This window comes from Protomyctophum parallelum (assembly GCF_964188405.1).
Source record: "Protomyctophum parallelum genome assembly, chromosome: 9".
Lineage (NCBI taxonomy): Eukaryota > Metazoa > Chordata > Actinopteri > Myctophiformes > Myctophidae > Protomyctophum > Protomyctophum parallelum.
The window spans coordinates 25,659,574-25,731,662 of record NC_139706.1 but is presented as its reverse complement, the minus strand read 5'-3'; the positions used below and the strand labels follow the sequence as shown (position 1 = coordinate 25,731,662).

At 43.3% G+C, this 72,089-nt stretch overlaps 3 protein-coding genes across 4 annotated transcripts in view; all 3 read left to right on the top strand.

Annotated features, from left to right (window-relative positions):
* wdr81 (WD repeat domain 81) overlaps positions 1–12,796 on the top strand; it is a 16,591-nt gene extending 3,795 nt beyond the window's left edge. For both annotated transcript variants that reach the window (XM_083773568.1, XM_083773569.1), the window contains exons 3-12: positions 1–1,657; positions 1,753–1,860; positions 2,526–2,725; positions 2,957–3,138; positions 4,641–4,806; positions 4,969–5,137; positions 5,276–6,103; positions 6,782–6,927; positions 8,805–8,987; positions 10,957–12,796. The exon at positions 1–1,657 is cut by the window's left edge and continues 1,894 nt beyond it. In XM_083773568.1, the coding sequence (XP_083629694.1) occupies positions 1–1,657; positions 1,753–1,860; positions 2,526–2,725; positions 2,957–3,138; positions 4,641–4,806; positions 4,969–5,137; positions 5,276–6,103; positions 6,782–6,927; positions 8,805–8,987; positions 10,957–11,283 (3,966 nt within the window). In that variant the 3' untranslated portion in view covers positions 11,284–12,796. The remainder of the gene's footprint in view (positions 1,658–1,752; positions 1,861–2,525; positions 2,726–2,956; positions 3,139–4,640; positions 4,807–4,968; positions 5,138–5,275; positions 6,104–6,781; positions 6,928–8,804; positions 8,988–10,956) is intronic.
* A 2,148-nt stretch (positions 12,797–14,944) lies between these two features.
* On the top strand, positions 14,945–17,347 carry serpinf2b (serpin peptidase inhibitor, clade F (alpha-2 antiplasmin, pigment epithelium derived factor), member 2b; the record flags this gene model as incomplete). Its single annotated transcript, XM_083773187.1, has 7 exons — positions 14,945–14,965; positions 15,111–15,381; positions 15,604–15,747; positions 15,849–16,037; positions 16,201–16,343; positions 16,666–16,870; positions 17,001–17,347. 7 exons carry the CDS (start codon positions 14,945–14,947, stop codon positions 17,345–17,347), a joined length of 1,320 nt encoding a protein of 439 aa, XP_083629313.1.
* Positions 17,348–20,932: 3,585 nt separating this feature from the next.
* rpa1 (replication protein A1) lies at positions 20,933–63,757 on the top strand (the record flags this gene model as incomplete). The annotated part of the gene is given in 15 exon segments (XM_083773186.1): positions 20,933–20,991; positions 21,895–21,983; positions 22,014–22,091; positions 24,817–24,946; positions 26,455–26,464; positions 26,468–26,557; positions 26,866–26,934; positions 27,638–27,836; positions 29,728–29,864; positions 34,178–34,326; positions 45,512–45,641; positions 50,906–51,082; positions 54,211–54,318; positions 60,582–60,668; positions 63,549–63,757. Coding segments are annotated over 15 exon segments (1,626 nt in total). The 3' UTR covers positions 63,663–63,757.
* Positions 63,758–72,089: the final 8,332 nt, after the last annotated feature.

Here is a 72,089-nt window from a genome sequence, read left to right as displayed (position 1 = left end):
GGATTCAGCCCATTACAGCCATTGGAAGAGCTGGAGAAACTGAATAACTTTCTAGTGAAGTGTCTGTATACTGAGGTATGGAATCCCTCAGAGTCAAATAAGGAGAAGGCACGGGGAATGATACAGCCACACTCCCTTCCCTCTTTTGCAGAGCTCTACCAAAGGGACATGCAGGCATTCGGTGTTCTTATTGCTGAGATATTCTTCTCTTCCAAGCTGCGAAGTTTGAAACCAGGTACTCCTCTAAGAGAGCGTTACCAGGCTGTGATGAAGCTCTGCTCTGTCAGCCTCCGGGATGTGCCGCTGTCTTTGCATCATGCTCTCGACACTCTGCTTCGAATACAGAAGCACTCTGCAAAAACACAGACTGAACAAACAGATTTCCCTCATCTGCTTCTTTTCAAATACGACGCCATCTACGAGGGCCTCCCTCCTCCAAACCCCCATCAGTTACTGGATCCTTATATTACCCCCTTTCCCTTCCCTACATATTTCCCATCACTTCATCACTTCATCTTTTCTTACCATGCTAAGATGGAGACTACCTGCAACCTCCAAGGAAGAGATGTGGTCTTTCACCTTTGGCAGCAGCTGGAGACACTGTTGCAGGGAAAGATCACTGCTGAGGGTCTGGAGATCCTCTTACCCTTTGTGCTGACCCTCATGTTGGAAGAGCCCACTGCTGTCTATGCTGCCTGGTACCTGTTTGAGCCAATCTCTAAAGTACTGGGCCCCAGGAATGCCAACAAGTACTTGTTGAAGCCCCTGGTTAGCGCCTATGAAAACCCCCGCTGCCTGCGAGGCCGCTTCTATCTCTACACGGACTGCTTTGTCCTGCAGCTCATTGTAAGGCTTGGCCTGCAGGCCTTCCTGTCCAGTCTCCTCCCACACGTGCTACAGGTCATCACCGGCTTTGAAAGCTGCATCTCAGGCACAGGAGGAGAGGGCTGCAAAGGACTGAGGGGTGGGACATGCAACCTTGGAGAGGAGGAAGAAGAGGACTTCCAGTGTGGTGACGGGCGGTCGTCTTCTGGCTCTGTCAGCGGTAAAGCGGGAGGTGGCAGCGGAGGAAGTGGTGGAGTCGGGGCGGTGGCAGACACAGGGCTGGTCGACTACTCTTCCGGCATCAGCCTCAATGACCAGGTGTTCCTTGCCGAAGGGGAGGACTTCCAAAATGACTTCTACGTCAACAGTGGTGCAGGGGTTGCGGCTGGTAAGCCGCAGAACCAGAACTCGACTACCAGGGATCAGGACCAGGAGTCACTGAGTGTTGGGAAGCTCAGCGACAAGAGCAGTACCAGTGAGCTCTCCATAGGAGACGGAGACTCGACGCGCGATCGGGCCAGTCTGAAGTCAGCTGACAGCAGCCAGGACCTCAAACAGGCCAGTGAAGGAGAGGACGGCGGAGATCTGGAAGAAGAGGATATGACAGAAAATAACGGAGGTAAAGAGGGAATGACAGACCACAGCGTGCCCAGGCAGGAGCTCACTCTCTCTGCTTGCTCAGAGGACTCCGATGCCACAATAGCCACTCTGGAGGGTGAGTTTGCGAATGGGATGGCACTTGAAGAGACTGAGAAAGACATGGTGGGGGAAGAGGATGAAGAACATGATCCACTAGAAGACTCTGGGGAGAAAGAGCAAAAGATTCTTCTTGGTGAGTGATGGACATCACATGATGTTTTTTATGTTACTTCTCTACTGCTGTGTAATGTATAATGTGTCTACTCTGTATGCTGTTTCTCCACACAGACACAGTCTGTAAGACAGTTAGGTGGCTGTCAGCAAAGTTGGGACCAACGGTCACTTCTCGGTATGTGGCCAGAAATCTGCTCAGACTGCTCACAACTTGCTATATCGGTGAGTAACCAGTTGATACAGAATACAATAGTACCTCTGTTGCCTCCAAGATAAGGCCATCACACATTTAGCACTCACCATAGCGCCGACACTTTACATAGATTGTGCATTACATTCACCCATTCACGCACACATTCATACACCGATGGCGGCAGAAACCATGCAAGGCACCAACCAGCACATCAGGAGCAATTAGGGGTTCAGAGTCTTGCTCAAGGACGCTTCGACACTAACTCTGGAGGAGCCCGGGTTCGAACTGGCAACCTTGCGGTTACCATCCGACCACTCTACCCCTGAGCCACCGCCGCCGTCACAATCATCCCTTACATCGTCACTTTGAACTTGTACTATCTGGACAAAGATACAGAACTTTAAAATGGCAAAAAGTTTGTTTTAGAAGTTTTTTGTAGGACGTTTGGGTTTGGTTGTACTGGGGTCTGGGGACTTAATTTGTCTTGGTGTTATGTTATGTGCTATATGGGTAATGGGGTATGTGTTCTTCTGTTAACAAAACTGAAGATTAATATACCTGACGGGACAATAAAGACATTATTATTAAATGTACTGTAACATTTTAAATATAATAGTTTTCCAATGGTTGTTTATTTGGAAATAGTTATTTGCAGTTTTAACTGTAATGTCCCTTTTTCTGTCCTCATCACTAGGACCTGAGAAGCACCAGTTTGTGGCCTCCGTTTCTGATGAGAGCAGTCTGGAAAGTGTTGGGATGGGTAGTGTGTATGAGAAGAAGCCAGTGGTAGGAGACCAGACTGCAGGGCCTGTATTGGACTGTCTCCTGTATATAGCACACCTTTATGGAGAGCCTGTACTCACATACCAGTACCTGCCCTACATTGGCTATCTGGTAAAAAAAAAAAAACTTCATTCACTGTTATAGACCATTAAATATATAATAATATATGTATGTGTATGAATGGACCATTGTAAAGCGCTTTGAGTAGGCACGTAGTGCATAGGAAAGTACTATATATAATGTAAGTTAATGAACAGAAATGGCATTTTATTGGGTTATTTATTGTATGAAGTATATTCCTAGGTTTCTGATGAATACATTGTACTGTATATACTTTCCCAGGTGTCTCCCCCATCATCTCAGCGTCTAAACACACGCAAGGAGGCAGGTTTGCTGGGGGCTGTGGTGCTCACTCAGAAGATCATTGTCTTTCTATCTGACACCACGCTCATGGACATGCTAATGAAGATTAACCAGGATGTGCTGCTCCCACTATTGGATCTGCTTACCTCACCACAAATGGGGTAAACACAGTCACATGCACTCTGACGGACGCATATGCAAGAACTATGAATGCAAATCATGATATAGTCTTAAGTCAACACAAGGTTAACCTGGAGTTGTACATAGTTTGCCAAATAACCACTGCCTACTGATATCTCTGGGGAAATCTATATCAAATCTATGGGATAGAACCTCCCGCTGCTGAGAAGTATAATGTTTACCTTTTTCCTACAGATCTCTGTAGTTCCCACAGCTTGCTCCAAATTTAACTTTGTACTGAATCCCGATACGGATCAGGAACACACCTCCATGCGCGATTGCACGTCCATGCCTTAATTAAGTTACAAATTGAACATTAAGGTCTGTTCCAGAGACTACCTTTAAATTGTTGATATGATGGTAAGAAAAAGGTATGGCTATTCATCATTAGACTGGGCTATGTATGGGCTACAACAGTGGTTCTCAAACCAGAGTCCTTTTGTAACCTCTTCAAGGAACCCTGACAGTCCCCGGACTTCACTTTCTCTGCTTTACCAATCAATCCTGATACTGTGAAGGACCGCTCTAAAGTCTTTGCATTAGTTCTGCGATTCTGTTAATTTCTGAATTGTTCCACAGCCCATTTATTTAATTTATAAGTTAGGCTATCGTCTGGCTACATGAGACTACTACATTGTACCACATGGTTGGATTGAGTTTTATATCTAATATATGATGTTTTGTGGCCTTGTGTTGTGGACTTGACTATTGACACTAGTGTTGACTATTGAGTCATGTTGGAGTTACTTATTGTGTATGTATACATACACCTGTCCTACACCAATAGACGGCGTCATTCCAATTGTTTTACAATCGCTTCATGGCTCAACTAAGTAATAAAGAGTACATCAAGAGTAAGACATAGTTGTCAAACCAACATCTAACCAGGTATGACATATACCAGGGGTCCTCAACTAGAAATGATGAAGGTCCACAAATATTTTTTTGAATAAGACCGAGGTCCGGTCCCATGCGCGGCGTCCATCGGAGAGCGGGGCTCTATGCCCGTTTAGTATGGTCAAGCCAAGCTTATACAAATCAGATCGCCTTCCACCCAACCAATAATGGGGTGCAGAGTGCAGGCCCGGAGTGGAACTCCAAATCAGGCCGGGAGTTATACGCCCTGGCAGGCCACACTGTGCGCGCGCATAGCGCGCGCCAGAATTTTGGGGTCCTTGGGGGACATTTTGGGGGCCTTTGCAGCAATTTCACATGAGAATTGTACCATCTGATGTTATTTATATTATTAACTTTTTTTTTGGGTGGTCCGCAAAGAGGTGGTCCGCGGTCCGGTCCGCCAGTTGAGTACCCCTGACATATACAGTATGCTGCTTATGCATTTGTCTGTATACAGCATTTCAGTCATAGTTTTAAATCAAAATGTCCACTTCTAGACTGTAATACCCTGTGGTAGAATGGGGAATATGTGTTGAACCCGTCACTTGTTATTGTCTAGCTGCCTGACTGTACTTATCTTATCCAGCTTCCCCAGCGGAGTGCAGATGCGCACTGCAGTGTGTCTCAAGACGCTTAGTCTGATGGCGCTAATCTGTCTGCGCATTGGCCGGGAGATGGTACAGCAGCACATGGCTGATACCCTGCGCCGGTTCTTCACCGTCTTCTCCCTGCTGCACTGTCTGCAGTCACAGGTACACAATGCATATTCTAAGTGGCAGGTATCTGCGTCAGTCTGTTAGCCCAAGCATTTAGAGATTTCTGCATAATGGAATATTGATTCAAGATACTGGTCATCTGAGCTTGGAATGGTAAAATATCAACTGATGACTGAATATAGCTTTCTTCTACTTCAGATGGAGGATGCTCCCCGTAGAGTGGTGGGAGAAATGACTGTGGTGGACGTGCACACTCCTGAGGAGTTCAATGTTCAAACATATGAGTTGGCCGTGTTGGAGGAACTACAGACTGTTTTTAACCCTGAGATGGCCCATGCTTCCTACATCCCCTTCTACTGTCTCATAGGTAAGAACCATCATCCTCTGTCAGCATCCTAATTGGCAGATAAACATACAGTGAATACCCTCTGCTAAACTCTATTGCATTTACTTTTTTTGTTTTGCCTCATTGATTCATACGGCTGTTGTGCTGTGTCTTCTGTAGGCGACGCAGCAATTCGTAAACTGGTTCCTAACCATGAGCTTGTCTGGCGATTGGCCCAGTCCTACCATGACAGTGTTAGCGCAGACACGCCAGATGCTGCCAACACGGCAGGAACCAGGATGGATGTACCCATGGGCCTGTCCCCAGCCCTCAGCAGACGTGTGGGGCGCAGCCCCTTTCCTGCTCCCTCCACTCCCCTAGTATCAGACTCCCTTCCCGAGTCGGGCACCTTTGGAAGCCAGATGGTAGGGAACAGAATACAGGTGTCCCGGGACAGTGATGTCTGCGGTAGCCCTAACCTGGGCACGATTGACTCTTGGGGGCGCTCCCACCCCAGCCACACTGCCCCCACCATTTCATCTGCCTCCACATTCACGGCTTCATCCACAGCTCCAGTGTTCTCTACCTTCTCTTCATCCTGGGTGACAGGCCCAACTCCAGAAGACAGTGCCCTGAAGCAGGAGCTGCCTCGCTGCAGTCGTTCCCTGCAAGGCAACTGGCTCGCCTACTGGCAGTATGAAATCGGCCTGAACCAGCAGGACCCACATTTCCACTTCCACCAGATTCGGTTGCAGAGCTTCCTGGGTCATTCAGGCACTGCCAAGTGTTTAGCACCCTTGGCAGGAGAAGACTACTTCCTGTCCGGCAGTAAAGACAAGACGGTGAAGCTGTGGCCTCTCTACAACCATGGGGATGGAACGCGGGAGGTGGAGCCCAGGTTGACTTACACTGACCATCGAAAGTCTGTGTTCTACGTTGGACAGCTCGAGGCGTCCCAGGAGGTGGTGAGCTGCGACGGAACTGTGCATTTGTGGGACCAGTACACAGGTGAGGGAGAGACTGCTAACTAGCACAACTGTACAGCCTAGAGTTGATTAGATTAAGTTTTAATGTTTTTTATTCATTCGGCCCCAATCTTTTAGTTTATGATGGGTGCAATTTTTGAGTGTTTGTGTGAACGCAAACATTACCTAAAAACACAAACAGACAAAAGTGAGGACTCTAATTGTGATTGACCGGGATGAGATGATGTATGATGATAAGAGCGCCCCTCACTTAAAACACAGTGAATAGGAATAATTTAAAAAAGTTAACTATATACACAGAGGACACCACCAGTATGAATCATAGTTAATTGGATGGTTAAGGTAATACAAACAACTGAACCAACATTCCATCTTCAAGAAGCCCGAGGACTGCAACACTGGTCTCCATTTTAAAGAATTTCACCAGGCTGCCAGGCAGCTCAAATGTAAAATACCCACCAGCTCCCTCAACCATGATTTGAATGCAGAGACCCATTTCCATAAATGCCACATCTCAAAATGCATCTCTTGGCAATTATGCTGCCATATACAAGCTCTGTGGGTGCTGGGGACCAGTCTCTCGTAGCAGAGTGCCCAAAGTCTCTGCATCTGGAGGTTGATTTGATTGTTCGCTTGATGAATAACTGTTCATTGATAGTCTGTTGCATGTAATCACATTCCTTTCTGCTCTTGTACACAGGCAAACAGATCCGCTCATATGAAGCCCTGGATGGGAAGAATCCCATTACAGCAGTAACCACAATGCCAGCTCCACAGTCCAGTGTTGTCTTTGGCAGTGCAGATTCTGTTCTCCGCTTCATTGACCCTCGCAAACCAGGACTGCAGGTAAAGGATTTATTTGGGAAATGTAAGCTGTAAGCTTGAGGCGTCTTCCATAATTCTAAGCTGTAGGGTTCTACGCTGTCACTGTGGGCTAGATTTATCACATGTTCTTTCTAAAAGAAGAAAATTAAGAGTTTTGATTTAAAGGGGCACCCATGCATGTTTTTAACTGAGTATTCATTAGATAGACATGTTTATTGTGTCAGGTAAATCAAATTCTCCTATTTACTTGGCTGCAATAATTTCAACTACAGTACATTTTTACCACTTGTGTGTAGTATTACTAGGCAAAACACAATTCCCCCAACATATTGTCATGATCATGTACAAGTCCCACATTCAACATCTCAGTAAGGCCTGGGCTATACGTCTCTAGGTTTTTATAAAACGGATATTTTCGTACTCCGTTGTCGTATGGGCAGGGGCCCATACGACAAAGATATCTGTGTCCACACATACAACCCAAAACGATAATTTTTGACTCCAACAAGCATGCCAGGCCAGTAGGTGGCGATAAGAAATATGTAACGCAATAGAAAAATTTTCTGAGCATGCGCGGTGAGCTGGTTTCCCAATAAATCCCCCCACGTAACCCGGTAGTACTAAAAACAAAACAAACAAGGCATGCAGACAGGACTCCGTCTAGTGAGCAACTTTGGAACTCACCTTCTAATATATAGGCTATAGGTTTGTGTTTATATTAGATGGCGCTAGCTTCCATCGAGTTTGTTGTCGTTTCTATGGTAACCTCACGTTCACCCCGGAAGTTGTTAGTTTTTCAATCCATGAACTGATGCGCATGCTCAGTGTTAAAAGCAACAACGAACATGCGCGACTAGGGAGGTGACGTCATCCTTCCTCAAAAACTCCGTTTCGCATGACTACACAGCTCCACCATCCGGATCTTTTCGAAAATCTCCACTTATTTATCCGTTGCCAAAAACCTCCGTTTGAGTGGCCGAAAACGCCGTTTGCGTCTGGCTGAAAGGCCCAAACGCACATAGAACTGTGCGTTTGAAAAAACACCCAGAGTCGTATAGCCCAGGCCTAAGTCACAGTCGAGTCATTAAGCAATTGTCCTTGGTGGCCTGGTGGGAGACGTTTTGTATTTAGTAAGCTTGCATAGCAATTCATGGGCTTGATTTGACAGACTATGCTAATCTAATCTATCCAAATATAGATATATATTAATCTAACAAACGTACTTGTGTATGTGAAATGTATTAGTTCTGGTATTGTTGATGCGCCTGCCATAAAATCACAATTGGAATAAAAATACCTGTCTCTGCCAAGCATGGCAGAAAGGATTGTGAATATGTTTTTCATTGATATTGGCATAAAGTTTGTAGTACAAAAAAATTTGAGGGACTGTACATTGTGTTGATTAGATGCTTATTTGATGATTAGTGTATTAGTACAGGAAAACCAGATTAAATTGGAAGAACTGCTAGGAAAAGGACATTTAATGATCTAGATTCTAGATCACCACCATTAGCCTTTTCATGTCGCGCACACCCTAGAAGGAGCTCACGCACCACAAGGGGTGCATGCACCACAGTTTGGGAAGAATGGGAGAATGGGAGAATCAACATAGTTGGCTAAACTAAATAATACAAAAAAGAGCACCGGTTCTCCTTGGCTAAAAGTTCACAATTGAACCGTATGGTATACTATCAAATCTATCTAATTTTGCCAAGTGTAGTTATAATATATGCCCATGGTATTATGATTTAACCCATTAAACCCGGGAAAGCATTTGTCATTTTAGATTTCTGCGTTGCCTATTAAAACATTTGCAGATATACAAGCTTCACTTCAAGCTTTGTACATTTGTTATTTTATGAAATGACACAAGGTTCTCGCCCTTCCTGTGTTTGCAGCACGAGTTTCGCCTGGCTTACAACAATGCAAGTGCTGGGCTGATTCGCTACCTGGCAGTGAGCCCTGGAGGTCGTACGGTGGCTGCAGGTTTCTCCTCCGGTTTCATTGTCCTGCTAGATGCACGCACAGGCCTGGTTCTGAAGGGCTGGCCAGCTCACGAGGGAGATATCCTGCAAATGAAGGTCTGACTCATTGCTGTGTATGTGTGTGTGTGTACGTGTGCGTGCGTTTGTGTGCACGTGCATGCGTGTTCCATTTTCATAGAAGCAGTCAGTAGAGCATATCAGGGCTCTGTAATCCTCTGTATTGTCATCCATGCCATTGCAAGGGTGACAACATGGTTCCTTGGGGCGGTGTTGCATCGCGCTTATTTGCGATGCATCCTACCAAAACATACCAAAACCTATAACGTTCATATCATTGGATATTAGTTATCATTATTATATTAACGCGTTGACTGCTTTATAAATCAATCTTTAACTCCCGTTCCTTGCTGATGTTTTTCACCAAACTTTGAAGAATCACTGCGTCGCAACCGTACCTCCATTTCATTCAAATCCGCCTGAAAATAATCCCATCATTTGTGTTTTAGTTGAAAAATCCACCACCGCAGCGATCCCTAACAACAAAGGCAATCATAGGCAATGCATTGAGCTCAATTTCCCAGAAGCCTTAGCAAGCCAGTGTGACTGATTCTTTTCCGGTCACGTCATCCGAATGTATCACCTATCCCACTCTGTCCAAGGAAAACCCTGTCTTAAAAGTTATCAAAACAGCATTTTGTTTTGTATTATATATTTTTTAAAGAATGGTTTTGGTCATACAAGATTTCCACCTGACAGCAATATATGGTTCTGTATCAGTCAGTTTGAGCAGATTCCATTCAAATTGGCTACTATGACTGCCTATGAATTCCACAGGCCTGGGTATACAACCTGGCCTGGCGGGGATATGCGGGCCGTCCGCTCAGCAGCTGAACACAATTAATTAACGTAACGAGTGAGTTGTCTGCGCACCAAAAACGGCTTGAACAATTAATGTCAAACTGTCGTTATTCTGTCATGATTGTAACAGCAGAAAACTTCCCCTTGGCTTAGATCAATGTTATGGATCAGGATGTAGCCCCGATACGTTCCCTCAGTCCCGAATGAGCGTAGGGACTGAGGGAACGTATCGAGGCCAGAGTGTAGAGTAGGAGAGTAGTGGCACGCTTTGATCTTTTTTTTTTTTTTGGTTGAAGGGTCAAGTACCCCCTTTGACCCCTCGTGGCGCCGGCCTGGCTGGAAATAAGCGGACTTGGCAACCCTGGTTAATGCTGGCTTTAATACGACATTGAGGGGGCAGAGGTTTATGCATGGCGGCATGTGAGCCGCCATTGGACTGGCCCCATGAAGCTCTGTCTTACTCTACTAGGTGGTGAACTGTGTACATTTCCATGCTATTCTTTGACCAGCTTGCAGCTGGTAAAAATAATCATACATTTTATAGAAATTAACTTGACCTCGATAGATACACATATTAATTACACATAAAAGACTTGCATAAAAGCCCTTCCGCCATTATTACTGTTTCTGGTCTGCTGAACAGTCTCATTTTTCAGGGAGGCAGATTATGTGGACATTTCAATCATTCATTTGATAAACAGCTGTTGAAATTTTGTGTTTTAAGTGGTTTTAATTTGGCACCCCAAAACAATTGATAGAGCAGATATAAATGCAGAGTAGATTGGTCAAAGTTGTACCCAGTAGAAACGTCAACAGCACAAGAGCTGAGCAAACTTTATTTAACCCCAAATAATGGGGTCAAGGATTGTGTCATTGGTTTTAAAGGCAGAGGTTTAGACAAATATGGACATAAGTTACTCAATAGAAGAAGGGGAAAAATGCTCTTTATATAGCAAAGCCTGGCCCAGACATTATTTTGTTTGCAACGTTCCCAGTTGCCAGTGTTCAGCATTAATCATAACATTTTGAAAACCTAGTGAAATGGAAACTGCTCTGTTATTGTGCTCCAATTTAAAAGGCCATGTAATAATTTACAAAATAATCAAACAAATGGTCTACACAGAGGTATACACATACCTGTAGATTTTGCCATTTTAAGACACCAATGGTGTGTGAGGTCCTTCCTGATTTTTGTTTTGTTTTTCAGGCTGCAGAGGGAAACCTGGTCATCAGCTCTTCAACTGACTACACACTAACTGTGTGGAAAGATGTCGAACACAAGCCTTACCGTGTGTACAAGTCACCCTCTGACCACATCCATGCCTTTGACCTCTATGGCCCAGAGATTGTGGCCGGAACAGTGGCCAACAAGATAGGGGTGTACTCAATGATTGATATCTCGGCTAACCCTGCGAGCAGCACCAAGCTGAGCTCAGAAAACTTCCGTGGCACCCTCACCAGCCTAGCAGTGCTGCCCACCAAGAGACTGTTGCTCCTGGGCTCTGAGAATGGTGCCATCAGGTTATTAGCTTAGGCTAGCACAATGGCTCTCGGCTTCGACAATTTACTGCTGACCTTAAACAGTGTCATGTTCATGACGGCTGGTTGCTGAGCTGCCTGTCAGTGAGATATTGATGCGCTTTCCACTGATGAGGCAAGGGGCCAAACCCTCTTTAACATTTTTTTTATTATGCAGCGCTAGAGCTGTAGTTGAATGAGCATCATGCCTAGCTAATCTTATTGCTCTGGCTATAGACATTGACCAAAATAGTGAACACTATATTGAGATTTACTTGTACAGCAAATCATGTAACTTTTTTTTAAAGCATTTTGCATATTGTAGATACTATAATATGGAAAATACAGTCTTATCTAGGCAAGGTCAATTATGTCTGACAAGGTCAATTATCTCCAGAAGAATCAAAATAACTGCTCAGGAAGGTGGAACCAATCATGGTTCTAATGTAGTGTTTACACTTTCCAAATAGACGCATACAACACCAAAAAAAGAAAAACGCTAATGCAGTCACTTCATGATTCAGTTGCCCTTGACACTAGTACATTCAATGCACTGACTAAACTATGCAGTATTTCTAGATTAAAACATTTTTGTGTGTGTTTGTTTGCATTACTGTTTAATTAGCACTATTTCAAGGTAAATTGTTTATTAATGAACAATAAAACAGCTTGTCCATGTGATAGTCTTGTCAGAGCTGACATGCTTCATGACTTTGGATACTTATGTGAATAGAGAGGCACAACCTTCATAGTACTGCACAATTATAACCTGAATTGTAATATTTTTTACTTATTCAGAATAAGATTCTATGTTTTTACCACTCTAATTACTTGAAATTCCTTTTGCAGAGTCTTATTCCTTTTGTAGTCTGAGCTGTATTATAATTAATTTGAATCTCATAGCCCGATGCTCTTTTAATTGGGTATGCCAGTGGTTACACAATCAAGCATTGGAACAGACAATGCAAAGACACAACGGACTTTTCTGTACCTTTATGTAATCACATGATATAGTCACAATACATGATATACTAGATGATGACTAAATCTGTATGATGCAGAAAATAACAAAAATACAGAGTCATTTAAATGTGATTTCACTAGGATCTTATTTATGTATTGTCAGTACATATTGTAAGAAACGTAAACCATATTAAAATGTATCGCAATGTTTTACATAAACAGGATTGCCAGACCACTATAACTGTTGCCAATAATTCAGTAATGAACAAAGTTGTCTCTGCTCTTGTTTCATCTTTATTGTAATATACAGAAATGTTATGAATATTACCTCATTTTAATTATTTGCCTTAAGGTTAAACAGCTCTGGCATGTATACCCAGTTTTTAACGTTTTCTGTGGCTTTTATAAACTCAAAGGTGTATTTGGCCAACAAGATTTTCAAAATAATTCAGTAACTCATCGCATCTTGATAATCCATGATCCAATATCATATCCACAATTTAATGATGAAAAAATACATGAAAATGCTTATTTATTAACTGGTTTAATAAAATACTACATTCACATGGTTTGTGTATACGTATGTTCCAACTTTTGTACTACATAAAACCTCCAAACATAGTTGGAGTGCTAAGGCCCCATTTCACTGGCAGCCAAATCCAACCTGAATCAGATCTGTTCCACATCTAGATTGGACTGATTTGTATAAATAAATCTAAACGCATTTAGAGGTGGTTTCAAATCTGATTTCAGGACATCTGTCTCAGTCTGAAGGCAGTAACCTGATCTAACCACCAATCTAGATGTGGCACAAATCAGATTTTGGCTGCCAGTGTAAATGGCGCCGAAGTGAACAAACTCACACTCTGTCACACGTCTATGCTGTCAGCTGATGCCATTTGATGTAGAGTAAGAATTTTAAATAGCTTTTCAATTGTCATTTGAAGCCCGAGAGCAGCCAAATGGCAGTTCATAGTTTATCATGATTAATTCGCCTTGCCAATGTTTTTGGGAAAATGTTTTCCTTGGTTTATCATACACTATTTCCATGACTCAAAACATTTGTGATTGAAAAAATATTTTTTCTTTTTCATTTTTTCATGTCGTATGAAAGAAGGGAATCATAGCTTCAAATTGACATATTGGTTGTTCAGTTTGACCCACCAGTTTTGGAGATATGGATTATAGAGTAATGTCTTGCAGGACTCTAACATTGCACTTAGCTACATGTTACGCATTTATTTCATATTTACATGTCCATTTCAGCTCTGACATTTATTTCAGACATGCTCTAGTATGTGAATAGTCTGCCTGTGCTATTAACTCATTTTGCATAAACAAATGAAAATCTATTTTTCTCTTCTCCTGAACAGTTTGTCTATCCACCATGACTGTCTCTGTTACTCTGTATCAAAAAGTCACATTTTGTTTATTTTCCCACACACACACACACACACACACACACACACACACACACTTTTTGCAATCAAACAATCAGCATATTATCTTATAGTTTTGCTGTGTTATGTTCTTATAATGTTCATTGTGATGCTGAATAGTCAGACCTCCACATTGGACCCAGGATTAGTCTCAGTAGTGACATTTACAAACAAGTTGTGACTTCGGCTATATGAGGCACCGATCAATGTAAGTTGATTTTTAACTGTTCACTGAGCAAGTGGCAATCTTTTACACTAGGGGTAACTGTCATTCACATTCACCTAGTCTGTTTTTTTTGGAACAAGGAGGGGTTTGATCTAATTGAAAAGAAGGTAAGAGTGTTTTCTATCATATTTTATTAGACCAGTAACGACTGGAACTTATAGAAGCTTTTGGTGTAATGTACTAAAAGGTAATTATTACCTTTGTAAAATTACTTTCCATGTATTCCTTTATGCATATGTGCAGTATATTAAGGAATCCATAAAGATATAAAGACACTGAAATTGCTGTCATACGGTAGGCCCTATATGTTTTTAATTTAAAATAATTTCTGGAATTCGGCACGTGGTTCATAAAAGCATGACAAGAGCACATGCTTTACAATTTCACTGAAGCGGCCCTGTTGTGAGATTCATGTTTCAGACATTGTTGAAAATAAATTATTTTTGTGCTTTTCAAAGAGAGCGAAACTAGGCCTAATATCAGCATAGTCATAAATCATGAATACTAACAGTTGATATTGGAATTGGAAGAGGAATATTTGAGAATGTGCGTAGAATAAAACTATAAAATGTAATCCAGAAACATTACATTTGATAGTTTTACTCTATTAGTATTGTATAATTGTTTGAGTAGCCTATTGCTATTTGGAACTGAGAATGTTACACTGTCCTTTGGTCAACATCATTTGTGTCTCTTCTAGGAACGCTGTGAGGACATGGACCTTTTTCTGGCACTCCTGTTGATGTGTCTGTGCAGAGGAGTTACAGTAAATTCCAATTTTTACATTGTCGTATGACTAGTTTGTGGCAAAGAAATTCTTCATGCTAAAATAAGTATAGTTTTGTTATTTTTGGCGAGTCGGACAACAAAGCATACATTTATGGCTTGAAATGTAGAACATATATGCTGCCATCATTATTTTAGTTTAAATTCAACTCTTTGTGCCATTATGTTATGCAGGTGACCTAACAGTGTTATATTGTGTTTCTGTTCAGATTGCTAATGGAGAAACTGATGAGGCAATCCCCTTGGTTCCTCTGATTCCTTTAATGCCTAGCCACCCCATAGAGGTGAGGCCCAAAGATGAAATGTTTGGATGTTTTTTGCATTATACTGAATAACCTGGCTGGCAACACTGGGATGATCAACACTGCTTTGGTGTACCCATGCATATGCCCCTTTGCTCAACTGTCGCCCACTATTCCTTTCCTTCAGAAAGTGACAAACGGAAGCACATCACAACCAACAACTGCCACACAGCAAACCACAAATACAATTGACAAACCAGATAGGGGCTCATCTGAGGAGGAGCAAGATGGGCACTGTGTGTCTTTGGGCCGAAGCCCAGAGTCTAGGGAGGCCATAGCCAATGGCTTCCAAAGACTGGGCATGCAGCTTCTACAGAACCTAGAGACAACACCTAAGGACCCCAATGTGATCATATCTCCACTCAGCATATCATTCGCTCTCTCCCAGCTGGCTCTGGGTAATGATCTATTATTGTAGCTTTGAAATTATGAGAAATAGTATATGTGGGCTTGATGCTTTATACGTGCGTAGCGGTAGCAAGCACATCTGATAGAAATGTCTTGGCATTTGATATAAAATAGGCAGTGTATTATGCAACCATTATTTTACATCAATATTATTATTATTTAATTGTTTACATCTTTAATTATTTAATTATTTATTTATTATATTAATTTAGGGGCAGTAAATGAGACTGAGGAGCTTCTGATGCACCATCTCAATGCAAACACTCTACCTTGCTACCACCAGTCACTGCATACTGTCTTAAAGCAGCTCAGAAACAGTGAGCTGCAAATTGCATCAGGCATCTTCCTTGACAAAGGTTAGTGCTTAAATACATATGGGGTTACTTCAGTAACTAAACTTGAAACTTGAAACGATTTGACACAAACACATTTTATGTTCATTGCATATATTGATTAGGGTTTCAGGCAAAGCCAGAGTTTATCCTCGAATCCCAGCAACTTTATGACTCGGAGCCAATGACCCTGGAAGGGTTGCAACAGATAAATGAGTGGGTTGAGAAGGCCACGAATGGAAAAATGACCGACTTCCTTACTTCTTTACCGCCCAACTTGCTCCTAATGCTCATTAATGCTGTCCATTTCAAAGGTAAATATAGTGGATGAAATCTGACCAAATGGCACATAACTTTGTGTTTTGCAATATGATCATTTCTAAAGAACACAACTGATTCCAGGTTATTTTCAAATATAATTGGACTATTACTGTCTGACTGTAATAAGCTGATATAACTTGTACTGTTTTACAACAGGAGAATGGAAATCTCGCTTTGACCCACGCTTCACCTCGAGAGGTGTGTTCTACATTGATGACAAACAAATGGTTGATGTTGAAATGATGGAAGGTGCCAAACACCCCTTGAGTTTGCTCGCTGATAATGAACTGAAGGCTCAGGTAAAATACTTTTCCTAGTAACTAGAGCTACAATATGGCCAGTTTATCAATCTCCCTGTTGTGGTAGAATCTATTTAGCCTCTTTTATAGCAAAGATATCATTATTAATATAATAAAAACCAGTAAGGCGCCCTGAGGTTGCGTGCACGCGTCCGCCTGGGTGATGGCAGACTGCTGGGCGAACGCTGGCGCTTTGGCATGGGGGGGTCAGATCAACATATGGAATGTCAGAACAGGTCAGCTCATATTCATAGTAAACTGCAACATTCGGTTGCAATAATGACAACAATAAGAACATTATTTCTTCTGCCCATGTATGCAGGTGGCACGGTTCCCATTTCAGAAGTCGATGAGCTTGATAGTGGTCATGCCCCTGTCTGGTGAGCTGAATATGTCAGAAATTGCAGCAAAGCTGAATTTCACAGACTTATATGAACGTCTGCCCAAGGAAAGGGCAGTGCAGGTTAAAGTCCCCAAATTCAACCTTGAGTACACTCAGGATCTACATGAAGTTCTTACCAAGTTAGGTAAGGCTGCTCAACTGTCTCTAGCCTAGTTGAATAGATGTGTATCATCAGACATTGTCACTGAATTGTCTATTCAGTCTAGATCTATTCTACAACTTGACTTGAATTTGCTTGTTATATTCCATGACAGGTCTAGGGGAGATATTTTCTCAACCCAACCTAGCAGCGATGGCAGATGGCCCCCTGCTGGTAACCAGTGTGATGCACAAGTCCAGCATTGAAATAAATGAGGAGGGTGCAGAGGCTACAGCAGCAACCACTGTGGTCATCTCACGAGCATCAAACCCCATCTTCTATCTCAACCAGCCCTTTTTTCTTGCCCTTATGGATGATATGACCCAAGTACCAATCTTCATGGGTGTCATCACCAACCCTAACCCTGAAGCGCCTGTCTTGCAGAGAGCGGAACCTGGAAACAAAGATAAAGGGGGATTTCCTACTGATAATTATGACTATTTTGGTCGCCCACCTAAGTAAGAACTATTACCTAGATAGCTGTCAAAAAGAAATCCCAGACAAGGAACTCAGATGACTTTATGACTGTACATATTTGACCTATAGTACAGTTAGCTATAGATCCAAAGTTTGTATAAAACAGATGCTAATTTGTTTAATGTTGCAATAAACACACTGCAGAGGAATAAACACACTGCAGAGCCTAGTATTCCCTGCAAATGTCTTCTCCTTAACAGATTGCAAAATTTGCTCCTGAAGAAGACACACCAATGCTTATGATCTTGAATAACTTTTTCAAATCAAAAGCAATAATAATACATCTTGTGAATTAAATCCCATTATGTGTACATCCAATCAGTTTGACCATGGAAATGGGAAAAAAAGATGATAATAAAACAATCTGGGCTATATTGATCGAGAGTAAAAGAAAATCACACCCGTGTGAAGTGAGGGGCACTCTTATCATCTTATCATCAAGCGCCTTGGATAAAGGCGCTATATAAATGCACCATTTACCATTTAACTCACCATCTATTATAACTGGCCTACATTCTAACTCTCCGCCGACCTCCTCCACACGCCCTATAGTTCTTTCACGTCACTGAGATAAGGCATTATTACAATGCCCCACACTACCACTTCTCGGTCATGTTATACCTACCCAAATAATATTAACGAGAATTATATACATAGCCGATTAGCTCAGACACATATGACGTTTATGATATCATCAAGATCATCAAAACAAGATGCTCCAATGTACAGTAGGATAAAGGTCAAGTCATGCTTTAGTTTAGTAATATAATAATAAAAATGTACTGTGACATGTTTCATAAATACATTTTCAATTGAAAAACACAACTCAAAGGGTTGTGGTTGTGTTGTGTATATTTGGTGTTACGGTGAACCTAAACAATACACATCAAAATATGATTTGGCCCGGGTGGAAAGCAAACAAAAGTAAAACTACTTGTGATGAAATATAGAACTTCTTCATGGAGTCAAAAAGAGAAAAGAAAGAGTTCCCCGTGTACAGACAAAAGGAGCCAATCCATGTGTCACTGTGTGAATTATTCCTCCATGATCTATTTGAACCGACGGGTTATGTTAGATTCATTGTGCAACAATACACTCATCTCAATACATCTTAATTTTCTGTACAGCCAATGTTTTATGAAGTACTTGGATAATGGGGAGTAATTTTAATAGATATTATGATATTACCGCTATACACCACCAATAGCAATACCATATTACCAATATTTCTTAATAATTCAAACATGCATACCATATTTTTCTTTCTCTAGAGGAAACTTTGAAAGAATGTAATAATATGCATTTTTGCAATAACTTATTCTATTTATCCTGTACTGTGGGTTTGACGTGTACTAAGCCCTATGCTCTTCACCCCCTTCATCCACACCCTAACTTCAATGAGGAGACACAGGGGTGCACAAAAGGTAGTTCATGATCTACCAGTAGATCACAAAGGCTGTGCAGGTAGACCACATGACATGCCCCTAAAAATATATAGTTTAATTATGAAAAAAACTATTTTTGGCATCTGCCACTTGAATTAGGTGACTTGATTGATTTACAAAGGGCCTTTCAGCTTAAACCCACTCTTTGTTTTCAAGAGTGTTGCGCATAAATGTCAGTAGCATTACAAAGTTGTATACAAAAAACCCTACAGAATCCCATCCCTCCAACCCCCAACTATTTCCCATTCCAAATACGTTTATATACCTTATAAACAAATCCATTTGTTTATGAGGTTGTGGGTCTATCAGATACTGTTCATGAAGTCATTTTAAACATGCATTAACTGTGGCTTATAAGTTATAACTGAAGTGACAAAGAATAAACAGTTGTCTACACGTGTGAATATTTTTTATTTGTGTGACAAATTCAGATGATCAGAGGCAGAGATACTACCCCCCGACTAGGGGGGCACCCCCTAGTCGGGGGGTAGTATTTAAATCCAATTCAAGTTGAATGTGTGCCTGCCTCTCTTTTAGGGGCCTGGGTACCCCAAAATGAAAACAAAATAGCCCCCCAAGGGGGCCCCTGAAATTTCTTCTCTATTTCTTTTGTGGCAAGTTACTTTTCAACCTGTTCATATTTTTTCCATCATTTTCGAGATGGAGCCCTCTGATTTAGATTTTTCATATTCCATCCTGATTGGTGAATTCCGAACTGGCCCACAATAACCTACCTGACCTGGCGGAGACCTGTGCTTCGAACTTGGGGAACACTTTTTCTTAGTAGTTCATCAAAACCTTTGAGGGCATTTCATACTAACGAGTCCACCTGGATGTTAAGAAAGTGCCCCATCTTGTGACAAAGTAGAGGTACTACAAATACACGTCCCTGCTTACCTCAGGGTTTACCTACGCGAGAGCGGCGAGACTACTGTTTACCCTACACCCACGGTTTCAGCAAACAAGTATTTTGGCCCCCGTGTAAATTCTCTGATGTTGTACAGTTGCATGCTCAAAAGGCTCGCAAAATACCGTTATATATAACTCGTATGACGTATGCGGTGACACTCTACGCATACGTAATAAATACATTACACCACTTGCTTCCTACCGTACAATGGACGTACTGGTCTCAGGCTATGGTCTCAGGTCAGATGTTGTACTACTTGTGTGTGTCTATGCTTGTAGTACAGAACACCGTTATCTGATTTCAGGTCTGTGACCGGAAACGGAAGCTTGAGCAGTACTTTTCACTTGGTGAAATCAAGGTTTTGTTAGTCAAGTTTAGCGTCATTTCTGTCAAGGTTTTTGCTGATATATTGCTGCGAAATGAGCAGACAGACAAATCTACTTTTGTCAAAATCAAAAATGAATAAACAGAACGTTAAAAATAAAACAAAGCAAGGCTGGTGAAGCGAGGTTACTAAAGTAGCCATTTATTCTGTTTTTGACGTTTGTGCAAAACGTGTGGAAATTATAAGGTCCTTCCCTTGAACATTATTTTGTACACTGCCTCTGCCTGCCAATATTACTCCTACCCACGGTACAGAGAAAATCTAATTTAGGTTAATTTCGTTTCATTTGTAAGGAGCAGAGCACTGCAGATGTTTTACTAACTTGTGTACTGTGGCAATTGAATTATTGAAACAATACTGTCTGACAGTGGCAAACATCAGAGCATTCACGTGGAAGAAAGCGGCCCCAATGGATATTAGTCACATAACATTTCCACTAGTTCCACAATGATTCCACAAGGTGCAAAATGAGTTATCATTTTGTGCTAAGTTGCTTAACTGGCTGCTCTCGTTAGCTGTCGGCCTGCCACAAATGACTTGTTAATTCTTCTGTCAAGCACTTTTTGACATTGTTCTTTAGCCTAAATGTGTATTATAATCTGACAATTTTCTCTCTGCATGCAGTCTCTGACAAAGGGCGACACTGTCACCGATTCAATGCTTCAGTTATTGGTGAGTATTGACTCCCCTTAGCATTGCTTCTTTTACTATACAAATAATTCAACCACTATTTGCAGGGTAGGCCTACACCTAGCCTAGCCCCTTTTGGAACCCTGGTTTACGTTTTCTGAAGTTTGGATGTCGGTACCCCAGTACTTATTCCACTCTCCATGGGAGACAGATGTACATACCCTCCGTTCACACCGTGCTGCGCTCCGCTTGAGTGTTGGTGAGATTTCTCCTATAGATTGTCTCCTATAGCCGCTTTATGCATCTTTGAAACATCTCGCCAACACTCAAACGTCCGGAGTGCAGCACGGAGTGAACAGAGGGTATTCTGTACATCTGTCTCCCATGGAGAGTAGAATAAGTACTGAGGGACCCTGGGGTACCGACGTCCAAAATTCAGAAACGGTAAACCAGGGTTCCGAAAGGGGCTAGGGTACATCTAACAAACAATATGCAACAATGTAATTTATTCTCCAAAGGGACACATTTTGAGACATTGAGACCTGACTTGTATTGTTTATAGGATCTGTAATTAAGAATGTAATTGTTTTCAATTAACCTTCTTAATGCTAATGAAGGTTTAGAACTTGGGTCCTTTTGGTCAAGTCATGTATTCAGAACAACTTGGTCATAATCATACATTTCAGTTCAGTGAAGCAATCGTTATGCTGTTTGTGCCATGTTTCTTTCAGAACATTCGTAAGATTGAGAGTGGGAATGGTGCTGCCCGATTTCGTCTAATGATGAGTGATGGATTACACACCATGTCCTGTAAGTATTCACAATTAAAACGTAATTCCTTGATTTAGAAAGGAATGTGTTGCCCTGATTCAATCATATTCATACAGTTTCATACAGTCACACCTGTTCTGCTCACTATTTGCACGTGAAACGTGAGTTCACTTTAATCAAAAGAATGTGGCGAATATAACAAATTACTAAATTATTACAAAAAATGTGGGGAACTGCTTATTTGAGATTTTACTTTCATTTTATAGCAGTCGCCAAACAATCTCTTATGTTATGGTCTGTGGAGAAGTTCCAGGATTTGTATTTATGCTCCGAACAGTTTCCATAATGTTATATATTGAATGCATTTTTCCTGCTGTTTATCATTTGTCAGGCGGGTGATTATTATTCTGGAAATGGATATAATAAAGTCTGCTGAAGAAGTTGGTGGAAAGATCGGGGAACCCGTTACTTACATAGAGGGTGATGCTAACACACATCAAAATCCTGCAGGTCAAACTCAAAGTAAAGCTCCACAGCCAGCATCCAACCCTCCACAGCGCACTCTGCAGCCCCAAAATGGAAATGAAGGTATAAACGCTGCTTATTTGTTGTATATTTCTGCTAAACAGAAATGTCCAGTCTTTCCAGACTGCACAGGCAAAACAGAGAAGCATCCACTTTATTTTCAAGTAATTTATAGTATTCCTGAAGTACACACCTTGCAATGGGTCTGGTCCACAAGATTCGATACACCACCAAGATACCCATGTACCTGTCTAAATACTTCCTTAATGTAAACGAAGTCCACACCCACAACACCAGAGGGAGTGCAACAAACCATGTACAACCCAGATTCGGCACAAACAAGGGACTAAATTCTTTTCGCTCCTATGCCACCAAAATGTGGAACGCCCTACCAACAGTCATTAAGACATGTGAATCCCTTGACTCCTTCAAAACCGCTCTCAAAGGGCACCTACGGATGGCTGCAATTCGAAACTGGCCTCTGTAAAATCTGAATCCCCCCCACCCCCCCCACCCCATTTTCCCTCACTGTATATTGTATCTTTTCCCTTTTTTGCTTCCCATATGATGAATTTAGCTACATAGAAATGTCTATTTGTATGTCTCTAAATGTTTGTATGTCTTTAAATGTTTTGATGAATTGAACAATGTGGACCCTGTTGTAAACAAGTGTAATGCTTAATTGGGTCGTCCACTCACAGTTGACAGTCTTTGTATTGAGTTTGTGCTTAAAATGTACTGTAAATTCTACAAACTGTTAATACATATTTCAATCAATCAAAATTAGCCTGAAGCATTTGAAAATTGTGGGAGGCAACAATCTGCCATAGCCTCTTGACTATATGGCCTTAGAGGCCTTCCACAGAACGGCTCTGGCTGTTACCCGTTCAAGTTTGAAAACGGGATTAAAGTTCCGACTTCCGAGTGTCCATATTGCGGTTATGTTAATTATGCATGTAGTCCAGACGAGAGCGGTAGAGCTCCGGACACCCGGAGAAAGCTGCGTGTAGTGTAGGCTATATTATATTATGCAATGTGGCATAATCATTGAGTAGGCATGGGCATAATCAACTAGCTGATGTTTTTCTTTCTTTTCATTACACATTACAATTTTAATGATTTTACATAGGCCTACTAATATTCTCACTGGGGAGGTACTGGCACTGGGGAGGTACTGGGCTGGCACATTGGTACTGGACATTTCATATCACACACCATGATTCACTTTTTTTTATTTTTTATTTTTTTTATTAGGCTTAAGCAATTTTAAATTACTTGGATGTTTCTTAAATTGGCACCAGATGGCAGCATTTGTGTGTAGTTAACATTTTGGGTGAATATAATGGTCGAATGCCCGAGAAGATTAGCTATTTTTGGTCCTTCTGTCAATTTATTGATCATCACCATGCTGATGAGTCTCTACTCATTAACAACTGACATAATAAATGACTGACAATGCCAATCTGGTATGCGAGTTATTAGCCATCTGTGCCTCCTACCGTGCTTTTTGGAATATGTAATATCCTTTATTTATTTGTCTAATATGGAAGAAAAGTGCACAGCATGACTTTCAATTATATAAGGAGGCAGCACACACACAGTCCACCAAACACTAGCTCAATGGGTGATGGCTGTTCCTATTAATTGCAAACCACGTCTTATTAACGAAACAGATTTATTTTTCAAAACATTGGTAAAATACAACTGTAAATTACAGTTTAAAGAGATGATCATGATAGAGATTTGAGAAGGCTGAAATGTAGTCCTCCCCCATGCCCGGTCCTTGTGCTGTCCTCTGATGTGTCATAACAGGTATTCATCCCCCTAATCTGCTGTCCGGGAATTGGAAATTGTGGCCACTGCCCTCTTCATCAGCACAGTTATTTCTCTGTGTGCTGCTTGATCTCTGGGTTTAATTATCAAATATGCAGTGGTCACTGGTCAGGAAAGTAGGAGGACTTAACTTTGAACTTTAATCTACCATATTAGTCACACACAAATCAAATGTGCAGCGCTTGTCCAAACAGAAAATCCCCAAGTCTGCCAGCTCCGGTCTCCAGTGGAAAGGGCAACTTTAGTTTGTTACATATAAATAACACTCTGCTGAATCTATGAAATAGCCAATACCTCTGAAATGACATCATGTAACACACTTAGCTTTGACAGGATCTTTGTCTCTAGTCCCTCTACTCCTAATGCTAGCTTTCCAGATCTACTGCAATATGTTATACTACTAAAGTTACAAGGCTTTAAATCTACAGACTGCCCTTCATGAACAGAGAAATTGATCAAGGCGTTGCAATCCAAAGAAAATATTTTTTTGCAATTTGTCCCTGATGAGTAAGTTGGCTCCGGGTAGAGTTAAGCAATTGAAATTGACATTTAAAATTGTAAATGCAGCTTTGCCCTCTATACCCATTACCCTCGGTACCCGCATACCTGACAAACTACCTAAAAAAAGTGAGCGACACCCACAGCTTAGACTAAGCGAGAACAACGATCTGGTACCACGCACTTTCAAAACAAACATGGGTAAATTCTCCTTCTACAGCACTGCCACCGAAGTGGAATGCCCTGACTCCCTTCCTCAAAATATTAAAATCATTGAACCTTTAAAACAGGCCTGAAAATCCACCTTTCAGCAGACCAAAGGGAGAGGAAATGATTGCTCCAGTATTCAATCAATGCCATTATATCAATGTATAATGTACTGTAATGTCTATTGTGACCTGAGATCTAGTCTACTTCACTACTCGTCATTGATGTTTCTCATCATTCCTCCCAAAAGGGAACAGAGGTCCTATGAGAGACCTTCCCTTTGGGAAGAAGCCTTCATCTGCTCATTCTGCTGTGCCCAGCACTCCGGAGGGTAGCTCCAAAGTCGTACCCATTTCCAGCCTCAACCCGTACCAATCTAAGTGAGTATTTGATGTTGTTGATTTATTATAACGTGGATCACAATTCCCTAATCACAATGTTTGCCATAAAATACAAATGAAACTGCAGAGCCTCATTCAAGTCTCAGAAGAAGAAAATAATAACAAAAAAGGCTGATTCTAAAAACGCCTTCAAAATACTGAAGCTTTCTGAAAAATGTCAAATATTTATTCTAAAATTTCAAATATGTTATTTTGCTATATACTGTACATGGCAACAAGAACCCCAAAAGAGTTGGTATTTTGCTGTTATAGTCCACAGGATACAGTTTCTTTGATGAAAACGTAATTTTCCATTGACAAAGAACATACATGTATGGGATAGACAATCTAGACCTAGTTTGCAGCCAGACATTGTGGGGAAAGAGATGGACACATGTAAGCTTGGTCATGGAGGGAAGCATGTTAACTGTTATCATTGTAAGTAAGATGAGCAGAGAAGAGATGATGTTCTAAGACTTTGTAGTTGTGTTTGATAGGCATGGACATTTATCTGTTTTGTAATTCATGACAATTTTAAGAGACTGCTTGATCAACAGATTTCATTGAAGGGATAGCCCCTTGAGATGCAGCATCTCATTTTAGAGGGGGACCTGTAACATACAAACAAGATGCATAAGACATACAGTACACAGATAAAGACAATATACAAATGCATAAATACACAGACGGCTTGCTCAGCCTCTCCGACCCACCCACCCCACCACCAACCACCACATCATCAGATACATAAATACACAGACGGCTTGCTCAGCCTCTCCCACCCACCCACCCCACCACCAACCACCACATCATCAGATACATAAATACACAGACGGCTTGCTCAGCCTCTCCGACCCACCCCACCACCAACCACCACATCATCAGCTGTTAAGCAGCAGAGGAATGAAAGTGCAAATGATATTGGTGAATGTGCTTTAACTGGTACTTTAAAAGCATAAACAAGGTGAATGTGCTTTAACTGGTACTTTAAAAGCATAAACAAGGTCAATGTGCTTTAACTGGTACTTTAAAAGCATAAACAAGGTGAGTCAAGATGTAAATGAAGTCCTAAAGCAACTGAAGGATGAAATCGATTTAAGAGATAGAGGAAGATTATTCCAATCAAATGGGGCTTTATAACAGAAAGACCTCCGTCCAACCTCCCTTGAAGATTTTTGGTATTTTAAAGTAAGTGTATTGTAGATGTCTAAGTGGATATGATGAAGTAGACTGGGCCAAGTACTGCTTCAGAAAAGGAGGACACTTGAAATAAATTTCATTTATAAATGAAGAGAAACCAATGTAATTGTCTTCTTGATTTAGGCTGCAACCAATTATTGAGCGACTTGTACATGAAGCAGTGATGAGTATCATATGGACATCTCAATACAAATCACACTATTCTTGGATCAGAAATTATATCTTTACACAGTGTATCCAATTATAATATCTACTTTTCATTTCAAATTGAATCAACCTGACATGTATCTCCTTCAACCCTGTGTTAGATGGACCATCTGAGCCCGTGTCACTAACAAAAGCACCATCCGCACATGGAGCAACGCTCGTGGTGAAGGCAAGCTCTTCTCCATGGAGATTGTGGATGAGAGTGTGAGTGTCAAAGTTTTAACTCTTTCAGCGCCACCTGGTGGTCACCAGTTTTGGCTTTCGTTGCCAATTAGCCCATTATTAAAAAAGAAAGAAAATGTAATTCTATTATGCATGTAATGTGCATGTCATCACCTGTACACCAGATTAGAGGAAGTTTCAAAATATGGATAAAAAAAGAAAAAAGAATATAAAAAAGAAACTTTTCTTTGCATAATTGGATTCAACTCGTCTTAACGTTTCTGGTACTTAAACTGTTTTAGTTGGTTACACACACAGGCTGATGGATTCATTGCTGTGTTTTCTTGCAGGGAGAAATAAGAGTGACAGGTTTCAAAACTGAGTGTGACAAGTTCTACACTCTTCTTGAGACAGGCAAGGTGAGAGATGCCCCTCACTCACCAATGCTGTTTTACAGTCACACGGTCACTGTGAGAGATGCCCCTCACTCACCGATGGTGTTTTACAGTCACACTGTCACTGTGAGACATGCCCCTCACTCACCGATGGTGTTTTACAGTCACACGGTCACTGTGAGACATGCCCCTCACTCACCGATGGTGTTTTACAGTCACACTGTCACTGTGAGACATGCCCCTCACTCACCAATGCTGTTTTACAGTCACACGGTCACTGTGAGAGATGCCCCTCATTCACCAATGGTGTTTTACAGTCACACTGTCACTGTGAGAGATGCCCCTCACTCACCGATGGTGTTTTACAGTCACACTGTCACTGTGAGAGATGCCCCTCACTCACCAATGGTGTTTTACAGTCACACTGTCACTGTGAGAGATGCCCCTCACTCACCAATGGTGTTTTACAGTCACACTGTCACTGTCAATTGCTCTGCTGTCTAAGATGGATTTGGCTCTCACTGTTTGTTTTTTGTTGAATTGCAACCAAAGGGACTTTGAGTGAGTCATCCTGCTGCTGTGTACCAACACAATAAGCAGCTTGTATTGATCAGCCAGCCTTTGTTTATTCCCCCAACTGCATTAAGTCATATCTTGGTAGCACCATTCAGTCAGGTGAAAGGCTCCTCAGATCTGTTTAACACATCCATCCATCCGTACGTCCTAGGTGTACTTCATCTCCAAGAGCTCCCTGAAGATCGCCAACAAACAGTACTGCACTCTGAAGAATGACTATGAAATGACGCTCACTGGCGAATCGACCATCATTCCCTGTGATGACACTGACAGCAGTGACGTTCCCATGGTGCAGTGTGACTTTGTCTCCATCAGCGACCTGGAGGCCAGAGAGAAGGATGCTGTCGTGGGTGAGGAGAAGCAACTCATAAGTTAGAAGCCATGCAAGTAGCATTGATGAGCATTATTAATACCAGACTGATGATGATAACCTATGATAGGGCAGGGAGCGTGGAGAGGGATGTGCATGAATGGTTAAGGCAATTATGAGAGAGTGATAGAAGTAGTATTAATAATACTGACGACAGTAATGGCCTGTGGCATAGATGGGCTTTGGCCCTATGGTTTGACCCGGTTAGCAGAGGAGAAAGTGCTGTCGCAGGTAAAATTAAGAAGTAATAATGAGGCCACATGTAATTATGATAATGGGGACTGCTGCTTGTAGTACTGTTTGAGTAATTTCACTCCAAGTCCAGCAGGTGTCGCTATGGCTTTATGACTTAAAAAGGATGGGTATTTGTGAACTAAACTTGAATATTTCTTGATATTAGAATTAAGTTCACACAAATCTTTAAAATACTATACACTATGACACTAGACCAAACTATTTCCATACACAAATAGTGTGACATGACCTACGTACAGTAGCATATCTGAACTCTCTTTTCCCTTTTGTTTAGTACAGTATATATTAGATAATATTTAAATTGTCCTACTCTGTGCAAGATAATGTGTCTTACAGAGCAGTGATTTATAACATTTTTGTGGCCAGGGCACTTCAAAGGGAAAGTAAAAATCTCAAAGCACATGTATTCATATCTGTGCAAAATAGATATTAATAGAATAGCGTGATAAGTTATTTTTATATATTGTACTGATCTAGGAAATAAATTTAAATTACGTTTTATGTTGAAATAATTAAATATATGTGTTGTCACAAAGCCATACCTGGACTTGTCTCATGGCACACCGGAACCACTGGGCAGTAGTGTTTTCTTTTATGGGCACTAGCCCCGGCCTCCCATGCCCAGCTTTGTTTGTTTGTGTATACCCAATAGCAATGATTTGATTGGCTGAGCACCCCATAGCGATTATTTGATTGGTTGAGCAAAGTACGTATTGAGGAAAAAATGCAAGCACTGAAAAGTGAGGTCACATATTGTGATTGACTGGAATGAGATGATGTATGATGATACGAGCGTCCCTCACTTCACCCAGGTGTGATTAATTTTATTGGTAAATTCAATGAATGGCCTAACGCTAATATTTTCAGTCACTGATCTCACTCATTAGTTCACACTGCTCATGTTAATGGCTCATCATTTCAAAAAAGTACAACAGGTTCAACAATAGTGGGGTGGTGCTGCATTTGACAACATAAACTTGTTTGTATGGATTTTGTGCACTTATAGAATATAGTGGACCTCACCTCACACCTGAATTGAAAGGAAAAATGAGTCACTGATTTCCCCGAGACAATTTGACCTGGAAGACGATGGGACCCTAAGTGACCTTTACCCGTCGGACACGCATTCAATATTTATGTGTGTGAATGTATTTGTCTGGGAATGTAGGCCAGAGTAGGGCAATGGCACACAGCCAGGTTTTCATCCAGACAAGGTTTTTTGCAAGTGTAACCATGAATCTGCCTGGCAAAGGAGACACTGCTGGCCTGCTCGCTGTGCCTAAAAAAAAGGCAACTAAAAAACCTGGTGAAGCAGGTTTCTGCTTATACGGGCCGACGGTGTGGAACACACTTCCACTGTACCTTTGACAGGCGCTGTAGACATTTTTAAGCGCAGCTCAACTTGTTATTCATGTCCTCACTGTATTGCATTACTGCTGTTACTTTAATGTTTTATGCCCTGCTTTTCTTTTCTTTATCTCCATTGCTCTGTAAAGCACTTTGAGCCGCATGTCATGAAAGGTGCTATACAAATAAAGTTTATTATTATTATGAATAAGCCAAGTTCTCATCGCAGTGCTAGAGTTGTAAAAAATGATTTGTGTCTTCCTCCACAGATATTATTGGAGTGTGCAAGAGTGTGGATGAGCTGACCAAGATCACCACCAAGGCTGGTCGTGAGGTTACCAAGAGGACCGTGAATCTGATAGACACGTCTGGGAAGATGGTATCTGTAACGCTGTGGGGAGAAGAGGTGAGGACAAATGCATGAGCGGAAGGAGGACGGAGGGTTCTGAAATGCAATTGTTAACACAATCATTCCCGGGATTCCTTCAAAATAGGAGCTCTGGGATGCCTGGGAAAACATGGTCGCTGCCTCTGCCACACCAATTGATTAACCTACTTAACCAAGTAGGCCGGTAGCCGATGCACAGGTCTAGTTTAAAAAAATGCAACATCTTGCTGCAGCTTTTGGACAACCTTGTGCAACTGCAAGCAGGGAAAAGGAAGTCACCACAGGTGATGGGGATATTTGTATTCTTGTGGTTATGAGATCTCTTTGAGGCTAGTTCTTAATTTTTAAGTGGAATATAAACGGAAATTACATTTACTTTAGCTTGAAATTGAGCTTGTATTGAAAATGTACTAAACAGTGTCACTCCCATCATGTTATCGAACTGTTAACATGCTTAATGGAAAGACTCCAGAGCTCATTCTTTTCTCATTCTCTGCGGAGCAGTTTGATTAGAAATAGCTCACTGCTGAGAATACCAAATCTAGTCGCACATTTAACTCTCTTTGCTGGTAGCATAAATGTAGTTAAGCTGTGCTTACGTCCACTTTTGCTATCATTAGCATTTGCACACACTGTTTACCTGTCGCCAGAAACGTTTACATGTCGGGGGCGATGCGAGACAAAGTCACAAATGACATCTGAACTTTGGATGGCTGAAGGACAAGGACCAAGGACAGCATTCCTAGATTCCGACTTATGGAGGTTGAAAATCCTGCTTTGAACCGTGGTAAATGGAGAGGAGTTGTCACATAGCTGGTGGTGACCAAGGCGTTGCATAGCAACCGGATCAATGTTAACAGCTGCCCTGGGGCTCAACCACTATATACACAGAGTATTCAGTATTTTAGCTGTGACGAGCGCCCCCTCCTGAGATACTTCCGGGTCCTACTTTTTTTTTTTTTTTAAAGATATATTTTTTTGCGGCTTACGCCTTTATTGATTTTTTAAGGGATAGAAAGTAGGCTGACAGGAAACGGGAGAGAGATGGGGGATGACATGCGGTAAAGGCCGTGTCGGGTCCGGGAGTCGAACCCGCGGCACACCGCGACTGGATCACCAGTCCGGTGCCCAGACCGTTACGCTACGGCCTGGGCCTCGGGTCCTACTTTTGTGTCGCTTTTGTGTCCCCATAGAGTTATACTGTGACGTGCCGTCTGACTAAATCTGAGACTAAAACAACCACGAAAGTCTAATTTTACTGCTTTCCTCGCAAAAACAAAGCTGCACTGCTCTCCCAATTCTGGCTGTGACAGGCCGTCTGCCCTACATGGAATACTATCGCCATTTTATTTAATTGTGTCAACTAAATCCTCATTAATGCAAACTAGATTCAACATACTCAAGCCTGCACACATTCTAAATATGCCCCCGAAAAAATGTACCGAGCAAATGTACTGTTGCCACCTTCAATAATAATGATAAATCAATAATAGTCTTTATTGTCGCCACATTGTTTGTTGTTGTTGTTTTGTTGTCATGGACACTTGTACGTTTAGATATTCTATTTACAATGAGATGCGGACGGGAGCTGGTGCCACTTGGACCCGGACACTATAAAATAAAAAATTCCTTGCAGCCCAGTTGTACATGTCCTTACAGGTAGCGACAGACAGGCTGTACATCATCTCCCCTATCTGTTTAATTGAAAAGGTGTTTTGCGTGTCCCGTATGAGCCAGCGCCCAGAGATTGCTATTCAGCAGTTTGAAGATGGAGGGTATTTAACAGTGTTGTGTGCTGTGTTTAATGGAAGTTGAAGATACTGACTAAATACACTGTCATGGTGTGATGAAGCAACTGCAGTTGATTTTACGTATGGCTCAAAGGGACTGTGCTCAGTGAGCCACCATTTCTTTCCTTCTGACAAGAGGCACCGTGTACCCTCTTTGTTTGTTTTGCAGATACCCCATGTCCCCATCTCCTGCGAGTCTTGCTGAAGTACTCCAGATGTATAGTTTATAAAGAAATGGCAGTGCCAAATAGAAAAGTGACAATGAATGCCCAGCATTTAAATAAACAGCACTTTTTTGAAGTTTGTTCCTTCAAGAAGGTTACTGAGGTAGTTGTATTTAGAAGGAGGCATGATGTTGCTAAACTGTAATAGTTTTGACTGAATGCAAACACGATATACAGTTCCTCATATTATTATTAATGCCAGGAATGTGGAATTACGTTAATTTTGCGCATTTGACTGGCACTGGACACACGATCCCCGCCCTTGTGGCGGGGGGCTATATAGTTATAGGCGAAAATATGAAGTGGGCTGATATCGATGATGATATCTGAGAAATCTGGGATGGAGGTTCTTCCTTGGCTTAGTGGGAATGTGTGTTCAAAGTTTCCCAGCAATCAATCGCTCTGCCTCTGCATTCATGATGTGTGGCATGTGGAAAACGGACCACATCTGCAAACTTTGGAAGCCAATCATAGCCAAACGGAATTGGAATATGAGAAATGTGACAGATTTCTGAGATTTGGACAAAATCTGTAGTAGTAGTAAAATAATGTGTTGCGCAAATGTCTGTCTCGTGGTGGTGGCACTATGAGAGGCCGATTTGAAATACAATTGGGTGGAGATTCTTCCTTGGCCTACTGGGAGTGTGCATGCAAAGTTTCCCGCCAAATGGTCCAGGGGTGCTTGCAGCAGGTCGTGCAAAAGGGCCCCTCTAGTAACCTTTGAAAGCCAATCAGTACAGAATCCGAAAAATCTGACCGATACATCTTGATCACCTGACTACAGAGATGAGATGTACTAATTTGGGTGAGCTGCAATTTACCCCTATCTGTGATCGGCAATTTACCCTATCTGGAGAAATCGTCTTATACCTTTAAGTGGTATAATAGTCAATACATTTTCAACTTTGTGACAGGCCTAAACATTCTCCCCTTCCTCCCCACACACAAGAACAGTTTCGATGTGTTTGACATATAATAACAGGCTGAGTTGAAAGCTTGGGGGCAGAGATTTTTACTTGGGCGGTGCCGTTGATTTACACAGACTGAATGACACACAGACGGACAGGGGTGAAGACAGTCTCAGTCAAGCCTTCGGCCTGGCAGAGACAAAAGTATATTATGTCTGTTAGAAAGGCTCCAAATATAATGAGTATCATATAATTTGCCTATTATTTACCACCGTAAGAACTGTGAGTAATACCTGCCACCTTAGTGTGCAATGCATTATGGGTCTCATTCATTCATGTCAGTAGTAATGCAACAGAGCGGTGAATTCCAGCCAGTTCAAGTTCACCTGCTACAAACGTATTCATTGTACAGCACTGCAGTGCCAGTGTGCATCCTTAACAAGTGTAAGCTCATTGCATTCAGTACTGTCTGCTGTATTCATTCATTTGCTATAGAGTTGGAGTCCCTGCTGTTTCTATAGGTTTGTTTAGGCTTGGACACTGGTTTGACAATTGACAGTGACTGATTGATTACCTCGTTCTTCATGTCAATGTTCTACATTGCGTGCCTTAAGCAAACCATTATATTTCTCTGTTTCTGGAACATGTAAGTGCATTTAGGAAGGACCGATGTGTATTGTATATGTTTAAGCACCTTATTCATCACGTTAGGTCTGTGAATTGTTTGGCCATGTGCATTTCACGGGCGCCGCCATTGCGCAACATCCCGCAGTCGGCCCTTTGATGTCCAATTAAGCCACTTTAGCGCAGATTTAGGCAGAGACTTATAATGGGAGTTACTATGATTGATCTTATTGGGCAGCTTACATAGAAAGGTGTTGTGTGTACTAATATTATTACGATATTAATGTGATCCAGTCCATCTTAGTATCTTGTGATATTGTATGGTATTTTACTATTTGTACTATACTTATTGTTTCCTGTCTGTATTTAGTGCAGAAACACACATTGTCATTTGCACTCAGTGCTGTATCTACATTCCCATGCCATGCCTGTATACCTGTCCCCTACAACAACTACAGTAAACTGCCATGTAAACCCCCTTCACTCTCCTGTCCAGTGTGTTTTGAATGAATCACAAGTAGTCCCTGCTAATACAGTCCTTTCCAAACACAAACCCTATCTAATGTCCTTTATTGTCCACAAGATAATTAATTTTGCCTGGGTCAGTACATATATCTGCTATTTTTGAGAACCACTGGCAATGTTATAAAATACTAGTTTTTGATGCTATGCTACACATCCTTTCCTATCTGTGAACTACACCCAACTTTGAACTAGAAGGGCTATTAGTTGTCACTGCAGTTATATACATATTCTGTTTTCTCTCTCCGTTTTTTTATCTGCAGGCAGAGCAATTTGATGGTTCTGGACAGCCAATATTGGCTATCAAGGGAGCTAAGCTATCTGACTTTGGAGGCAGGTCCATCAGTTCTAGCTTCAGCAGCACTTTAATGATCAACCCAGACATCCCTGAAGCTCATAAACTCAGAGGCTGGTAAGTGAACCTGGAGTCGATGAATAATCAGTGAACCTGGAGTCGATGAATAATCAGGGGTTGGCACTTGCCAGTCGGGCAAGTGCAAAAAATATGTTATATCCATTCGATAACTTCTGAGTGAGGACAGTCACTTTGAAAAAACAGAATGAGTGCAACGGCCACTCTGCTAGTTGTAAAGTAGCATTGCTTCATAAATCTAGCCTGATAATATTATGAAGACCGAATGCATATGCCCGTCGGGCAACCTGAAAGCAAACTCTAGTACTTGCCCGAACGCAGGGTTTCCTGCACAATGTTATTGGCATGGCGCCGTGCCATGCTTGAAATAAATCGCGCCAAGCTTAGCTGCTTTGGAGGGGGCTAGTGAATCATGGTGTGTGTATGATATGAAATGTCCAGTACCTCCCCAGTGCCTCCTCCAGTGCCACCCCAGTGTCTCCCCAGTGTCTCCCCCAGTGTCTCCCCCAGTGTCTCCCCCAGTGTCTCCCCAGTGCCTCCCCCAGTGTCTCCCCCAGTGTCTCCCCCAGTGTCTCCCCAGTGCCTCCCCCAGTGACTCCCCCAGTGCCACCCCAGTGCCTCCCTCGTGCCTCCCCCGTGTCTGCCCAGTGCCTCCCCAGTGCCACCCAGTGTCTGCCCAGTGCCTCCCCAGTGCCTCCCCCAGTGCCTCCCCAGTGTCTGCCCAGTGTCTGCCCAGTGCCTCCCCCAGTGTCTGCCCAGTGCCTCCCCAGTGCCACCCCAGTGCCTCCCCAGTGTCTGCCCAGTGTCTGCCCAGTGCCACCCCAATGTCTGCCCCAGTGCCTCCCCCAGTGCCTCCCCATGTCTGCCCAGTGTCCCCCCAGTGCCACCCCAGTGTCTCCCCAGTGCCTCCCCCAGTGTCTGCCCAGTGCCTACCCAGTGCCTACCCAGTGCCTCCCCCAGTGCCTGCCCAGTGCCACCCCAGTGTCTGCCCAGTGCCACCCAGTGTCTGCCCAGTGCCTCCCCAGTGCCTCCCCCAGTGTCTGCCCAGTGCCTCCCCAGTGCCTTCCCCAGTGCCTGCCCAGTGTCTGCCCAGTGCCTCCCCCAGTGCCACCCCAGTGTCTGCCCAGTGCCTCCCCCAGTGCCTCCCCAGTGTCTGCCCAGTGCCTCCCCCAGTGCCTCCCCAGTGTCTGCCCAGTGCCTCCCCCAGTGCCTCCCCAGTGTCTGCCCAGTGCCTCCCCAGTGTCCCCCCATACTTTATTTCAAACAATATAGGGAAAATATGAATAATACATAACAATGTTTTCTTCTTGTAGTGTAAAACTAAATGTAAAACTTTTGTAAGCTTAGTTGAAACAACCAATTTCAACCAATTATCTAGTAATGACAGACATCCCACCCATCAATCTTAAACTTGTATTAAAATGTATAATGTTTGTTGACATGCCCACTAAAGGCTCATTCATAGTCTGGATTTTCGGTGGTGAGGTGACCACCGCTCCGGTGGTGAGCTGACCACCGGAGCTGAAATAACGTTGAGCGGTGGCGAGTAAAAACAGAGAGGACTGGGGCGGCTGGCGGTGGTTTGCTCTTCACCCCGGCTTGTGACGTCATGTTGTAGTTCGGTGGTCACCTCACCACCCAAAATCCAGACTGTGAATGAGCCTTAAATATTCAACATTCATAAATGGAATACAATTTCACCAGTAATCCTCGTCTCTAAACTGCCTCCCCTTGGTCAGCCAGGGTGAGGCAGTTTGATGGAGGGGAAGGGAACTTGTTGGAATAACGTGTTCCTTCCACACGCTACAGTATGTCCAACCAGGGAAACTCCCCTGCGAGGTGAAAAGATGCAGCTTTGAATGCTCATGCACTGAAGGAAGCATGAGGTCAGTCCGTTTCTCTCCCTAGGTTGGCGAAGGGAGTGTAGAGTAGATAATATTGACACTGGGTGAAAATTGGTTAAAAAATATAGAACATTTATTCAATGTCACCAACAAAATGGTATGCAGAAGTTAGATACTCTGAAAGAACAGTTTTGTTGAATCTGACTACTTAAGAAATTGAAAGGATTTCAGAATTTGAATAGTAAACTTCCCATTCACAAGCTAGGAGGGCACATGCTCTTGTTCTCATTAAGGAGATTAGGCCACCTCTGTGTTAGCAAAGATGTAGGGGGTACTTCACTGAAGCATTACATGTTAATGCAAATCACCCTTTATCTGTGCAAAATACAATTTTAAGCCTTAACAGTAAACCTGCCAGGCAGACTTCTATCGTGTTGGTGAGTTGGGGACGTAGACATACATTCTTTTCATGTTAATATCTTGTATTCAAGCTCACTTTGGAATTCACTACTGTGAGCCTTTTTGTAATTTATCATAAAATTACTTAAAAAGTGTGCTACTAGGCAGGCATAAAGGATATTGTACCACTTTTGCGTGCACGTTCAATTGGATATTTTCACAAGGGCTGAACAATTAATTGAATCCCATTAACTGTGCAATTTCCAAATTGAACATTCATTATGTTGGCTCATAAGAGAGGGCGGGGTGGATAATGGACTTTGATATTTATGTTTTTTGTTACATTTGGTCAATGAATCAAGTACAATATTCAATTCAGACTTAAAGTGCAATAACACTTGGGTAAAGGTTTGGCTTGTAAAGTTATCCTGTCACTAGAAATTGATAACGGTACACCCCATATTAAATATTATTATTCACATGCAAGAAGAAAACTGAATGAACTTCTCCATTTGTGTAATAAAAATAAATAGTCACAAAACGGCTATCTATCCAGCCATTTATAAACTTTTTTATAAATCAATATTAACGACACATGTTATTCTACATTCTGGAAACAGTCAGCCAATGGAGACTGTCGGGGCACATTTTGCACTCCAGCGGCTTGTCGGGGGGCGTGGGCGTGCCAACCATTCCCTGTGCTCTCCCAAATCAAGCGTCATTGCTCCTACTTAACCTTCACTTCAGCTCACTTGGCACATTGATTGATTTGTCCATCTTCTAGATGCACATACTCCCCCCACTGCGGTGCTGCAGAAATCAAACAAACTTGGGCTGGGGCCTCTTCTTTGACACGAAGGCAAATGTCAGTGTTTTCAGATTGGACATGAGATCAATTTGGGGGGCGACTTCATTTGTTTACCTCCCAGTACCAATGGCCCCATCTGTCATCTGTGCTCTTTCACTTTTGAAACAAAAGTTGGCTATGTTGATTTTGAGCTCTTTTAAGTTTTTTTATTTTAATTATCTGCATAATGAGGTGCATTGAATTGTGACTCAGTGCAGCTGATGAGAGACAGGCCAGTCAGCTAAATGTTTCATATCAGCCACTTGATTAGGTGTTCAGGCTGTGGAAATGTCATGATCACAGTTGGCTTGAGCACATGGCTACTATTTGAAAGTACCCCATTGTTCCTTGTTGCTGTCTCTTAAGAATTATGTTTTTCTTTGTAGTTTGAATGTAAAGTGCTGAACAATATCCAACAAACTAAGGAGCTTTCAGACTAAGCGTCTTGGTTGTTTAAATGAGATAGCTTTGTTACTATAGCATATTTCGATAGTCGTAAAAAGTGCTCTGCTTACTCAATATGCAAAAGGAAATAACACTCTTGGATTTGCTTGTTTACCTCATGCCATTATATAATAACGAGCGTTGAGTGCTGAATCACCACAGTTTCCACGTCCCTGCTTCAACGCTGATGTTTTGACTTTCCTCGTCTCTATTTAACGGCAGCAGTCCATTCTCCACTCTCCGGTCACTTTTCGCTTGGATGGCCAGAGATAACGATCCCTAAAGCTTTGTGCCTGTTTATCTATTCCAGAGCAGAGGAGTTGGGTCATGCAGGTCCTTCTTGTCCACTGGGTTTCTGCAGGCGCACAGAGAACCACCAATTAATAGATGTGAGAGCTTTGTCCTTTAGCCTGAGTGAGAGAATTGTGGTGAAGTTACCCGATCAACATACAACATGCCCGTCCTCATAGCACAGAAGAATGGAAATGAATAATATGGCATGTCATGTATTTATAGATCTAAGAGACCCATGCCCAATGTCTACTGTTTTGGACCTCACACCTTCATCAAGTAAATGGCTGCTGACACTGTACTAATGAGTATCGGGCACAGGTAAACTATTAACTGCATATGAAAACCGTATTTTTTTTGTAGGAACGCTCACACCCAATCAGGGTGTACAAAATGACCGTGTAGCAAACATTCAAGACATAGATTGTGTACATACCGTAGTTAAGTTGTAAAATGTTGCATGCATTATGATTTTCTTGTTTCTATCCTAATTTATTTAACTTAATAGTTTAATAGTAAGCAGCCCATTTATTAAAGGAATTATATATATTCTCCTGCTCATCAGTCCTGAGTCAACCCCCCTCCCCCCACACACACTATGGATTCAAGGCTGCTGGAACGACATTGTTTGTTTGTCGAGGTGTCTTCATTTGATCATGTTTTGGCGCAGTCTCTTGGGACTTGTTTAAATGAATAGACATCTATCCTTGGTGGGCTGTCGACTCATCTCAAACATAATGGGTACAGTGGTTCCACTTGGCACATCCCATTGTGCTTATATGGGGAGCGGAGTGCTATGCATAATTCATGTCAGACTAATTAATTCATGTCAGACTAATTCATCTTGGTGAGGAGGAAACCGTTTTTATTTTCTCAAACAATATTGCACAATGCAGCAATTACCTTGTGATCTAAAAATAAAATGTTGGGTCCCTTCACTCCCTTGTATATAACTTTAGGTTAAGGTTTGTGCAAACTTGCACTCACCCATCCTTGCTCCTAGGTGGCACAGTGCCAGTCAGACTGCTGCTAAAAAAAGTGAATGGGTCTTTCACTTTACAGTTATTTACATTTGTTTATTAATTTATATGCTTACATTTTGGGTTAACTTTAATTGTATGAATGTACTAATAAATAATATGCTATGTATTTAAACTTAAACTGTACTTCTTTAGCTACAGTTGTTTAGCTACAGTTCCCTGAAAATGCGTCTTGTATGAATGAAAGTCTTATTGCTTTTCTGCTGCTTTGCCAGTTGCCACCCTAAACCAATGTTTGTCTCGTAAGTACCACATGAGTTACTCTACTCGTTGTCTTGTGCACCACAAAGGCTGTCCATTAGATGGCAACAGCACATTTGGAGATTGTTCTGTTGCCCTCCTTGGCTTTACTTTCTGTTGACTAGATGGTCACTTCTCTGTCAGCTGGACCTCTTGCTATTCTGCTCCTCTGCTCTTGACACCGTTATCAGGCACTCACCGATCACTCACTCCAGGTTATGTCCTTAACAGGTTAATTGCTGGCCCCAGGCCCGTACCACATGCTCTTAGTGACACTTGATTTATCAGATGAGCGCTGGTCTCAAACCAATGATGCTTCGATTGGGTCCTTACCAGAGTGGTATGCACACTAAACCTGATTTATACGGTACTTAGATATCGAATGTAAAAGAGAAATGTGTCAAATAATGACCGATTATGATAGCGGTAGGCAAAGAAAATGGATTCATGGATATGAGACGATTTTTAATGCCACAGTATTCAAATTTAATCATTCAGAATATCGAATCGCAATATATTTAAGAATATCAATATAAATCTAATTGGCACTCTAGGTGTTGAATTGGGAGGTAAGTGAATCGTCTCACTCCTACGATATAATGGGTCAGGCTAAAGTTCTAATTTGAAATGTATGATTGTCTACTTATATTTACAAATTGCTGCTAAATGTCCAGGTTGTGTGTTGGCTGATTGAATTGTGTGCATGGGTAAATGGACTGTGTAAATGGACTTTGTTTGTTACCATACCATTAGTCAACAACAGTCGATACACTGGAAACAGCATTTTATGGCATTAAGTGGCTTCATGATACCGATAACATACTGCAACATTCTCGGCAGAAATTCCACCTGGTATCTTAACGGTGTACTTCTGGCCTCCCTGATCTGCAAGGATAGTTTAGAGAGGACATTCTGTCAAAATGAGACTGGATAAGTACAGTAATCGGTTGCAAACAGTCAATCACTTCCATTAAATTCCTCATTGCAAGTGGATGCCTGACCACATGAAGATGAGACTGTGACGGGTACAGGCTTTAGTTCCGACATACTGTTGGTCCGACTGTCATTTGACCGACAACCTACCTCAAACCCTAACCATAACCGCAAGCACGGGAGCAGCACATGTTCGACCGCATGTCGGATTGTTTGGTCCGTCGGATCTGCGTGTGCATCCCACTGACCCTGTGTGAACGTGCCATTAGAGTATTGTAGTTTGTAGTGTGTTGTTTCTCTCAGTCCCGACATTAGTCTTGATTACTGCTACTACTGGGGGTTTCCTACACCAGTGGTTCTCAATGTGGGGTGTCGGTGACTTCCTGGGGGTGCAGACCAAAATTAGCTATAGCATCAAAATCAGTTTGACTACTTTAACCCTATTTTATGCTTCAGCTATTTTGACTTTGTAGATCTGCACAAAAAATAAATCTTTGAAAAAAGATTTTTTTTTAAATGAAAAAAATATGGTGGTCCCTGGCATAAAATCTTCTCAAATGGGGTTCTGTGTCCAAATACATAATCAATTTGGTTGCTGAGCCAGTGCTTGCGCAGCTTGGACGTGACCCGGTAAGCAGTAACGGCTCTTGATGGGGTTTGTTTGTGCCACTATGATGCTGTTACTAGACACCTCCAGGTGTTTCATAACATTGTACATCAGTTGTCTTAACAAAGCATCACATGTGGGCACACCAACAGAGGTAAACAACTGACTGGCACTGTGCCACCTAGGAACACGGAGAAGTAACCTCATGGCATCGTTATATGCCACTCTAAGCCGTTGCATGCTTTTTTACTCTGTACGAGGACCATAGATGGGCTGTATACAGAGGGATGACCTATGATCTGAACAGTGCACATTTGGTTTTACATCTACTGAGCATGGAAAAAGAAAAAAATCTTAAAAGCATATTGGCCTGAGCATATATTTTTCGACACTGTTGCTGGATGTCACTATCCTCTGAGAGGATCTGTCCATGTTATCAAAATGTTTGATAACCACTGTACCTTTCCCCCTCCTGCCATGTCCTCATTAGAGGCTGAATTCTTTTTCGGAATTCTCGATTTCCAAGGGATGGGATTCAAATTGGTATTGACGGGATGGGAATGAAAAATCAACGAGCGGGCAGGAGTGGGAATGACATAAATTAGCCTCATATTACCACAGTTCCTGGTACCATATATCTTTTGAGTTAAAACGGCATGAAACACAGTAATCAAGAAGTCAGTCATTCTACCAGGAGTGGGACGGGTTTTCTTTTTTAATACTCTGCCTCGGGATTGGGTCACGAGTCCTCATGTCCACAGTTATAGAGCGACGTTGCTACGTGGCGGCCATCTTATCTCGGGGCCACATAGCCCCATATGTGCCCTCTCCCTACGCTCATTCTGTAGCTCCGAGATGAGGTCACACACTGGGCCCCTCCCACCGCGTTTCAGAAACGTCCTGAATCATAGGCATGTTGACAACATTTGTAATAAACCAACCCGTTTGTAAATCAGTCAAGATTTGAGCGAGTTATGACTGCTTTTGTTTGAGCTGCAATAGAACATACTGTACTGTAGCCCTGAAGTAAGATGGCTGCCGGGTGAACTACGTCAGAGATTCTGCCTTGAGCCATCTAGACTTTATCAGACATGCAAAAGTGTAGCTTTTCGGCGAAAATCGCCGTTTTTGTCCCAAATATAGGACCTGTGTGATTCATGCAAATCCGTTAAAAATATGTTTGGGAGGGGGGGGGGGTGAGGGGGTCTGTGGGTGGGGGTGGAGACCGAGCTCGCTGCCTGGAGAATTATCTGACGGACTAATCTCGTGAGTCACTAATGATTCACACAAACAGGTTTTTTTTCCGCGGAGCGACCAGCGGCGGCACACATCATGCCGCCCAGATGCAAGCAGAAATATCGCTCCGCGGAAAAAAAACCTGTTTGTGTGGACTCGGGACTCGGCGGGAGTTGGGACCATAGACTGTAAAAAATATGGACAAAGCGTTCCCCGGGTCTAACATGAACGTAAAATGAAGCCTGTAATGATATGCTAATTCCTGATGTAAGTCGCCATCTTTGGTACCAGCTGGCCATTGGCTGGCTCCGTTTTGTATACCAGCTGGTCATTGGCTGCCCAGACAACGAGGCGGGACTTCCCCCCTTCTTCTCCGTTGGTTTTTATTTTGACTCGAGTGGGAGGGGAATCCCGATCATAGACTGTAATGGTAGCCACGCCCCTCAGAACATACGCGATGGTTTTTTTTCTTTATGGTCATTTTTTTAATTAATGGGACCATAATTTTCCAAAAAGAATATTATGACATTAGAAATGAGACTTTAAACTAGTGACTGGAAGAAGAAAGTATTCATGACCATGTTTATTAAGGTAATACAGTCTAGGTGAAGTTGGGCCAAAATACATGGGCCTCTATGGAGCTATGGGGCTTTTTGGGTCCGGTCCAGCGCCACAACAGGCCATTATATGAACTACCGATTTCAAATGAGGCTTCACGAAATATCTGGCTGACTGCCCCCCTGGTTGGGACAGACGGTCCAATTTTGACACACTGTCTGTGACTCGCCAGTCAATCCATTAGTTTAGCTGCTACTAGTTAGCATTAGCAACGTCAGTCCCTGGCTGTGTCCCTGTGTCACTGGGTCTGTCCCTGTGTCACTGGGTCTGTCCCTGGCTGTGTCACTGGGTCTGTCCCTGTGTCACTGGGTCTGTCCCTGGCTGTCCCTGTGTCACTGGGTCTGTCCCTGGCTGTCCCTGTGTCACTGGGTCTGTCCCTGGCTGTGTCCCTGTGTCATTGGGTCTGTCCCTGGCTGTGTCCCTGTGTCACTGGGTCTGTCCCTGGCTGTCCCTGTGTCACTGGGTCTGTCCCTGGCTGTCCCTGTGTCACTGGGTCTGTCCCTGGCTGTCCCTGTGTCACTGGGTCTGTCCCTGGCTGTGTCCCTGTGTCATTGGGTCTGTCCCTGGCTGTGTCCCTGTGTCACTGGGTCTGTCCCTGGCTGTCCCTGTGTCACTGGGTCTGTCCCTGGCTGTGTCCCTGTGTCATTGGGTCTGTCCCTGGCTGTCACTGGGTCTGTCCCTGGCTGTGTCCCTGTGTCACTGGGTCTGTCCCTGGCTGTCCCTGTGTCACTGGGTCTGTCCCTGGCTGTCCCTGTGTCATTGGGTCTGTCCCTGGCTGTGTCCCTGTGTCACTGGGTCTGTCCCTGGTTGTCCCTGTGTCACTGGGTCTGTCCCTGGCTGTCCCTGTGTCACTGGGTCTGTCCCTGGCTGTCCCTGTGTCACTGGGTCTGTCCCTGGCTGTGTCCCTGTGTCACTGGGTCTGTCCCTGGCTGGGTCCCTGTGTCCCTGGGTCTGTCCCTGGCTGGGTCCCTGTGTCCCTGGCTGTGTCCTTGTGTCATTGGGTCTGTCCCTGGCTGTGTCCCTGGGTCCCTGGCTGTGTCCGAGCATGAACATAGCGGTATAGCATTTGTTCACCACCAAGTGTCACTGTTGCACAGCCTAACACACAGACACACAGGCCGGGGAGGAGGGCTAGTAAAGTACAGTGTAGTATATACTGTCCCCCATGACCCCCCCCCCCCCCCCCCCCCCCAAAGTGGGTTTAGTACCGATAAACGCTTAAAAGATTTGCGCCGCGGCTTTGCCCGCGGCACAGCGTTGGCCCCGCACACTGTCACCTTTTTCACCTTGGGCCTGTTTGCATGCCTGCTTTATATATCTATGCTCATGTCCCCCTTCCTTCTGCCTTTGATTGTTGACACTCTGACATGTGCCTTGTGATAATTTGTGGCGTCCCCCCCATCTATCTTGTGGTCCTTTCACAGTTGGTTGCCCTCACTTCAGTCCTGTTGATCAGAGCCTGGATCTGCCTGCCTGCCTGTCAGTCCAATCCCTGCACATTGTTTTTCTGCCAGCTCCAATTTGTCCTTTTGTCTCTCGACAGGACCACTGTCTAGTGTCTACCCTCTGCTATTTCTCTTCCTTGAGCAGCTTTATAGTCCGCATAGTCGGTCACTGGGGTAGCCTTGTAGGTACACAGTCCTATAGTAGTCATCAGATGTAAGTAATCATGTCATGCGGAACCTATTAACGTGGGAGTCTGTGTTTATTTTAGAGAGTGATGTATTGACTGTAGTTTTAGTTTATTCACATTTTTGTTCTTGTTGTGTGTGATGTTCCAAGATTATTATTTTTTCCCCTCCATTTGATTTGCCTGGATCTTTGCTTTTTTTTCAGTCCCTCGACTGCACTCTCACACAAAACAAAGCAGGGAGTGAATAGGTGCCACAGGGAAAGAATTTCTCCCCTTTGTAAGGACTGGGAATTGGTCCAGTGTGCTTGCTATCCAGGCCACAGGCTGGACCACTAATGGGGATATTTTCAATTAGTCATGCCTCCAGGAGCAAGTCCTGCTCTCCTTGTATTTCCAATCCCGCCATCCCAGAACACATCACCACCACCCTGCCTTATATCTAGCGGATTAGTAAGCTGTATTGATTTCTTGGACCATTTTAACCCATTTAGACCGGAGTTAAAAACATTCACTTTGAAAGAAAATAATATATACCGTATTCAAAGATTTGTGGCACATTTTTACGGTTTTTCAAAAATAGCAGACCTACAAGCTCGTAGCGCGCCACTCGCTGGTGCGCTATGAGCTTGTAGATCTGCTATTTTTCAATAGCTAAATTATAACATAATGTTTAAAACGCCAAAAGGGCTTCCCGCCCAAATGGGTTAAATGAAGTGGGGATCGTATCGGTTGCCTTCCTACCATCCTTGACTTCTCTGAAATCAGGAGAATGTCGAGTGTATTCTTGACCCTGCTTTATAACCACATCCTTATTCTGGGCCGATAATTCGTCAAGAAAGAGCTACTTTTGGTGAAGAGATTTAGTGTACATCAAGAAAAGAGTTGAGTTGTACAGTGATGTACTACTTTCTAACTGCAATGAGACGAGATGCTGCCTGTTGATTATTGAGTGCAACGGCAACATATATATTTATCCTGTACTTGAATGAATGATGATGCCTCAGCAACCCTCAAAAAACATATTTGGCTCACATTGATTGATGAAGTTGACTCCGTACTGACGGCTGTGCTTTTCTCTTTGTGTGCCTGCAGGTATGACAAGGAGGGTCACGCCGTTGATGGACAGTCCCTCACCGAGTTGAGAGGAGGTGCAGGTGGTGCAAACACTAACTGGAAGACACTGGGTGACGTCAAGAGGGAGCACCTGGGACACAGAGACAAGGTACACGCGCAGCGCAAATGCTCGTGCATGGCTCACCGGGCTTAACCTTGACATGCACATCAAACATTCAAGATACGATGGTCACAGATGTATTGTTATTCAAGGGTGATTCTTTCAAGCCATTCAAGGGCAAGCTGGAAGGGCCACGTTGAATTCCAAGCAATAACTCTGATGGAGCTTACAGACAAACTGCCCCTGCTATCAAATGCATGTATGGTAGTCTCTAGTCTAGTCCGATAATTAGGCTGCTGGACTGTGCTCTTGTTCAGAATCATGTATACACAGTGTGTGATCTTTATTTATTTTGTTTATTATTTTGGTGTCGGCATGTCCGCACAGGAAATACTGTGTTCTTTGAATTGTGTCTGAAATCCGAATAACCCCTTAAGTGATGGGCTGTGGAAGGCAGCCAGACCCAGATCCAAGGATCTGCTATAGCTGCCAGTCACAGTGATGAATCTTTATAATCTCTGGCTCATATTAAAGGAGCGTCCTACGGAGTACGCTCAAAGTTGTTTTTAAAAGCGGATCTGTTCCACCCTTGCTCATTAATCACTGGCATAGTGTGTGTCCTCTCCCCAGCCTAGCCATATTTCAGGTGAAAGTCACGTCACATTTATCTCTTGATATTGATTAGGAATATAATGTGGGCTCCATTCTTTACGTATTGTAATGAAATGATTGCCCCCTCTGATAAGTAAAGCAATACGTTTCATATGTCTCTCACACACATGCGCGCACGCACACACACACACACACACACACACACACACACACACACACACACACACACACACACACACACACACACACACACACACACACACACACACACACACACACATTTTTCATGGTAGATTGGCTCGGGTAATGTTCCTAATTTCCAGCATGGAGATAATCTAGCTCCTTTGAGATCTCGGCTCGCATAATTTAACACAATTTAATATGCGCATAACCGAAATAATTGTACCCAGACAATTGTGGATTTTAAATAACGTGAGCGACATGGTACTATTCAGATGGACTCCAAGTAAAGGGAGTAATTCTAATGCAAATTGCTGAGAGCACCTGTGCTGTGAATGCTGTTGGAAGTGTGAGCGAGCGCCGGCGTGAAAGATGACAGGACAAGGATGCAAGTGCAACACGTTAAATGGGGTGTATGAATGTACTACAGTGAACACGACGGCAGCACAGATCTACGACTGTCCGTTTGGTGCAAAATCCTGTTTCGGTGTGAAGGATTTTGAGGAATTGCAGGAGTTATTGGATCAGTAGTTCAGCTGTGTGTGTGTGTGTGTTGCCCCTGGCTTTAAGTGGCCCTGTCCTCCTTCCGCTGCTCTCATCATTATCTCCACTCCAGCCACACCACTGCAGGGTTCTCCAGTCATACTGTAGATAGTCTCCATCGTTGCGCTTTTCTGTATGCCACTATTGGTGCCTTTAGTCATCCTACCATAAATGGTAGGCTGACAATTGCATTTACATCGCACCAGCTAGCTCCCAATCTCCTACTCTTCCGTTCAAATGGTAACCATTACCATTATTGGTTAAATGGCGTTCTCCTGCAATAAGATCCCTGCGGTGGAGGGGGTAAAGTTTGACCCCACTGTCTCGTGCACCACTTCAGCCTGGAGCTTGACGGGGGCTGAGGCTGACAAAGGAGCCGAGCTCAGTTTGCGCTCATCGACTGCACAGACGTCCGACATGTGGGGGCAAGGGGTCAGGCCCCCGAAGGACCCCCCCCTCTCCACTGTCTGCCGCAAGTAATTGTCCTTGTCACAAAGTCTCTGCACTCAGATCTGCCCCCCTGACAGTGAGCGGCCGCCCTAACTTGTGGACTTGACACCACATGTAGAAAGAGCCTTTGACAGAAAAGCACTTCCGATGATCTCTTGGCACTATGGTACACTGAGTTACACACTAATTTAAGTGGCATTTACTTGACTAATTAGGACTCTTATAAGGAGACTTCCGACTGGTGCATGTCTAGGTTGTTGTGGTAGGTCAAGGCAGTCAGTAAAGAAGGGCTCCATGTGTGCATTTGGGATGAGTTTCATTTGGCCACTCTTATTCACCATTAACCCTCTAAGACCCAGCGTTGCTTTTTAATTAATTACTTAATTATTATTATTATTTTCTGTTCTTTTTTCACCTAAACGTCATCAGTGATGTTCATTGCAATGCCATTTCAATGCCATTGGTCATGATATTTGCATATAGATACCCCCCACAGAGGCTGAAATTCACACAAATTAAATGTCTGGACTCTGTGCAATTTTGATTTTTTTTTAACCTAAGACTTTTGACCTTTACCCTAATAGAAGTAGGTAAAATAATTGTAATATATGTTTTTTTGTGACCATTAGAATGTCTAGAACATGTTTTATTCATTATTGTGAAAGATATCCCCCAAATGTAAATTATTAATTTATTATATTATTATATAATTATTACATAATTATTATACATTTTTCATCAAACTTATTTTTATTTTTTTAACATATTTTTTAGTCTTAGTCCTAGTAGTACAAAGTAGTAGTAAGGTTGAAATCTATTTTTTGCAAGTAGAAATTAATGCGGGTCTTAGAGGGTTAAAGGAGAATTCCATACTAAAAGTCTTTCTTACCTTTATTTGTAGTTGTTACGTCCCCACCAAAGCGGTCCAGGTGATATTTTGTGCAAAAGCTCCTTATTGGCTATTTCCCCTACCATAAGCCCTAAATTAATTGCATTGAATTGAATGGGGCTATGGGGTGTTGTGCTAATTCGCTTATTTCCATCGCTCAAAATTATATTCTTTTTGTATATATCCTCTGTTCATAATGTAAACTAGAACTGCACTCTGTCGAGTGCATACTTGCTTGTTGCACACTAGTAGGCCATAAATGGCCAACTAGTGCGCAAGCAGAGCGCGCATGTAATGTTTTCGCCCGCTGTAAACTGTCAAATCTCAGTATCTCTGTGAACGAACGTTTGAAATGATTAATGTTTAGATGTCATCATTTAGAGCTAGTCATACACATACACATTTGAGGCTTACGCAGAAAAACATCAAATTTGTGTCCGTATTGCTGGATCAATGATGACGAAATGACCATATTTTTACGTCATCATTTAGAGCTAGTCATACATCAAATCTGTGCCCGGATTGCTGGACCAATGATGACGAAATGACCATATTTCTTACATACACACCACGTACTCTGGTCCCAGCAGATCAGGCACAATTTGGTAAATTATTTTTTATTGATTATGTATATAGTATACGTATGACTAGCTCTAAATGATGACGTAAGAAATATATATAGTATATATATAGTATATAGGCATATACTATATATGTATACATATATACTCTATACTGTATAAAGTGTGTAGTTGTAAGTTGATTAGCGGTATTCTGTGATCGGCCTGGTCCAAAAACCGTGACAGCCGTTCCGCCATTTCAGGACCCCCCCAGAAAAACATCAAATCTGTGCCCGTATTGCTGGACCAATGATGACGAAATGACCATATTTCTTACGTCATCATTTAGAGCTAGTCATACACATACGTGTATGACTAGCTCTAAATGATGACGTAAGAAATACGTGTATGACTAGCTCTAAATGATGACGTAAGAAATATGGTCATTTCGTCATCATTGGTCCAGCAATACGGGCACAGATTTGATGTTTTTCTGGGGGGGTCCTGAAATGGCGGAACGGCTGTCACGACAAATGGACCAGGCCGATCACATTACTTGCGCGCTCTGCTTGCGCAAGTAATAATACCCCAAGTGGCACACTTTACTACTTATTTTGATGGAAATAAGCGAATTAGCACAACACCCCATAGCCCCATTCAATTCAATGCAATTCATTGAGGGCTTATGGTAGGGGAAATGGCCAATAAGGAGTTTTTGCACAAAAAAACGCCTAGACCTCTTTGGTGGGGACGTAACGACTACAAAGAAAGGTAAGAAAGCCTTCTAGCATGGAATTCTCCTTTAACCTAAAGGCATTTATTTAACCAAAGTGATATGGGATATCAATTGTCCCATGTGTGAAGTTAATTTGGGTCAAAATGCTTTGCTTTCAAGTTACACAATGATCAGCACTTAGCATGTGGAGGGGTAGGGGGTAATAATTTTCACTACTGCAGGGAAATGTTCCTTTTATTTACATTTTCCTATTTAGTTCCTTTTGAAATGAACTACCTGGCCAAATGTTCCATTACTGTCTGGTGGTACCCATCCCACTGTAGGTGGATGTACTAGACATCAGAAAATTACATCTGGTCTTTGTGGTCTGGATGAACTCGCATTATAGATTTGCCTTTGGCCTTTAGCACTTGAGCAGTGTCAACATATTTTAGCATTTATAGGGTGACTGGTATGATTGGTTGATGAATTCTGCTGGTTTGCCATGGCTCCAGGGTGGCAGCTTGCTGCCCTGTTCGTTCATCCTCGACGCTGAGACTTTGGCCTGCCTCCCAGCGTGCAGGGCTGTCGTCTCCACTCTGTACCTACAGCCAGTGCTGCGGAGGAACCCTTCTATTGTGTCAGGGTGGTGGAGACGGCCTGATTCTATTCCATGTCCGAGCATAGACATGGTAACGCCCTGCCTGCCTCTGATTGGCCTACCGACACTGCCGGCCTTACCAGAGGCTCCGAGGTGGATGGCTATATGGTGGATAGTCTGCCGTGAGGTTACTCTGTGGTGGGAAATAATAATAGTACAATATAATACAAGAGAATGGCAACTTTTATTTTTGTGGAAGAGGCAAACTAATATTCTTTATGCCTTTTGCTTTGATGGAATATTGCCGTAGTATGATTTGATTTGGGTGTGTTCTAAATAAAGTTTTTGTGTTGATTATTGTGTAATTTATTTGTATGTGTAAACTTGAAACATTGTACTGTAAAAGGGTCTCTTTTCCCTTGATCTTTATTCTTTTTTAGTATAAAAGTATTAGTTTACTATAATTAGATTAATGCATGATAATCAACACTAACTTTATTTAGAACACAGTAACACACCCAAATCAAATAGTACAGCGTATGTGTTCAATTATTCAATCAAAGCAAACGGCGTTTGCCTCTTCTACAAAAATATAAGTCTGCATTCTGTCGCACGTGCCAAGCTATCATTGTCTTGTATTATACCGTACTCTCTTCATCACAAAACATTCATTCATAGAGTACATCTATACTCCAAGCAATAACTGCCGTTTACATTACGTTGTCTTGAGGTTTTTGTGTTTTTGTGTTTTCAATTTTCTAGCCAGACTACTTCAGCTGCACTGCCACCATAGTGTACCTGAAGAAGGAAAACTGCTTGTACCAGGCCTGCCCCACCCAGGACTGCAATAAGAAGGTGGTGGACCAGCAGAACGGCATGTACCGCTGTGAGAAGTGCGACAAAGAATTCCCCAACTTCAAGTACCGGCTCATCCTCTCTGTAAGTCGCTCAGCACCGGCTGCCCTAAACCCTCTGTATGGCTCTACACAGTCCTCCTCCGTTCAGCCTGCCACGTCCTCAGAAGCCCCTTCTGCTGAGGCTATGGGTGTCCTCCTGAGGGTGACAGTCTTTTACACTGTCTCCCCTTCACACCACATTTCTCCACTGCTCCTCCTTTACTCATCTATCTCTCAGGATTCCAGACCCTCTTTCGATGTCCTTCTCCCCATAGGTCATTTATTTAAGAAAGGTTGTATAGACAACTTTTAAGCAATTAAAAAAAAAACTCTCTCTCTCTCGTGTGTGTATGTGTGTGTGTATGTATATATATATAGGGGGGGGGGAGTTGGAGAGGGTTCACGAATGGAGGATGATGTTACTGCAGTGTGCTGCGATTTTGATCATTACAATGAATAAGCGTGGATAAAGTTGTTCACTTGAACGATGCTGTTCTGGCTGCGGCATATGATGTGTAATATATATTTTATATGCATACGACATGCACAGATTACAAATAAAATACAATTTATGTTGAGACTGAGACAGTGAGCCACTTCCTCATCTACGTGTGGCACTCCTGCTGTGATACTGCGATTATGCAAGTTTCCTTGGACTATGGCCCAACAACCATAGCCCCTCCCAGGCCCACAGGCTATGGCCCAACAACCATAGCCCCTCCCAGGCTCACAGGCTATGGCCCAACAGCCATAGCCCCTCCCAGACCCACAGGCTATGGCCCAGCAACCATAGCCCCTCCCAGACCCACAGGCTATGGCCCAACAACCATAGCCCCTCCCAGACCCACAGGCTATGGCCCAACAACCATAGCCCCTCCCAGGCCCACAGGCTATGGCCCAACAACCATAGCCCCTCCCAGACCCACAGGCTATGGCCCAACAACCATAGCCCCTCCCAGACCCACAGGATATGGCCCAACAACCATAGCCTGAAGTGCATGGCTTGGCCAATAGAATGACGGAGGGAGACCCCCCCTCCCTCCGTTGCTAGAATTGTCTAATTGGCTAATTCCAAATATTGAATTCATTTAAAAAATTGTTTTGTGTTCAAATCCTTCTGGTAATTTATATATGATGTTTTTTATTCATCTTAGCAGATGTCTTGCAATGAGTACAAGATGCATTCTCCTTTTTTCTCTGCTAGTCTGCAGCCAGAAATCAAACGAAAACCATAAAGGCATTAAATTCTAAAACTAATTTAGTCAGCTGAGGAGCTATTGCATACAGACATCTGAAATAAGAGGCTTTTCTATTCAATTATTTTTGTACCTCTACAGTCAGCATATTACAATTTTTCCACAAGTAGAAACATAAGCTGTGAATTTGCTTGTGCTTTTTATGCATAACAAGTGCAACCTTGGCCTTGTGTTTGTTAAATTTATATGCTTGCCAACGTGGGAGGGTGTGTGTGTGTGTGTGTGTGTGTGGTCGTAGAGCTGCACGATTTTGGCAAAACTGCGTCCATATTGAGATCAGTTATATAAAAAAGCTCTCATTGCAAAATTATTTTCTTATTTTGACTAAAAGCTAAAATAAATTTCAGTTTTAGCAGTACACGTCATGCAGTGCATGTCTGCATTTGATTTCCTTTCAAATATTTCAAAGGCAAAAATGTCTCCAATCAACTTATTTCATCATACTGTATCGTTCACAAATGTGTGTCCGATCTACACGTCTACAATATGTTGCTGATTGAACTCGTTGTAGGCTTGTAGATTAGCTCGGTTTGCCACACGGCACCGTCATACGACAAAGGACAAATAAAAACGGTAACCAGGCTAGAAACCACACACGTTTCATCGCACAACTTCACTTTAAAGGTATATTCAGTGATTTCACTTAATTCAAATATCACTTATTTTTTTGTTTTGTTGTGATAATCCTCCCTACTATAGAGTGTGCTGGCCATATAAGGAGTTCGTCCCTGTCCCCAGTTAACCCCTGGGGGTCAAAAAACCTTAGGTTTCGTTTTTGACTCTCTATCCTGATTGGACGAAAGGCTGGGTCCCACAGCCAAAAACGAAACCTAAGGTTTTTTGAGTGAAATCGCTGAATATACCTTTAAGTCCAAATGATAACAAGTCAAGTTGAAACAGTGATTCGTTTGGCAGTGAAGGGGGACACTTTACACGAGACTCGACCAAAAAAATGTTAAAACTATGGATTTGACCTCACACAGAAAAACTCTGTCCATGTCACATTTCTCTGTTGTGCATTTAAACCACGGACAAATAGATTGTTCTGATTATAATTTCCTGTTTCATGTGGAGGTAAAGATTATTCCATCACAGCAGAATGAGCACAAATCCTCTGAGCGGAGCAATCTGTCACCATTCTCCAAAAAGGTCTGGGCTTGTGTCTAAACCTTTACTAAAATGAGGCAAATGAATAAAATTTGTTATGAATTATTCATTTTTATCTTGCAAGAGATCGTGTGTCAACGGCACCAGCAGCGACCGGTGCATCTGGAGAAAGAAAGAGGCTTCTGCTGTGTTTGAATACGTTTACGGCACACTATTTTATATAAAATATATACATTTATAATTGGATATTTTTGAATGGATCAAATCCACGTGGTGTTTAAAAGTAATATTCAAAAATCATTTTGGCTAATTCTGACACCTCTGTCGGTATCAATTTGACAAAACCTGCATAAAACCAAAACTAACAGTTATGGCAGTGACCGGTCACTGATGCGGCCGGTTTGATATAAAACCAGCCATTTTGATGGGCAGACGATCGATCGGGGTGCGCACACACACACACACACACACACACACATATACTGTATCTATCAGCATCAAGGTCAAGGTTCAAGGTTCTTTATTATTTGTCTCCCGAGGAAGGCTACGCAAGTACGCATGCAAGCGTAGCCTTATGTCCATGTCGCCGCAGTGCAGCACCAATACATCTTTCTTGCATCAAAGAAAAAGAAAACAGGGGGGGGGGATGCGGGGGAGGCAGGCAGACAGACAGGCGGGGAGGGAGAGAGAGAGAGAGAGAGAGAGAGAGAGAGAAGAGAGATGCGACCGCCTTGTTCAGAAAATGCAACATGTCAACATGTCTTGACTTAACTTGCCACTCCTTTGTGGTATATGTTTTCTCTGTCAGGCCAACATTGCAGACTATGCGGATAACCAGTGGGTGACATGCTTTCAAGAAAGTGCAGAGGCCATTCTGGGCCAGAACGCTACTTACCTGGGGCAGCTCAAGGATTCGGTGAGTCTCCTTTGCCTGTGTTAAAGGCTGGCCAACACACAGTATATTAAAGGCTAAGTTGGTTCTATTTCGTCCCTGCTGACCGCCAGAGGCGGTGCTTTAAGCACTGAATACGTCCCTTCGCGCATGCGCAGTCGAGTATTTTATACCAACAATGTCGGTTGACCCCGTGATGACCCGGAGTCGTCTATAACTTCCGGCAGTCGTCCGGGGCTCAGTCCCTAATTTCTTCTCGCTTTGCGCAAGTTGTACATAGCACAGAGTTCTACAGCAGAATTAAACTGCACGATAACAGAACTATTGCTTTGCTACTACTAAGTCGCCGGTAGTCCCGCGACCATTGTTGGTCGGAGCTGTGACGCGTGCGTTCGCCCTCCAGGGACTGCGACTTAATACTACTATTATTGTATCGTTTTCGAGTGGAGCTGGGCTTCACATCGTCTTCTTTCCCCGTGGGAACAAGGTAAGCAGACAACCCCTGTTCGCATAGGCTGCGTGCGCGCTGCTTCCCTGCAACACACACGGTCGCGTGCTACAAACGGCGACCTGAGCGTCCCGTTTTAGCACCCGTCAAAGTTGAACGGATAGCTCGTTCTCTTTGACAGCTTACGCTGTCTTGTTTTCCCACGAAGGCTGCGCCGCAGTGCTGGTGACGGCAAGCGTTAGCACTACCCGCTCCCAGCACGTGAGTCGACGCTAGTATTATTTGTTTACTACTTACCTATACTACTTATACTTATACTACTTATACTTATAAGTGTACTTATCTACTGCTATATTACTCTGCCTCTCTGAGCGAGTCTTTGCTGGCACTGGCCAGCTATATAGCACCGCCGCGTGCTACAAACGGCGACCTGAGCGTCCCGTTTAGCACCCGTCAAAGTGAACGGATAGCTCGTTCTCTTTGACAGCTTACGCTGTCTTGTTTTCCCACGAAGGCTGCGCCGCAGTGCTAGTGACGGCAAGCGTTAGCGCTACCCGCTCCCAGCACGTGAGTCGACGCTATTATTATTTGCTTACTACTTATACTTATACTACTTATACTTATACTTATACTACTTATAAGTGTACTTATTTACTGCTATATTACTCTGCCTCTCTGAATGAGTCTTTGCTGGCACTGGCCAGCTATATAGCACCACCGCGAGGTTACGTCAGTAACCCCGGTTATATGAATTGGCTTGACTGATTTAGTCACTTGTTCTCAAATAGTGTACTTTAATTTCGGCACAGAGCCATTGCCACTTTATAGGTTGGATTTTCTGAAATTATATATATATAACTATATCATTATATATATATCATATATACTGGTCTCTGCTAGAGCACCCCTTACCTGGCATAGGCGGCGTGCGCGCCCCCTCCCTCCAGCTAAGCGGCCTTTAGCAGCTACAGTAGCCTCTACTGGCACAGGCAGCGTCCGCGCTCCCTTCCTACCAGTTTACGGCTCCACCCCTAGCGACCACTAGCGTCCGCGCTCTGGGCTACATCTGCGGGTTTCCAATGGACGAACCCCGCCACCACCTGTGCACCTCCTGCCAGGCTCCTCTGCGGCCAGAGGATGGGCATGACCTCTGCCCTGGGTGCCTTGGCCCCCAACATCTGAGGGAGGCACTCGGTGACAACCCATGTCACGTGGACGCAGGAGCGTCCAATCTCTCTCGCCGGTAATGAAGGCTAACAAAACCCTCCCCGGACAGAAGATACGTTATCGTTTAAAGCGGCGCTATCCCCGCTAAACAGACGTTCATATGATATCATATACTTATCATGGCACAACCTCCTGTGTGTGGGTAAAGGCTGCGTTCGCGCCGCCTCCCTGCTCTGCATACGAGGTCTGTTCGACTGTGAACGCTAGCGCTTTATTATAAGCGACTATAAGACTTGCCGAAGGATAAGAACACTGTCATATTACCTTCGTTTGTTAAACACGCTACTTTTTAAGCTTTGTTTAGCCCCTGCTGGTGATGGCAAGAGCCTTGCTGGCCAAAGCCATATACCGATATTGGCAGCATTCAAGCTTAACTGCTTTTGCGAATAGCTGTATTGTTGTTATTATCAGCCCGGTACAGGAGCAGCTTCCTGCGTCCTCCCAGGGTATTGATGTTGCTACCAGTATAGTTTGTAGCAAAATAGTATTAACAGCTACTGGTGTACATAGCCTGTCTGGTTGTTAACCCAGCTGGCCCCCAGTAGTGGGCCTAGCTGAAGCTGCTACCAGTATGTCTGGAGCTCAAAGCTCCATTAACAGTTTTTTGCATATACAGTGGGTGCAACCTGGTTTGTTCCCACAGGTCGGATTAGTGCCCCTGGGTACCTGTAGGTCCTATTAGCCCAGCTGGTCCCCAGCACAGAGTATCTGGCGCTGCTGACAGCGTAGCTCACAGCTGCTACCAGTAGCTTAAAGTTAAAGCTGTTTATGAACAGGCTATAGCTTGTCTTGTTTTTTAGTAGCCTAGCTGGTCTCCAGCATAGCTCTCTAACTGGCGCTGCTACCTGTAGTTGTAGCCCAAGCGCTTATTATACTATTGAAGATAAAAAGCTATCTGTATATAGCTTGCCTTACTGTTTGTTGGCCCAGCTGGTACAGGGCAGGCAGCGTATGCGCTCCGCTCCTCCAGCATACGGCCAGCTTGATGTTACTTACTACTAATCGTTTGTTAGCTCAAGCATTTATTAACAGCTATTGGTGTATAGCTTGTTATGTTCATTAGCTGCAGCTGATACAGGCAGCGTACGCGCTCCCTTCCTTCAGCAGGTGGCCCCTATCGGTGGAGCTATCGGTTGTAGCCTTTTCTCCAAAACTAGCTTGTGTCGGTTTATTTAACCGAACCTGGCTGGGGTAGGCAGCGGTAGCGCTCCCTCCTCCCAGCATGAATGCGTAGTAGTGCACACGTGACTAGTGTATTGGAAGTGTCTTTTGTTTCGCTCTGGACTAGCAAACATAAATAATAATGCACTGGAGTTTGGATAAGCGTCATAGTGCCGTGATAAACGATCACATAGGAAACACTACAGCTGCTACATAGCAGCGTCCAAACCTTGACTGAAGGCTACTTTATTATCATAAATTATAAGTAAGCCTCCGCCGGGGGTACAGGTAGCGTAAAGCTCCCCTCCCCCACCGCGACCATGCAGGTCGCACAGTCTATCTAACAGCAACGTTTGTGTGCTGTTTCTATGATGCACTTTACATCTGGTTGAATCTCAAAGTGCTGCAATGAGCATTTGCATAAACGTAAATGCATATTCACATGCTGCGGCAGGTATAGCAGCATTCAGTTTTTCGATTAAGTCATTATATGCCGATCTAAGTTAAAGCCTCTGCTGGCACAGGCAGCGTACGCGCCCCCTCCCTGCAGCATATGGCCAACACCTAGCAAACCAGTAGCGTCCGCGCCCTGGGCTAGTTGGGACTGGTGTGCACCGGCCGGTCCAAAGGAACCGGTGCCACCACAACGGAGAGCACCCACTTTCGTACCTCGAAAGCCTCTGCTGGTACAGACAGCGTATGCGCTCCCTCAAGCATATGGCCAACACCTAGCAACCAGTAGCGTCCGCGCCCTGGGCTAGTTGGGACTTGTGTGCACCGGCCGGTCCAGAGTAACCGGTGCCACCACAATGGAGAGCTCCCACTTTTGTACCTCGTGTGAAGCTCTCCTTCAGCCGTGAGCCGACCTTGGTCCTGCCCCGTGTGCCAGGAGGAAAAGGTCTGACCGCTGACTACAGCAGATCCGAGAGGGCTCAGCTATCTGCAGAGTTGGCCCGCATGAGGGCCATGCTCACTTCAGATAACACCTAGGCACCTCGGAGGGTGCCGAAGCGCCTACCTCTCCGATGCCACAACTGACTCGAGGTTGATGTGCTCTCCCCGACAGCTTAAGCTACGCACTTCCATGACTATGAGGAAGATGCAGAAGGCGGTGCCTCCCAGGCATCAGAGCCGGCCTCCCACTTCTCAGCTCATGCGCATAGCCGTGGAACGCATACTAAAGCAGGCAGTCGGCTCCTCCAAGCGCCTTCTTCTTGCTGTCTTCGCCGTCCCCCACGCCTGTACCTGAGACAGCTACAGGCCTGCCGGGCGAACGATCAGGGCCCTCTCCCATCTCTATACCGATGGTGAAATCCTGGCAGCCCTGCCCTGATTGGGAAAAGTGTCCTGAGACAACCCGTTGCGACGTGACACTTTAATAGATTTGAACGCACAAGGCGATAAGGGCTGGCCTGGGTTACATGCCAGCCACCAAGCCTGTCATTGCATCCCTCATTGTGTTCCCCAACGAGGCCCGGCGGCAGAACGCTAGGTGACCTCGACCCCAGTGCAGGAGCACAGACAACCTGCTCACTGGGGCCTCCCGTTCACACTTAATAGTGGCAACGTTAATACTGGCTCAGTCACCTTTGGTGTGTCACTGGAGGCATTGGCGTCATGTCCTCAGAGCGTGGGCGGCTGATGTCCATCGTATCTCTAGCCCGTCGCCAAGTCGGGTTTTCACAGTCAAGCTTGACTGATGAGCCTAGGCCAACTCTCCGTAGTCTCCCTGAGGAGCCAGGAGCACTAGGTGGTTCAGCCGGGCGAGAATCGCCGGAGCGAACCATCCAGGGGGGGAAGACCAGGCTGCAGCTTGCAGGCCTACGACACATCCCGCCTCCCAAAGGGCCGAGCTCCAACATTGATGAAATCATCTTGACTGCCCTCGGAGCTCGCGTATCACCGCCGGCCCACACTAGAGGCCAGCGTGTTCCCTGGCGTCCCACGCAGGGACCTGACTGTGACTGTGACTTTCCGGGCTGTGCAGTGCCTTCTGACGCCAGCCCCCCATATCCGGCGGGTCAAAATGGCCATTATCAGCAACATGACGAGAGCCCTACTATCAGACCAGGAGTGATGTGTCCTCCTGCCCAAGGGCGCAACAGAGGCTGTATATCCTCAGTCACACTAAGGGAAGTCCGATCTACATACTTCCTCGTGACGCAAGACAGACGGGTGTCGACATGTCTTGAATCTGATGGGACCCATATGAAGTTTATGCCAGTCTACTGGGCCGAACACGGCAATGTGCTGGAGCGGCAAGTGGTGCGCTCCGCTCTATAGCACACATTCTCATACTCATGGGACCTTAACCGGGTACTGGACGCCCTGTGCGGGCCTACCTTCGAACCCTTGGCACAGGCAGAGCTGAAGTGGGTGTCATGCAAGACAGCCCTTCTCCTGGCCATTACATTGGCAAAGCGTGTCAGTGAACTGCACGCTCTGTCAGTCAGCGAATCATGTCTGAGGTGGAACGCAGACGGCTCGGGGGTCACGCTGTGGCCAAACATAGCATTCCTCCCGAAGGTGCTGTCGCAGGCTCACCTCAACCGGCCTATCAGGCTGGCTCGATTCAACCCCCCACCTGGGGAGCTGACAGACAAACTGGAGCTGTTGTGCCCAGTCCGGGCCCTGAGAGCCTACATTGAAGCTACTGCACGCATCAGGCGAGCAGAGCAGCTGTTCTTTTGCCATAGTGGTGTGAACAAAGGCGGCGCTCCCTCCAAGCAGCGCCTGTCCCACTGGATTGTAGACACAATCAGCCACGCCTATGAGGCAAGTAACCTCCCCGTACCATCAGGGGTACGGTGCCACTCTACAAGGAGCATTTCCACATCATGGGCTGCCATGAGAGGGGTGCCCTTGGAGGACATTTGTGCCGCCGCCTCATGGGCTTCGGCAGGCACTTTCTCAAGGTACTACAGGGTGAATGTTGCCACTCCCCACCCAGTGGACGTGGCCCTCTTCCCCGAATCCTCCGGTTCTACCCTTTGAGGTCTGTAATCAGGATTCCTCGTGACTTGGCTGGTATAAGTCATTCAGTGCTTAAAGCACCGCCTCTGGCGGTCAGCAGGGACGAAATAGAACGATAGTTACGTATGTAACTACGGTTCTATGAGTCCTGAATGACCGCCAGAGGCACTCTTGTCACTCAGAATCCTCGTGTTCTCGCGAGAAGATTCTGTAGGGACTGAGCCCCGGACGACTGCCGGAAGTTATAGACGACTCCGGGTCATCACGGGGTCAACCGACATTGTTGGTATAAAATACTCGACTGCGCATGCGCGAAGGGACGTATTCAGTGCTTAAAGCACCGCCTCTGGCGGTCATTCAGGACTCATAGAACCGTAGTTACATACGTAACTATCGTTTTAATTACAGAACCCCAGGTTTCCTTTGTATTCTGAAGTTGTGAAGTTGAGCTTATCCAATGCTCATCTTGTTTTTCCAGAATGAAACTGCCTTTGATGAAGTCTTCCAGCAAGCCAATTTCAATACTTTTGTCTTCCGCAGCCGAGTCAAGATGGAAACCTATAATGTAAGTAAAGTAGGGATGTTGCCTATTATTGTAATATGCCTTAGTGAGTGCTAATTGGCACATATTCAACAAATGCCATCTTTATTGTAGATATGTGCATGTATGGTAGATGCAACCTCTGCCTCACCTTCATTCATTGTCTCCACCAGGCCGAAGGCATGGGGGGAGAGTATGTTTTGCACTCTGTCCGTCCGTGTGTCCGTCCGTCCGTGTGTGTGTGTGTCCGTGAGCAGCTAATCTCCGGCACCGTTAACCCGGTCGATGCCAAATTTTGGACACACACTCCCTGGATGCCAACGATGAACCTCTGCCCCAAAATTTCCAGAACGGCCTGTTATAGCGCCACCAGGAGGCCGCTTTGTGCAAAACAAGTTTTTGCACAGTACACCTACAGATTTTGTCCAAACATTGCGCAAATTGGTACACAGTCTCTCTAGAGCCATTCAACGAAACGGGTCTTTCAGATTTCTCAGACTCCATCCTGATTGGTTAAGATTGGCTTCCAAAGTTCACGAGTGCTCAGTTTCAAACAAAATGCTGCAAATCATGAACACATCGTGTGATTTCCGTGAAATTGTGCACGCACATTCCCACTAGGCCGAGGAAGAAATGCCACATGAACAATTTCAACTCAGCCTCAAGGTGGCGCTATAACTGGCCGAAAAGTGTTTTTACCTCTAACTGCACGGATCTGTGGATAATTTACTTTTGTTGCCCTTTTATCCAACCACCAGATGAAGGCAAGCTGCAATGTCCTACATCCCTATCCTGGTGGATGCCTGTGCCCAGAAGGGCACTTTTTCTAGTTGAACATGTAATATGTCAAAAAGAGCCTATATGCTCAAATGTTTGAGATCCATGTGTGGCCCATTATATAGAATCCCCATTCACTCTATATTTAGCGAAACAAATAACGAATATCGTGCCACATTTTGATTTACAAAGCAATTAGACCAGGAAAAAAAACGGGGGGAGGAAGGACTGTTTGCCTCAATTTCAGTGGCTTTTCAAAAAGGTGCATACACAGATTAGTTGCGTTCACTACACAGACAGGCTTGTTTTTTAGGGAAGAGCATAAAAAGGGAATTGATTGGGTTGGGATTCTGAGCAGGAGGTCTGGAGTTGAGCCAACGGCTGCATCCGCCACCAACCAACACTGTGTGTGTGTGTGTGTGTGTGTGTGTGTGTGTGTGTGTGTGTGTGTGTGTGTGTGTGTGTGTGTGTGTGTGTGTGTGCTTCAACTCGAGCATCCTGAATGCCTGTGGCACCACTACGAGGAGGCAGTGGCTGTCACCCCCAACAATCCATATGCCTTGCAGACACCTGCACCCTTCTCACCCAAACATCTCCCCCCCCCCCCCCCATTCTTTTTGCTTATTTAGTGGTGGCGGTTCTATTATCGATCAGTTAATCTCAGCTACTTGTATGGATATTTTACGTAGAAGCAACGAAAGTGTGTTCTATATATAGAGGGGAAAGCATTAGTAGTTAATGACGCCTATCAATTCTGTTGCAGCTTTGGTGTTTCGACAGGATCCGTCTAACGAAGTTTACGAGGATGTTTGGGGAAATTATGCCCTGCATTTTTAATTCACTCCCGTTCATGCAAGATATATAACGCAATTATCGCCATGTAATGTAATTGGGACACTAAGTCACTGTCAGCGGATATGAAGGTGACCCTGCATGTGGCTCCGAAGTACAAGTACATACATACAATAATGGTGAAACATCACAATTGTATTGTGCTAATTGATTAGGAAACGGAGTGCATTAGTGTATGGGCTCTTTTCACGCTGTTTCACAAACTGTAGATTGGGAACACATTTTCTGTTGTGAATTTCTTTGCCTGTAATGGTTATGAATGATATCACAGGGATTCAGAATTTCTTATGATACTACTCGTGTAAGTCTTATTTTGGAGTCCCACTCCAGGAAGTCTGATGGCTATTAGCTGCCTTGACACTATCGTGGAAGATGACGTGTCTAATGAATGGATTCATACATTTTTTTGGCTCGCTTGACTTACAATGTGAATACCGTAGACTGTGAATCCGATCTTGGGATTGTCCGTTGCAGTGGTGAGTCATGTATCATGGAGCTTTTTTCATCCCTAAGAGTAGGGCTCTTAAATCTGTAATAGACATTTTTGCTGACTTTATTTAGAAATAGATCACGACATTGAAGACAATGGCCATGAATCCATTTGTGGTATATGTGTTATGTACATGATTGTTACTATTGGGAGAGCCCCCGACACCACCTCATGCCCTCCTGTGCCACAAACACGCATCCTGTACAGGAAGATCAGATTGCTCACACCGTGTTGCAGACATACAATACACACTCCTACTCTCCGCCAATGGCTAAAAACGATATGGTTTTCATATGAAAAATTAAGTTTTACAAATTTACAGGGTTGTTTTTGCTGTGCCAGTCGAATATTTAGCATGCCCTCATTGCCAAGGCCAAATGGGATTTCTGCCTAGCCTGGTGGTGAAGCTACCTTAAGGATTTGTACTTGAGAGACTGCAGGGCTCTTAAAGTATTTGCATGAATCCAGAGTAAGATGATTCCCATTTCACCTACAGTAGTAGCAGAGGGTTTAATGTAGACAAAGTGTGTGTAACCTCTGTTTAATGGCCCTGTTACAAATGACCTTCTCCTGTCTAGACGGCTTGCAGAGGTTGGAACTGTAAGCCTCTGTATTCTGTAGCAGTCAATAATTAGACTGCCTGCATTTTTCTGATCCCATGTCCAAAATGTCTTATTTTAGCCACAAATGATCACAGGTAGATGAAGTACATTGGATCTGTTGTGTGTTTGGGTTGTTTTGAAGGAAGTGAATCCACAAGGTCTGATGGGGTTTCTTTTTAATAGGATGAATCCAGGATCAAAGCCTCAGTGATGGATGTGAAACCTGTGGACCACAAGGAGTACAGCAAGAGGCTAATCATGAACATCAGGAAACTGTCTGCAGTAGGTGCCCGTTGACAGTGCCCTGTGCTTTTTTGTTTCTCGTGTCAAAAACGTCTTGAGTTTGTTCAGTTTTGTTTTCAATGTACTTAGCTTTCCTTTAACTGATCACAGGGAGGTCAGTCATGTCTCATTTATCGCTAATGGAGCCGTTTTTGCTTGTTCAGTTTTCCTGTTGTAAAGATGATGATCAGTGGAATAGCTGGTTTGGATGATTGACTGATAAAACGGAAAGGTATGTCTTAGGCCAACGTGGTGTACATGAGGCCTGCCGTAAGCAGAGGCAGGCCACATTGTAGCTAGCAGTCTTTTCATTCTGACTCGTAGTCGGAACGGCTTGACTGGACCTGCACATTCCTGATAAGACTGTATATTCTAGGCCTCTTTTCCAAATGTCCCTCAATCCCTCACACGCATACAAACAACGTGTGAGCACAGAAGCATAATAGAACGGGAAATGTTATTCTCTTCATTGATGTAGATACAAAGTGTTTTACATAATGCCTATATCTGTAACTTTGATTTGCATTCCTTTTTGTTTAATTACAATTTGCATGTTGGCGTAGTAATGTTTTCCTTGGCACAGATAACTGTGAATAAAGTTTAAATAATGTGTGACAATGAGTTTTCCTATTTATTATTAGAAGTTATAATGTTGATTGTGTGTGACTAGAACTTACTAACATAGTAATAATAGTACAACTGTAATATGCATGTTGGAACAACAAATGGGTTCCATTCATGGCTTAAAATATACTTTCCTAGGGCTGTATACTTTGTCCAATCCTTTTTTTTTCTTCGCTTCACCAATTAGTCAATCATCTACAACCTCACAAGGTGACGGATCTGCTATTTCCGCTGAATGTTTTACACTGATTTGACTGTAGGTAGTACAAGCTCTTGACTGTTGTAAAGAGGAAGTTGAGAAAGTAGCCAATCTGGATCTCGCTGAAGCACTGTTTTAAAGCATTTATTCAGCCACTGGCCTACAATGCTCCCCATCTCCAGAGGCCTGGTTCAGATGTGCCACAGATTCCCCCACAAGACTAGACTTTCATGTCGTATTAAAGCACTGCATCGGTGAGGCTTTGCTTCCCCCCTTTTTTTCGTCTTAGGATAACATCTCGTTGCTGCTGAACACCGCATCTGTTGCCTGTTGTGTGTGCCGAGATGGATTAAGGCTGTCTTAAAAGGGTTGGGAGGGGGAGGAAAAAACTATTTTGTAGAAAGACCTGCTTCCCGATATTGGTTGAGGTGTTTCTGATCCATTTGAGGCAAACAACATTGATATTATCAATGTTGTTACACTAGTGAGTGCCCTGATATGGTCTGAAATACAATAATGGATATGATGTATCGTGACGGACGGCAGGAATTTGTACATGCCAGTATTAAGTAGGCCTATCGAGAGGATAGGAATCCATATGTATGCATGTCCTGCTGAGAAGCATCCAGCTGATTGACTTCACACTTTGCGGGTGTTTTGCTAGCACGCATTCTGATTCTGAACACGCAATGCACTAGTCTAGTCAATTAGGGGTAAAATATGCATTATACTGTGCAGCCACAACACAGTTAGCCTCGGTCCCAGGCTTACTCACCTGCGAAGAGAAAAGCAACACAGTGGAATGCTTTAGCCCTGAAAGTTATAACTTACCCCATGACTTGACTAAATTAGTTCCCGGTGCCACCGTGCCATGGGTATATTATCCCCCCTGCAGTGTTTAATGGACACAATGTTTGTCTACCATCTGGCGTGGGTTTTTTTGTTTGTTTTTTAACTTGTCCTGTATCTTTAGAATTAAAATTGGCATATGGTAAGACCGGCGGGATGCATGATGTTATTTAGACAGGCGCTAAGGTTGATGTCTAACTGCCATCCTTTACTTTCTTTTTTTTTGCCACTGTGTTTACTTGACTGCTTAACCTGTTTGTTAACAAGATAAGAGTCTTAGTTCATGCTGCTAAATACGATCTTGCACATTGTAAGTAACTCTGGATATAAGACCATCTGCAAATTACCATAAAGCTAAAAACCCTGCAGATGATTTGAGTAGCACACAAAACATAAACTGTTAAATGTTTACTGTAGCCCATTTAAGTTGTTTGTTGTTTCAGAGTAGTGATTGGGGAATAACAGTTTTCTCAGCAGAACTGCGTGGTAAAGCTTTACCAGAGAGGCAGGATTTATGATGAAGAAATTCATTTCAGATAAGTTTATTTCCATATGTCTCGGTTTTACACAATCTAGAATGGGTATAGAGCCATATTCAAATATCAAACGCCACCCCCCCTGCCACCATGCTGGCAGCGTTGGTGGCGTTTGAGATTTTGCTTTTGCACTCAAATTCTCTTCAATACAAGTGCACTCCAGTGATCAGGCTGCATTTTATTGATAGTGTAGAGACTGCTTTCAAGCCTTGCTTAAGCATAGTGTGATGGACAGATTGCAAGCTGTGCTGCTGTGTTATCAGCAGCCGCTCTGCTGAACCTTTTGACTGCTACGCTGGTGGTGCTCATCTGTTTCAGTCAGATGTTTGTGTATTCTACTATTCTCATGGGATAATAATGTGATTGCTGGAAAAAATACACTGCAAACTCGCCACTGCAAGCTTTAACTAAATGGGTTGTATTTTAAAATTCAGCCTTCTGAGCACTACAGTCATATCTCTGATGATCACCTGTGCCTCTATTGTGCATATAGAATGTCCATGCTTCATTGTGTGTGCAGATCAATACTGACTTTGTTTCCGTCTTCGCGAAGTCAAATGCAATAAGCGCAAGAAGGTTCTGCATTCGAATTCAATCTGAATTCCCTGCAACACGTGCACTTGTTAATTATACTTGTGTGTATTCAACAAGTCGTTTGACTGTACCCGACAGTGACCTTGCAAAGATGGGGAAATTTGGGAAACATTCAGAAGTTGGAAACAAAGTTAGACTCACTCATTATCATTCTATAAACTGGAGAAGCTGTGTGCAGGGCAGGATCTTACAGTGGTAATGCCTCTACACAGGATCAAGCATGAATGCCAAGGTAGGCTCAAGAAAAGCTACTTCACCCCAATCATGGTCAATGTACTGTATTATTATACGCACACATTTTTACTACGAATTTGAGACATAACAAATAAAAAAGCTTGAATCTTGAAGAAACAAGAGTGGCATTATCTAAAAACAGTATATGCTAAATTCCGTTTCAAATCTTGTTGATCCTAAGATAAAATGTTTTATTATGGTTGAAACTAGCTGTTTCTGCTAATATTCTGTATTCCTGTATTCCACCTGTACACCTGTATGCCTGCATAAGAAAGCACTCAAAGTATATGGAATTCATGTCTCCGGAAAATACCCAGGTTAATTTAGAAATGGAGCAGTTAATGCAGCATGGAGTCAATTATCTATTGGCATAGAAACAATGTAAAGGTGCCATTAAAGAAATTTGATATGTTTTCTGGCCGTCCATATTACAGCAACCTGAATGTGGAAAATGATCGCTGAGGTCAACGACCCCAATCAAAATAATCTGATCATTGGTCCAGAAACATTATGCTGTGCTGGGTTCCCAGCTCAGCCTCTTGGACGTCCATAATGCAATCACACACTGCTGTACCTTTGTAATGTAATATACGTGTATGTGTTTGCAGATGATTTGAAGATATTGTGTCAGTAGGCCTATACACACAGACTGCATTAAAGCTTAAACTGGGAAAGCATCTGTGTCCTTTTAGATTGTAGTTGTATATAGCAACATACGTTTTTTTCAGAAAACTCTTATAGGATTCAGAATGCTGCACAATTAATCAAAACAAGATCTCAATCTCATTTCTAAATTTGAGCAAGAATCGTGCAACATTAGTTGGCTGTCAATTCATTTTAGTTACTCTTAGTTTTTTGCTACAAAAGAGGACTTTAAGAGATATTTAAGTTAAGCACTTTGATGTTTTTTTTTAAAGCCACAGTAGTTGGCTCCTACTGCCACATTTTGAATCTAGTAATGTTCAGCAACTAGACTAAAGACAGGAAAATCGAGATTCACATTTGATCAATTATCGTGCAGTACTAATTCAGAACTCAGAATTCAAGAAATTCTGTCTTGCCTGTGAGAGAGATACTGCTTCATACCATGCCAAGCTGTTGCAGCTGCTTTTGGATCTTCCACCCGCTACAGAGTTCCCTATAACACAGTGTAAATTGGCCAATATCTCGTCGTCGTCCCCCCCCCCCCCCCCTTATTACTGTGGGAGAGTGCAATCATCCAATCCACTAAGCGACTCAAAGCAAGGGTTGAATACTTGAACTTGCCATTTTGGCAAATGTTTTGGAGTCGCTACCCACAACGATTAAAATTATATAAAATAAAATACCAATCGGTATTATAAAAGTGGAGAAAGAATGGACCAAAGTTAGGTTTCCAAACCTTTTTTTGCTGAGTTTTGTCCTTTTATTTTTTATTTTTCAAAAAAGTGTGCTAACTATTGATTCAGAAGGCATTTGTAGAATGGGCCTCAGGTCTTAATGGCTGAAACTAGCATAAATTAGGTTTTAGCTGTGCTCTAGCAGTCCACAGTACTCCTGGCGTTTGTCAGCGTGTACCTACATGTATGTGGAGCCCCTGTGGGTTGAGGCCGTGCAGAGCCCAGTGTGCCGAGCGGAGCAGGCAAGCCCACAGCCCTGACATCACAGAGACAGATGGGCATGAGGACCTCTGGGGTGCAGCTGTAATTGTAATGGATGGCTGAGAGCAGTGTGTGTGTGTATCTCTGAAGATGCATGGGCCTTGTACCTTTGAATGACCATGGGGGAGTTTATGTGTTTGTGCAGTGTGTACGCGTGCAGTCTGTGCACGTGCACGTATCTATATGCATTGTAAGGCCTAGGCCCTAGGGTCTAGGGACCAGGCCTTGAACAAATAAAAACACTGACCGCAGCACTACTCTTTAGAGAAGCTGCCCTATAGACATATGTATGATATTGAGAGAGACAGAATAATGGGTTTCTGACAGGATCCAGGCTCCTTCAATTGGGTGAAGAAAATTGTGCTGACACTCAGATGTCTGCCAGGTGGAAGGCTGATCGTTGTGTAATAATTGTAATCAAATAAAGTAATAATCCATGTTGCTGTGCAGATTGCAATGCAGATTGAGCCTGTAGATACAACGTCTCTGGATCCTATCCTGTTTCCACTTTAATTGGATTTGGGTGTAGATATAGCACGGTTGTTTGTACTTCTCAAGCACTAGATTACAAGGCTGTGTAAGTGTACTGTGTAGTGAGTCTGTTGTTATTCTTCCTCCGGTCTCTGCTTGTCATCGTCAAGACTAGTTGTCCTGAAAGCAATATTCTCTTATATCAATCTCTGAGTCTTCCTGAGTTATGACTTTTGCATCTCTCCTGCAACTCTTCAGAGCAAACATGTCAGGATGAATTCCCTTAGTAAAAGTAATGGAAAGAACACGTCAACGTTTTATTTATTTCCAAAAATGCAATTCATAGGGTATTTCTACCAGACATTGATATTGAAGCTGCACTATGTAACTTCCTTCACTCTTCTACCCCGGATTTGAACCCGGTTTCCTGCACACAGGCTAAAATGTTTATCAATGAGCTAAATAGAGCATGCCTGCTTTCTCAGGGGATAAATTGAATCTTGACCATCAGGTCAAAATCCATGTCATATCCTGTGTCTTTATGTGAGACATGACCTTTGACACAATCTTCTACATGTCTCAATAGAAGAGCAGGGAGACAATGGGGTGGTTTTATTTTGTCTCCCTGCTCTGGCAGGAAGGCTCTATTAGCTCACCATAGAAGAGCAAGAAATGAACTTATAACTATAAATAAATGTATAGGTGGATGGATTTCAGTACTGGCTTCATTTGCAGAGCCTAGATTTTCCCTGTATCTCCGTTGCAGTTAAACACCAGCATGACATATTGTGATGCCAATACTATCTTGCAGGCAAATGCTCCAGTCAATTTCTAGGTGGTAATTCGGGAAAGAGAGGCTGGTTTGAGAGCTTATGGAGAGACTATACAAGTGATATCAGGGCTAGCATCAAGTATGGTTATAACAAACACTTCACAGTGTGTATGTGTTCTGCATACATGGCTGCTAGGTTGCAAGACAAATTTCAGTGTGAACTGAGTCAACTGACAATAAAGTACTATATCATATCATATAGGCCTATCATATCATACTAAGCCCCATTGCAATTTATGGCATAAATTTGCTTAACTCAATAAAAACAAATATACTGTGTATACTTAGTGCATTCAGTAGTCTATCTGAATGCTGCACAGCCAAATACAGTACCTACTGATCTCACCAGGGCTGGATTAGCACCTCTGATGGCTCCTGGGCACTGAAGCTCGAAGTGCTTGGCGCATGGCCTTTTGGCGTTTTTGTGAATTCTTTGCTGTTTTTATGCTGTTATTTCGTCCTATTCCCGGCCACACCCCCCCCCCCCCCCCGCCCCAGAGTGACAGCCAGGCAGTAACAAACACGTAACAATCACCTCTCCACCGTCCACCTGTCACACATGACCCAATGGGCCCACCACCACCCACCTTGAACAACAGCCAATCTAGCGCATTGTTGCTGCTTTACACACAATTGCACTTTCCAGCTACATTCTCACCAACAATAAAACACTCCTTTTGACTCATTTTTGATAGATAATATAACACAATTTTTTTGTTTTTGTTCGCCCTGATGCCCAAGGGCCCCTGGGCATGTGCCCATAGTATGGATGACCTACACAGCTGTGCCACAGCATGTGGGAATTGTTTGCGCTCCTTCAGGTTCATAATCTAATAAGTGGTATGAGTACATAATGATATGATATGATATGATATAGTACTTTATTGTCAGTTCACACTGAAATTTGTCTTGCGACACAGCAGCCAAGTATGCAGAAACATATACAAAACACAAATAACAAGACAATTTACATACATAAAGACATGAGCAATATCCACCGCTTAGATTATCCTGTGGCTACTACATCTCCTGATTAAAGGTCATTACACACTGGCGAATTAGCGACGCGATGCGAATAAGCGATCTGAAAATGTGAAATATTGCATGTTGCAGTTCGCCTGCGAATCTCTGCAAAATACGACACCAGAGCGAACAAATAAAAGCGACTTCAATAGTTTATTTTTAAATGCGAATTATTCGCACGAATATATCGCGTCGCCAATTCGCCAGTGTGTAATGACCTTTAGCCTCAAGGTCGACTGGTAGACAAAGGACCTCTTTAGTCTGACCTTATTGTATGCTGGTACACCATATCTCCTTCCTGAAGGTAGCAACCTATATTCTCCATACAACACATGCTTAGTATTAGAGGTGATATTCCTTGCTAACCTTAGGATGCTGTTATCATATGTGGATGTATAAAGTTTCTGAAGTTGTTGTCCAACAATCTTTGAACAAATGTTCAGTTGTTGCAGCAGTTGTGACTTTAGGGCTGGAGACAAACATCCATACCAGGTGGTACTACAGTACTGAAGAACACTCAATAATAACATAAGCAATGGGGATTGAGCGAGCTCACAAATCCTGGCATCCTGGCATTTATTTCAAACAACAAACAATACATATCTTAAAAGTGATCACCATGCCATGCTTCAGAAATGATATCAACTTTGTTTTGAGTGTTTCGTTTAGTTCCATGCCATGCTTATTTTACTTAAATGCAGCATAGTGTCTCTGATTTAGTCAGCTCCTAAGATACGGTCAAAGCATTTGTGAATAGCTGTGAAGAATGATCAGTGACTCTGAGCTAGACAATGTAATAACGAGAGGAGAACAGGCAAGGGAAAGAAGGCAGTTTTACTAGCTTGGAGGAAAATATGTTAAAAGTGGTTTGGCTGAATATGAGTGACAGGTGTGATAAATGGTGAGATGGATAGAAAGATTAAAGACAGACAGTACTGGGAAATGAGAAACGGCATTTGGATTTTGATAGCAAAGAAAAGCTTTCCATCTTGTGTAATAATGTTGGCAGAACATCCTATAAAAATGTAAAAATAACTGTTCTGAAAGCCTTCTCCATATGGGTTTCAGCTCCCATGTCACATCCCCAGAACGGTGAGGTAGCATTGCCACCAAATCACAGGGGACCAGTGGTGACACCCTTAACATCAGTGTTTCACACGTTTTGCCACTAAAATAAGATCTTGGTTTCCACCTAAATTTGTGTACAAATCTGCAGAACAGGGAGAGATTCCATCTATTCGATCAGCATTTGTACAGTAAAACACCAAAAGATTAACACTTTATAACGCATTGAAATCGTCTCTGGGGTTGGAGTACTAGGTCTGTGTGGAAAATGGTGCATGTATTACTAAGAACAGTTTACAATGCTTAAAGGGAAACTTCACCCTTTTTGCAAAAACATATATGTTATTTTTATAAGATATAGAACACTTTCCTGGG